Genomic DNA, 72089 nt, shown 5'->3' on the forward strand with positions numbered 1-72089 from the left:
TGTCAATGCTTACATGTACTTGACTTATGAACATATTCGGTGATATTGAGAAAAATAAAAAAAAAAAGTTCGTTATTGAAAACTATACAAGGGGCATTTAAAAAGTTCTGAGAATTGCTTGCTAAAATATTAACCATTTCACGGAAGTTAATAAGTTTGATACCATTGAAAAGAGCTGGAAAAATTGCACTTATATTAATGTAATTTTCTTACATTTATGACGTAATAATTCCAAAAATGACGTCAGAATCTCGAATGTTTGGCATACTGAAAAGTCGCGTTTTTTTTGTCCACATGAGAGGATTGAAAGAGTGCTGTCAAAGGCTTATTTGAAATGATATTTCAAAGACAATTTGCATGGAGGTAGAGTAAGACTGTAAAAATGGGATGGTAAATCAGCAATTCCATATTTTATTGTTTTGCTTGATTAATAAGCACCGTAAAGTTATCATAGGCGTTCATAAAATATTTTTATTTACATGACAGCTGGATTTTCAGTCAATTATTTAGCTCTCCACTATATTAAATAAAAGATATTCTACATAAAACTGATGTGTAAAAATGATGTTTTCCACAAATGTATCTTGAGTATCAGGACCCTTACCGTTTACGAATAAGACGTACAAAAGTCTTCCCCGGACTTGTTTCTGTGCGGTTTTTTTTTTTTTCATATTATTTCAACATCGGCAATCCAAAACTCACTATTCTTTTTGACATTCGACTCAATAAAATACATCTGAGTTCCATTACCATGTACAATCTTATTTATTTTCCATGATTTAAAAAGTTCGAACATATCGAGTTACAGTGGGTCAGAACTACACCGGCGCCATTTTGGTTTTTACGAGAAAATATAGGACACTCTTAGCTTAACCTCTCTTGACCTTTAATCGTTCCCGCAAAATTGGTTAAAACACCTGACGAATTAATGCCAGCAAACTCTGTAACACCATCCACTCTTTTCCTGTGATTGTCAACTTTGTGATTTTCTCACAGCAACGTCTTATTTACCCAAATATTTTGCGCGAGATTTGATAACATGCTATGTTTGACACATTCTTAAACCATCTCAGAACTATAAGAGCCCCTGAATTTAAGTTCATATGATAGACTGTAGTCTATGTAAACATTTTTCCAGCTGGCAGTTGTGTCCGTTAGCGTGCATCCGAGTAATGAACAAAACTGGACTTTAAAATTTTACTTCACTGAAATTGTGTCTCTTGTTTCGTCATTTTTATGGTCAGTATGCTAGACATTCGAGATCTGACGTCATTTTCGGAGTTATTACGTAATAAAAATTACAAAGTAACGTCACAATATGTGTATATTTTTGTTATCTGTCCAATGATATCAAATTCAATAATTTCCGTGAAACGGTTAATATTTTATCAACCAGTTCTCAGAACTTTACAAATGCCCCTCGTATTTATTTACGAAGACCAAAAGTCGCCCGCGTGGCGCAGTGGTTAGAGCGTCTGCTCTAGAGTCGCGAAGTAAGGAGTTGATCCTTACGTCGCGGGTTCGAATCCCACTGTGGGACGTGGAGACCGGTCCTTCGGATGAGACTGTATAAACCGAGGTCCCGTGTCGCAGTTGGTGCTGGCACGAAAAAGATCCCTCACTGCTCAATGGCCGTAAGTGCCGAGTATAGGACAAAATTTGCAGCTCTCTGCCGGCAAGTGGCGGCGTTCCATATGAGTGAAAAATTCTTGAGAGGGACGTTAAACAACATACAAAAATGAAGACCAAAATTAAACAATAATATATTTGAATAATAGTGTTAGATTTTTTTTTATTGTTTGCAGAAAAAAAAAAACATCACTGTTAAGGTACTTGTTTACTCAGAATAAAAAAAAATCCACTGATGATAATCAAAACTCAGCTATTGAATTAGTAAGACATATGTATGTATTGATGAAATCCATTTTAAAACATCTAGGTCAATGACCTACTTTTTTTCCAATTAGCCAATGAAATTATAGAATGAATTCAACATTGTAGATATGAATTTTTAAAGGTTACTTTCATCTTTTACAATATTTTTTTTTTGAGAGCACATAAATGAAACATTTTATCACGTGAATTTTTTATTTAAGGTGTTATCTTAAAAATAACATAAAATCAATTCCAAAATCAATCACGTTATTATTTTCTGCAACTCGAATTTCCTCTGTTTTATAACATTTTATGCCTAAAAATGAACCTTTTTCATTCAAATATTCTAAAAATGTGACTGATGATAACTCTAAATGGTTGATTTATACATATAGAATACACCCTAAAAGAAATAAAAATAAATTACAAAGTGGGTGTCAATGATCAAAATATTGAGATATTTTGTTACAAAATAACCCGAATTTCCTCTGTTATTTTTCAATTTCATACAATATTTCATTATGTTCTCCTTAAGATGTACAATAAAAAAAGTTGATGTACTTAACAAAATCTTTTTCAGGTCACCCTGTCTGATACTTTGAACTGCAAAAATAATTGATTGGCATTTTAAAGACAAAGGAAACAGACTTAATTATAATATTTCGAATTTTCTCTATCATCTTTTCCAATTTTCACACATTCCTCAATTTAAATTATAGTAAAACCGAAAGAGTTAATACAAAATTTCATAATATATATTAAAAAAAACACATTCCATAAAATTTAAAATAACTTTTAAAATATTAAGTTAAAATAAATTAATAATTTACATGTAATAAATATAATGATTAATAAGTTAAAAATGAATTACTGCATGAACAAAGTAAAAGAATGTACTTTTTTCTTACATGATTTAACATAATCCATTTCAAGGCAAAATATAAATTTTTATATAATTTAACTAATAATCATCTTCTTTCATTAATTTTGTATGTATGACCTCAATGTTTGTTAGGAAAATACAGGAATGCAACACTCCAGGGCTTATGCATGTAGTGATCAGACATTTAACTTTCATTTAAAGACATGAAAAACTGTGTAACAATATCAATAATTTTCTTGCACTTCGTAACTCTGACAGATTTGTTGTCACACTGCTCAGTGAATAGATTATTAATTCCATCAGGTCTTCTAGAATGTGCTAATCTGAGACAATCAAAGTCTAGGCCACTACCTGCCACCTTCCTTGCCATTCTGACACTCTGAACATTTTTATCAATTAAACATTTTAAGGATGGAATGTTTCTATCTACAACCTTCTGGTAGTTATGGACACTCAAAGCATACTGAAATGTAAATGTAGAGGATGAATCTTCATCATCACAAAAATGAACAGTCTCAAATAACCTTTGTAATTAAAAGCTGAAACATCCTCTACAGCATCATGTGCATTGTAAGTACAATTTAACAATACATCTGATAAATGTTCCTGTCTATATGAACACAAATTGAGATGGACAAGTTTGAATAGAAATTTGGTATCTAAAAAACCTTGTACACAGTTTGACATTCGATCTAACAGAGAGCAAGAATCTAGACATGAAAAAGAACATAAACATCAAAACTTCTGATGTTGTGGCCAACTAAAATAACGCTGCCTTGCTTCTCAATATAGCTTAAAAAAGAACCAAGTGCACTTGAAATTGAAACAGCATTGGCTTTCCTCTCATGGTGATAGAGGGTCCCATTATCAAGCTTTAGGCCAGTAACTGTGGAGGCAGAGGGTGTAATTTGCTTCTTAGGCATTACATAGGAAGAAAATGTCTCCTTCCCACAAATGGCAGCCACCTGCAGAATGTGTGATGTTCTTGCTGAAATAAAAAAGAATCAGCATTGACATTCATTAAATAAAAAAAAAACTAACAAAATCAACAATGGCATTCATTAACCTTTTTTTTTTTTTAACCAAAATCAGCATTGGCTTTCTTTTATGATTTATAATATATTAGACAACTTTTTTGAAGTTTTCCTTAAAATCAATTGTACAGATTTAATTTAGAGAAAAAGAATTCATCAATACCAAGTCCTGTTGTTTCCAGGTCAAAGAAGACAAATTTTTTGTCTTTGGTTGACAAACTCTTTGGTTGTGGTGCAGATGAAGGTGGTGGAATTTCATCAACTACAGTATTGGAATCAGAGATTCCAACTCCAGACTCATATGTAGGCCCCTCTCTTATCTCTTTACATGCTGTAGTCTGGCATCTATAAAGGCAATAAAATTTTAAATATCAATAACTGAACTATTTGAAACTTCAAAACAAAATTGATTTTCAAAACTTATCAAGAAGAGCAAAGTAAATATATACAAGTATGCATGAATTACACAACTAATTTTTTTTCTGTCTACATTTAATACTATCGTTATATACACCTTGCAAAAATTATGATACAGTAAAGCTCTAGGTATGTGACAGACTGAGTAGTCCAACACAATCAAACGCCACAAAGAGGTTGGAGGTGGAGTAATACTTATAATAACTTTGAATTTAAAAATCTCACTTCTTGGCTTTCAGTTGCATTCTTTTCCTCTTTGTTCTTGCGATGGCTTTTCTCTTTCTTGATTGAGAATCACGCAAATAGCAGAATTTCCTCGTGTGTTTTCCTGGGGAGAGACCAACTCTTCTGTTCACCTATTAAAAGTATGATGTTATAATGTTAAAGTTCAATTTAAAATATATCACTGACTCAATGGTGTCCTAAATATTCAATCTATGACATGTTAAGTTGTCATCATCACTCAAATGCAGAACTATATATGACTTACCTCAACCAGATATGTCTGCCCTGCATTTTTCTCTGCAACACTTGCTGCAACTCTGTAACTGAGGCTTGCAGATCCACCAAAGTGATGATTCTTAGGAGCTTTTAGGGAGACAGATTTGTTGAATGCTTCATTTGCTTGTGTACTTCCTAATCTTGAGAGTTTGGAAGTGTCCTTCAGAAGCTTGGAGCGGATAAGTTGAATGGACTCTTGAAGATGGCTGTCCTTGAGTGGTTTCCCATATGGCAAAACAGAATATTTCTGTTTCAGATTGCTGATATGGGAACACCAAGATTCATTGCAAGCACTGTGATCTCCAAAAGGGTGTCTGCTTAGTGCTTCCAACCCTCTCTGTACTCCCACCGGATTCCCTTTGTTTTGTGATATCATGTAATTAAAACATTTTACTAAGTACCAAATAACTTTAGTGCTCAGTGATCTGTGTTTTAATTGTAAACCATACAAATTTGGAGAGAAAATTTTCCTTATATGGTTTTTATCACTAATCTTTGTAATGTTTTTGTGGACGTTTCTCAAATGGCAAAAGGTAGTGGTGTCCTCATCTGCAACCACATTTGTTATGTTCACCCCTTCTTCCATTTTTCTGGAGATCATTTTAGCCACATATCCTTTTCCATCGCCTTAGAGCTGCCTATATAAAAGAAGTCCAGTAAAGCTTGAGATGAAGCTATTGTAGTTAGTTAAATGTTTTATGTGTTACTAGAACTGTTTATATTTTACAATATACACTCTACAACTCATTTTAAATGGATCATTTTGCAGAATTCCCTCAAATAAAGTCAAGCATGGGGTTATCAGATAAATAAAGTTACCTATGTTATTAGGGATGGGTATTGCCAAAATTTTATATGGAGATATATCACGATTTAAAAAAAATAACATGATAATACATGTATCATGATATTTTTACACATAATTTTTGCTATGATTTTAAATGAATTTCCATGTTTTTTTTCTAACAAATACAGTGTGAAAACATAACTTCACTTTTTCATTTTAATTGACATGTATATAGTAATAAAGCATGTTTGTATTCTTGGATGTTGTTGTTTTACAGTATTCTTTAAAATTCCTGTGCGTTGACATGTTGTGTGTTAGTGTGATTTCGTGTTGTGGGAAGTTGTGTTCACTTGATGTGTTGTTGTTTGTAAGCGCAAAGGCCTGCTTTTCTGAAATCACTGGTGAGCTTTTGTAAAAGGCCCTATCTGGACACCATACTCATGGGATATATTGTTTCACATGTCTCGCACAAAATAAATTTGCTTGCTCTGTTTTCCACAAGTGCTTTCAAGCAGTTTTAAGTACATGCATTTGCATGATGATTAGTTATTATTGAAAGTGAGAATAATAGAGAGAAAAGGATAGGTGGGTCAGTTCTCTCTCTCTCAGAAAATAAAATAACTTCCCAGTTTTCTCGGCAGTCGTGATCTTTGGGGTCTTTTCCACTTCTTGTAGCACGCTCACAAATTTTGCAGCATTTTGTTCGTATACCATAATCAATGATTTTACCTGTCTGAAATCCAATCTTTGAGCAATGACCTAAAAATATTGTTTCAAATAAAAAGTCAGGCAGATTGAGTTATCTAAGGAATGAATTTGTGATAAAATATATAAATAATAGGTTTGTTATGAAATATATTTGTTATAAAATATATAAATATTGTATAAAATAGGTATAACAATTATAATTCAAAATAATTTAAGCAATTGAAGTTTTACTGTGTTAAACATCCAACTCCTTTTAAAAGAAACTAGAGGTACTGTGAGCAATGAGCTCACTAAATGATACCCCCTGCCTTCCATATGATCATAATGGCAAGGTCCATGTTTTGCTCTGGTAGACCCGAATATGTGTCAGACCAAAAAGTAAAATAGGTGGTGCACAATTTACCGCCTCCTGCGTCCTCCAGGGCATGGAGAGAATAAGTAAGTAAGTAAGTACAATGGCACTGTGTAACAAAGATTCTGTGAAAGTCTCATTAAATTTCATCCACTGACCAGTGGTATAAGAGGAGTTGTGGATAAGAGATGGGTACCCCAAAGCATAACAGACGGACATACAGACGGAAGGACAGACGGATGGACGTACAGACGGATGGACATACCGATCACTATATACCCTCCCACTTTTCAAGTGGGGGTATAAAAAATATGCACAACATACCAGAGAGGCTGTCAAAGGATCGCCCACTGCCTCGTTTCTGCCAACCTGCATCAACACTGACTGTTAGCTCGTCTGTACCTTCATACCTTAAAAATCACAGGAAAGCCACCAGAAACATGAAGCTAGTTGGTTTTTCCCACCTTAATTGTGGTTAATCTCTTAAAATGAATATTTTATATAATAATAGGTTACTGTGCAGTATATTTTTAGGAAAACTATTTTAAAATCTTTAATTGAAAATGATAGGATTTACTGCTTACAGGTAATATGTTAAAGTTGAATTTATTTGAGAATAGAAAAATTAAAATTTTAAATGACATCGTCTATCCATTTACATTCTGATAAACACATTATAACTTCATTTAAATCAAATATATTTTAGTGTCCTAAATATTCAAAACCAAAATTTTCATATTACAATAGATGTGTTTTTCTGCATGTACATACTCTACAGTTGCCTGAATTTCATCATGAAGGCTGCTTCTGGTACTTTCTACTACAATTTTCTCCATAACTGTTCCTGTTTCATTTTGTCTGTTTTGCAGTGTCCTAGAACTGATTGGGGGGATATTTAATGATGTTAAAAGTGCATTCACTTGAGAAGGTCCCATGCCTGTATGCACCATTCCTAAAAATATATAATTCAGATGTATTTATGAAAAATAGAATATATTCATGACAGGAAATTAACCTGGTCCTTTCATAATATACATGTACTGTAACTGAAAAATAAATACAAAATATGTACCTGTGGCAAGCTTGGTCTGGACTTTCAGGAATGAACCTAATCCACAAGTTAGTATTCCCATGGTATGAGAAAGATGGAGAGGAATACCACAAACTTCACAACCAGAGAGCCCATCTGCTAACACCCCTAACTCAACCACCCTTCTTCCTTCTCTCCAAGCAGTCTCATATCTTTAGAAAAAGTGTTATTTGCATAAAGTTAAATGATCAATAACAATTATGCACTTATCATGCAATTAAACTGAATCAAAATTCATTCTTAACAAGGTATTATTTCAACTTGGAATAATTACTTGACATGGATTTCAATTAAATTTTTATTCTTGCTGTAGTTGCAATGTAAGTGATAATTTTTGCATTAAAAAATATTGTTTTTGTTGTAGAAACTGTAAAAATGGTAATATTTTCATCTTTATCAAGAAAAATTATGTTTCTATGCATGTTTTCGTGTTATTTATGTTGTTTGTCTGTTTATTTCATTGTTAATTGTTTATTTGTTTATGTTTTTTATTGGGAAAGGCCTTCTATGTTCTAGTTTGTTGTCACACATGCGCAGAAGGGTTAGTCCATGCCAGGCATGGACTAACCCTTCTGCGCATGTGTTAATATTTTGCTTTCTATATATTCCGTATATTTCTGCAGTCAAACGGCATCACTACGTAATTGTTGAAGTATTTGACTCTATACTGAGGTACGATCGCGTCGACATCGCTGAAATTTCCTACCGAGTTGAAGAAATCCGTTTATCACTGTCAGCAATGCGTAACCTTAGGTTTTCATGAATGAAGATTTCACATACCGATTTCCTGAAGAAATACCTCGCGGGGAACGAAAATATATACCAATGCACATTCAATACGATAAATGCAAACACTTACAAATATTTTTACAGTCGTAACAAGTTTAAATCCAACAAATAGCCAGAGAAACGCGTCCAGGTCAACACTGCCAATACACTACCAGACTACACTTGTTCGACGTCATCTTTCGAGGTGCGACGTCACAGGTACACTGTTTTCCCGAACTTTCTGTGGCAAAATGGCGAATAGGCATTGTACGTAATATAAGGCATTCTGTCATTGTAGTACAACACACAAACTTAATTCCTGTAGCAAAAAGTTTTCTTTAACCCGGGTAATCAAATATCACAAAAGGATATGAAAGTGGGAAGTGTTTAGTACAGAAAACGGGCTCCAAAAAATTGAAGATCCATGATCCGCCCACTTGTTTCACCCCAGCTAAAAGGTGCATTTTTAGTGTGCACATCTCGGGTTTTCAAGTCGTTGTGACGTCACACTCAAGAGTAGCTTTATATTATGACGGGGAAGATAGTGTCCATATCGTTTTAAAAATTGCTTGTATCTTTCAGTTCTTTTTTTTTTAATAAAAAGATTAATAACATTTCAAAATTGATTTAAAGAAAAAATTATTCCTCAAATTACATCCTACAGGACGACTAATTGAAACGGGGGCGGGGGGGGGGGTGCTGGCAGATTTTGGAAATAGGCAAAAAATAAATAAGGGGACAATTTGATGGAGGGGGCAGATTTTGGAAATAAATAATCTAACCTCGAAAAGGTTGGAAATAAATAAGCTTTCCTCAACTGGCCAGAAAATAAATACATGTAATCTGTCTTTTACTGGTGTTACCCCCCCTCCCCTTTCCAAAAAATAGAAATTTGGCGCACCATAGGCGTTTTTGTTTTGTTTTTGCCAGACTTTTTTCAGCAAAGAAGCAAATAAATAATCTGTCCTCGATCATTTTGGAAATAAATAACTATCCTTCACCGATATAAAATATAAATAATCTGACCTGGAAAAATTTACCTTCCCCTTTTCAGAATCAAATGGTCGTCCCCTAATCAGTGTGGCGTTGACTAATAGTATCTAATTCCCCCCTCCCTTTATCACTTCATTTTTGAATCTTGCTGAAACACAAAAAGCCATGAATTGAAACAAAACACACTCTACTACTTATAGACCAGAAATAATGGAAAACCGTAATGAATCCAATCTGTATGTTTGTGGGGGAAGGGGGGAGGGGGGTAAGAAATATTGATGTAAAAAAAAAAAACGAAAAAAAAAATTGTACAATAGTTTACAGTGTATGCTACACAAAGTGTTTTTCCTTAGTTAAGCACAAAACTTTAAACAGTTTAAAGAAGAAGCCCACTTTCCCCGAGTTTTAGGGATGGGTTGCATGATGTCCCCCTTTACCCTATGAGATCTTTGAAACTGCATGGCTTCTAATAAATATTTACTCCTCGTACACATAACTCTTAATAATTTTTAACCATAAAAATTATTACTGCGACTATTTAATTACAAGAATTCTTAAGTCGGAATTTTTTGAGTTTGTGTGAAAGCCCCCCCCCCCCCTTTTTTTTTTTTTAGGAAAAATGGATCTGTCCTTGTATAATTTTTAACATAAAATGCCAACACAAAGGATCAGTAACACTTTTCTTAATACCTGTATTTGATACTATATATACATGTAGATTTATTAAAATTTCTTAAAAATGAGAACTCTCTATGTGTCGGTGAAATTTGATGATGTGTGTTCAAGATCGTAGCAGATCTCCCTTGCAGAGTTGTCGTTCATTTCTGTCTCTGATGAGTTGATCGTAGCAGCTTAACTTAGCAGCTAGGTGATATATATTACATGTAACTTTATTTAAAACGAACAGCTCTTCAAGCTGCTAGATGTTAGATTTGATACCAAAAAACAAAAAACAAAACAAAACAAAACAAACAAACAAACAACAACAACAATAAAAGACCTTTGTTATCATGTAATGCTAATAATTTTTTAAGTAATTTTTTTTGCGGACCTCTGAATGCATTATTTTTGTAGCTTGAAAAATATCTCATATAAAACTCGACCACCAGAAGTTATCTTAATGAATATATTAACATGCTAACCGCGAGTGTTCATGAGTTCGAGTACTGCAGTAACCATCTTTTTGTATTTATCAATCATATAGTATCGGGGGGTTTTTTTGATCGAAAGGGGGGCGGGGGTCCAGAAAAGAAATATTTGACACCCTGAAAAGAACTGACAAGCAAAAAAAAAAACAAAAACAAAAACAAAACAAAACAAAAAAAAACAAACAAAAAAATCCACAACTGTCCGAACTCGAAAATCCTATGTCGGGAGGGGGGTGTACATTATGCATTACATCATATTCATTATTTGATTTTACTACAAAAAAAAGTGGGGGACCAGCTTTTCAATGAACATTTTCAACAGTAAAAGGTTATGTTTAAAAAAAAAGCTGGGGGGTCCGGGGCAGACCTCCCATGATACTACGTGCCTGTAGAGACGAGGAAAATATTTTGTTATGCTTTACCTTAATTCATTCCAACAACCAATGGTTTATCACAAAATAGAATACTTAATGTATTTCAAGAATTTGCTTTTCTTTTAATTGACATAGATCTGTATAAATTCAAACTTCCTGTCAGTACAAAAATGGAGAAAAATTGTCTTCGGTATACTTGTAGACCTCGGTGTTTATCCTTGAAGAACACACATATAATGAATGAGGATTTTTCTTATCTATATCAGACATCAGCAAAAGCACACTCGGATGTAGTTAACATCAAAGGCGGATCCAAGGCTGGCTTCTACTCCCCCCGGTACGAAATTCCTGGATCCGCCACTGATCATATTAAGGACACACACTTCTTATTTTCAATAATGTGACTTAAAGAGGCTGGGGGGTTGTGGCCATTTTTAGACTATATTGATCTCCTTTAGAAGAAGAGCTCCATATGAAGATATAGAAAATGATCAAATTTTAAAACTAAAATTTTTGAAATTTTTCTTTGCCAAATGATAGTTGACAGCTTAAGATATCATATCTAAAAAATTAAGTTAAATCTGGTGGTTAATTTGTGGTTAATTTGTTGACCCCCCAGCCTCCTTAACGAGGTTCGCTCCTGAGCTTTGGAGCAGATTTATATCTTAACCTATGTTTCAAAAATTCTGCATAAAATTTTAATTCTTACAATAAATTTGAATTCTACAATGCCAGTTAAACTATATTCAGTTAAAAATCCATGATAAAATTCCATACCAAAAGCATTAAGTGAGGAACTATATTTTGTGGCGGAAGGTTTTTTAGAAGAAAATGATCATTTTTTCTCTTTCGAAGTATTTAAAGTATGTTAAGTTTGGATTCCTATTTTTACATGCAGTCTGCACACATAGTTATTTTCTGTAGTGAACTGTTTTATACTGGTCCTAAATTATATATCAAATAAAATGTCATGAATTCTATCATTATATTTGATAAATATAGCAAATATATTGTGAAAATCAAGGGGAAAAAATCCCTATTTTAAGCTTAAAATTAGCACTATTTTAGTAATATCTAAAAATTAACATCACAGACCCCCACTTTTTATTTTATTTTCTGAACATATAAAATACTTTTAACCATTCTTTTTAAATTCAGTAAAATGTAATTACTTTAAATGATTTTTTTGCTTGTTAAATTTTTAATGCCAGAAAAATGAAATTTTTTGAGTGCAAAAAGGTCAAATAATTGAACATGCGGAGTAATTTGAAAATTTTTTCGTTGTCACAAATTTTAAGGTGTCTATTCAAGATGAAATAAAACTGTGTTTGTTCCCATAATTTAATTGAATAAAAAAAATATTAGAGGAAAAACTTTAAAAATTGATTTATGTGCAAGACGTATTTACAGTGCAAAAAGGTCAAACTAAATGCTCTGTAGCGCCAAAAGAAGTGCATTGACCCCAATCTTTTGTTTTGATTTTTAATTAAGCTATGTGTATAAATTCTAAAAATATACTTGATAAAAAATTCTCATTACTTTTGATGACAGGATCCAACCTCCTTAACTGTGACACCATTTTTTTTCCGTGGATGAAGACTTCAACAAGCTGACAGGAAGCATATATGATCATAAAGAGTTAAAGAAACATACATGTACGTATGCAGTATCAACGAATAATTGAAATATTCCCTCTTAATCTCTAGTCATAGGCACGTATAAAACACACCGTCTCTGTATCTATAATTTAGAAGATTGGCGTGTAATCTACAGGAATCATGTGTACAAATCCTTGTCCAATCAAGCAGAATTGGTCGGCTGACCACAGCTGTAGAGACCTTTACAAAAGCTACGCAAATAGGAAAATGTAACATTACATTGAAATACCTTGTTTAAAAAATTGTATTCTATAAGTCTTCTTATGCAGATGTATTAAATTGGATATTAAGATCTTCTCAATCTCATTGAATAGGTGATAAGAATTGCTTTCGCTTTTGGTGCATTTACATATCTTTTTATGCCCCCGGATCGAAAGATCACGGGGGTATATTGTTTTTGTCCTGTCTGTCTGTTTGTTTGTCTGTCTGGTGTCAACTTTAACCTAGCCCATAACTATTGTGCTGTCAAGGGTAAGGCTTTAATATTTGACATGAGTGTTCATTATGAAAAGACCTTTCCATTGGTACAGAAATTTTTGATCATATGACCTCAATTGTGACCTTTGACCTACATTTGAAAAAATTAACATTGGCCATAACTATTGCACTGTAGTCTACGTCCCACTCCAGAATTGTGTTACCATCGGGGACATAGTGTTTTACAAACACATCTTGTTTTATTTATTTATTCAATTAATGTTAAAAAACTTACCAACTACTTGATTGTATGTTTGAAAATACATAAATGCTCCATACGAGGATAAAACAAAAAATCATCTATTCCTCACCGTCTTTGACAGGTAACACATAATGCTGCGCTACAGTCGTATCATTCAAAACGAAATTGAAGCAGCGAATTTACACAGTGTGGTTTTTCAGGGAGAAAGTTTTTTTTATGGTCTCTGTTTTTCACCATTTTTTTTCACAAATAATTGTTTGTTTCTTTGAGTTAAAATGCACATAAATTCATAACGTTAAAATGGTGGACAACTCAGAGATAGCAAATTGTTATAGAAAAACGTAATTGAAAATGTTACATTTTGTTCCAAATGACTCATGTGGCCATATTTTGTATAATTTAGCAAATCAAAACACAATACAATACTAGTTTTAGGAAATTATTCCCCTTATCATTATCACACTGATGGGAACCCTACATATCAGTAGCATGCTAAAATATCATGTGATGGATCAATGAAATTTTTACTTTTTTAAGTGCGTCCATATTCCCGCTGAATCCAAATCAAAGGCGCCCTCGTTCTTTATCGAAGTCAAGAAAGAAAGCGTAAGCTTTCCAACATCGTCGCCGATTTGCGCTCTCAATTTTGGTTCTTAGACTAAAAATTAAACTGGAGAAAGGGGGGGGGGGGGGTTAGCGATACCAAAAATTAATATCAATTATTTCTATATAAAGTGAAAAATTAATAGAGTTGCGATTTTATTTATTTGCTATATTTAAGAAATATGCACTTCACATGACCCCTCCCAAAAGGGGGGGGGGGGGTTGTGGTGATGCTGTTCTTGATTGGACTTGATTTTATTAAATAGCTACATTTAAGAAATATCCACTGTATACGACATTACCACCCCTCTCCAAAAAAGGGAGAGGGTGATGCTGTTGTTGACTGGAACCATTTTCCCCCGATTAATTAATTCACTATGTACAATTCATATCCTGTTTACGGAAATCTAAGGTGACGTGCATACATCTCGATGCGTGTGTATGTTATTCCATCTATATTGTACACTAAAAACCAAAAAAGACTCCATGGTAAGACTGTATCTCTATGCTGTTTATGCTAAGAGAGGGATAAAGGAAGATTTGAAACATGTGCATCTTTTTTTTCAGTTTGACATTTACAGAATAATGCACATGTATTTTAACAAAAAGATGGTAACGTCTCAATATGACTATCAGTTCCACATGAGCGCATCCACTTGAATTTAATCTTGACTTGTTTTAAAAGAATAAATTATTAATCATTTTAATTCTATCATTTCTCAACCATTTTTCCTTCAGATTCAGTCGGAATACAATTCAGCTTGAAATAATCCGGTACGACATGATTTTTTGCATCAAAGGGAGTAGTTATTATTTCCAGTGTTCCATCCGAGTGTGATATCCATATCAAACACGAGTAAAATCACTGTCTGTGCATTTCGGCAAGCGACAATGACTAGTAATACATGTAATAGTTAGTCGCCATTTCAATTATGTTTCCAAGTTTACTTTGAATTTTCTGCTTTTTCAGCACATTGTTTTCATTTATGTCTCCGCCGTGAAATGGCCGGGGCATATGGAGTACAAGTAACCCCTTTCCGTCCGTCATGCCTTCTTAGTTGTTTTTCCGGACTTTTTGTCTATACTTAACTATACTATTAGTACATAATGAGCTGCTCTTTAGTATGTCTTTTGATATTGATGTCTTACAGAAAAAAGTTCGAGCTTAGTGTTAACTTGAAACTTTTATTTTCACTGTTTACGAAAATTATGTGATTATGGTCCCTAGCAGGTACGTATATACAAGTATACATGTCCCTGTCCTTGGACTTTGAAAACCTCTAATAATTTTCTGTTTTCCGGACCTTTTTTGGCTGTGCTTGTACATAATGCGCTTTGGATTGTCTCTTTTGTATTTATAACTTACAAATCAACAATCGCAACTTCTTGGGCCTTTCCGAGAAGCTGAAAAACTATCTCGAACGTGTTGCGTACGTAGGCGTCCATGACCCCCCCTTTCCATAAATATAAATATTGAAAAAAAAAGAAAGAAATGTAAGTGAGACTTCTTATCCGTAGAGTCTGCACCTTAGCTTCTTTGAATGTTAAGATATTACATGTACCTAAAATATACTACAGAAGGGACAATCAATTCTATATATCCAATTAATACTTTGATAAATACGAAGCTTTATGAAAATTTCAAGTGACCCGAAGTGTTGCTGACCTTCGTCGACAGTCCAGACGTCGGGTAACATCGATGATTTTGCATTCGAGAAAATGTCGATTGCTGCAGTTAACCGTGCAAATGGTCGTCATATAAGGCTCTCCCATTTATCTCATCATTCAGTAATTCACCAATATCAATTACATGTAACAAGTAATAAAAAATAACTATGATTACACTTGTAACATCCTATAAAGCAAGACTTCACAGTATCTAGAAGGGGGTGGGGTGGGGTCGGACACCCCTGGGATTTTCAGAGGTATTAAACCTCTGCTTGAAAAGTAAGGGTACATGTAATGATGGAGGTGTCTGTCCGTAACACTTCCGTACTTCCGCCCTTTACACGTGGGGTAGCCAATGTAACTTTTAACAAAATCTCAAATCTCATTTACTAGTGCCAAGAAATGTACTTTGCCAATTTACTCATTTGAGGGCGAGGAAATAATTTTATAAGATAAGTGCTCACAGTACCTGTAGTTAAATTTCTGTTAAGTAAGGAAAACATTACCTTGGAACTCCCCCCCCCCCCCCCCGCTAGGAACCACAGATCCCTTGTAAATTGGTTAACAAATTTAACGTATCTGTAGAAAATTGACTAAAGAGAGTGACATCCTCCATGGAATAGGTTTGTCAGCTTTAAGCAAGTTTTAATCGCAGTATTTATTTCCTTATTTTTTTTTCTTGTCCAAAAATTTCCTACTCCGACATCAGTTTGAGTTGATTTGGACCCCTCCCCCCCCCCCCCCCGGATTTTTTTTTTTTTTTTGATCTGCGCATGCACTGGTACAATACATGTGCGTATGCATAAGAATGGCGGGTAAATTAAAATATGAGATTACAGAACATAGTCCTTCCTATACGCCTCATGAATGGTTCCCTGTAATTTTAAATTAAAGAGATTTTTTCCCTGTAAATAAAGGCACAGCAATCCATATCTCCATTGCATGAACAGAAGGATACTATAATCTTCTTTCTGGATTTGACAATGCAATCAGATATGTATTGGGTTGAAGGTGTCGTCTACAGTATGTTGTTACATGTATTTTTTTTTTAAATTTGAATGAAAAGGGCAACTCAGGTGAAGTATTGGATAGGAAAAATATAACATTTAGAAGGGGAAAAAATGTACATAAATATTGCGGAAAAAAGTCAGGCCCCTAGAACGCCGGGGGGGGGGGGGGGGCTTTTTTTCGAGTATAGTATTTTGTTATGGTAAAATTTCCTTTAGATGCTGGTTGCCCCCCCCCCCCCCCCCAAACACACACACTTTTTGATGTTGTAAGGTCGAGCACTGGCAAGTTCCAGGATTGTGACAGTAAATTTGCTTCTTCTTTTTTTGTCAGATTATTTTTGGGAAGTCCCCCCCCCGTTCCCACTTTTGAAACCGGTGCGCATTTTTTTTTGTCCTGTTTGTCCTTCATTATTTCAACTGTGCTGTTATTTCTGTGTAAAAAAAAAAGGGGGGGTATCGATATAGACTCTGTAAGTAATGGCCAACGTGAAACATCTGGTTGTACGAAAGCCTAGAAGGGTCAAATAAGAAAATTAAAAAAAATTAAAAAGTAGTAATAACGAGATAAAAAGTCGTTATTACGAGATAGAAAGTCGTTATTACGACTTAAGAAAGTCGTTATTACGACTTAAGAAAGTCGTTATTACGAGATAAAAAGTCGTTATTACAACTTAAGAATGTCGTAATTACGAGATAACAAGTCGTTATTACGACTTAAGAAAGTCGTAATAACGAGATAAAAAGTCGTTATTACGATATAAAAAGTCGTAATTACGAGATAAAAAGTCGTTATTACGACTTAAGAAATTCGTAATAACGAGATAAAAAGTCGTTATTACGAAATAAATGGCGTAATTACGAGATAAAAAGTCTTTATTACGACTTAAGAAAGTCGTAATAACGAGATAAAAAGTCGTTATTACGACTTAAGGAAGTCGTAATTACGAGATAAAAAGTCGTTATTACGACTAAAGAAAGTCGTAATAACGACTTTTTATCTCGTTATTACGACTTTCTTAAGTCGTAATAACGACTTTTTATCTCGTTATCACGACTTTTTATCTCGTAATAACGACTTTTTATCTTGTAATAACGACTTTCTTAAGTCGTAATAACGACTTTTTATCTCGTTATTACGACTTTCTTAAGTCGTAATAACGACTTTTTATCTCGTAATAACGACTTTTTATCTTGTAATAAAGATTTTCTTAAGTCGTAATAACGACTTTTTATCTCGTTATTACGACTTTCTCAAGTCGTAATTACGACTTTTTAACTCGTTATTACGACTTTTTATCTCGTAATAACGATTTTCTTAAGTCGTAATAACGACTTTTTATCTCGTTTTTACGACTTTTTATCTCGTAATAGCGACTTTTTATCTCGTTATTACGACTTTTTATATTTTTTTTTAATTTTCTTATTTGACCCTTCTAGGCTTTCGTATGGTTGTGATTTTTTTCAAAAATATATATATATCGATCTTTCATTTCATGGGATTTACGAAATAGGGGACGACCATTCGATTCTAAGGGGGGGGGGGGGGGCTGGCAGTTTGTGGAGACTTGAGAGACAGATTCTTAATTTACTTCTCCTTGGTAAAAGTTGAGAAACAAAAAAAAAGAAAAAGAAGGGGGAAATTAATCTGCCAAAACTTGGGGGGGGGGTTACATTACATACCACCCTATTTTTCCCAGTGTATGAAAGACGGACTATTTGTTTCCAAAGGATAACCCCCCCCCCCCCCCGGTAAGATCAAAATGTATCGATAATTGACGAATAACTTTTTCTCTATATCTTTTTCTTTATAATTATCTATTTTAAAATGTCATTCATCTTTTTATTTAAAACAGGATAGAAAGATACAAACAATTTTCAATAGAATATGTTCCCTTCATTATGTTCTTGTACTTGAGTGTGACGTCACAGCGACTTGAAAACTCGAGATGTGCACACTAAATAATGCACCTTTTAGATGGGGTGAAACAAGTGGGCGGATCGTGGATCTTCAAATTTTTGTAGCCCGTTTTCTGTACTAAACACTTCCCACTTTCACATCCTCTTCTGTTATTTGATTACCTAGGTAAAAGAAAACTTTTTGCTACAGAAATTAAGTTTGTGTGTTGTACTACAATGACAGAATGCCTTATATTACGTACAATGCCTATTCGCCATTTTGCCACAGAAAGTTCGGGAAAACAGTGTACCTGTGACGTCGCACCTCGAAAGATGACGTCGAACAAGTGTAGTCTGGTAGTGTATTGGCAGTGTTGACCTGGACGCGTTTCTCTGGCTATTTGTTGGATTTAAACTTGTTACGACTGTAAAAAATATTTGTAAGTGTTTGCATTTATCGTATTGAATGTGCATTGATATATATTTTCGTTCCCCGCGATGTATTTCTTTAGGAAATCGGTATGTGAAATCTTCATTCATGAAAACCTAAGGTTACGCATTGCTGACAGTGATAAACAGATTTCTTCAACTCGGTAGGAAATTTCAGCGATGTCGATGCAATCGTACCTCAGTATAGAGTAAAATACTTAAACAATTACGTAGTGATGCCGTTTGACTGCAGAAATATACGGAATATATAGAAAGCAAAATATTAACACATGCGCAGAAGGGTTAGTCCATGCCTGGCATGGACTGGCATGGACTAACCCTTCTGCGCATGTGTGACAACAAACTAGAACATAGAAGGCCTTTCCCAATAAAAAACATAAACAAATAAACAATTAACAATGAAATAAACAAACAAACAACATAAATAACACGAAAACATGCATAGAAACATAATTTTTCTTGATAAAGATGAAAATATTACCATTTTTACATTTTCTACAACAAAAACAATATTTTTTAATGCAAAAATTATCACTAACATTGCAACTACAGCAAAAATGAAAAATTAATTGAAATCCATGTCAAGTAATTATTCCAAGTTGAAATAATACCTTGTTTCAAATACATTATCTACAGTGATTGATTATCAAACTTAAGGTGAATGGCAAAGGGGAATAACCTCACTCAGTAGATTACAAATTAATAGAGCCCTGGCCAGGACCAGAACACTTGACTAAATGGTCCAGATGTTCAAAATTCTGGTAAAAATACCTTGCTTATTAAAACTTTTACTCTGTTTGCTTCCAATATGCCCAGGAGCAGAGGAGATTTTCAAAGAAATAATGTATTTTCACTATTTAACACAGCCCTACCCTAACACCAAAACCCATGACCTAGGGTCATGAAAATTTACAAATTTGGAAGAGGTACCCTCATCATCCTAACTATGCAATTAGTTGAAGATTTTCAAAGAATTCACACATTTTCACCATATAATCTAATAGAGCCCCCCCCCCCCCCCCCCCCCGAGAAACAACAGAACCCCTGGGACCACAAGTTTTAAAAATTTTGTAAAAGCACCCTTGCTCATCATAACTATACACTTGTTTCTTTGTTTTATAACCAGGAGTTGAAAAAAATATTTTGAAAGTAATTATGAATTTTCACTATATAATCAATAGAGCCCCACCCCCACCCTTTTACCAGAACCCCTGACCCAGGGGCCATGAAATTCACAATTTTGGAAGAGGCAGCCATGCTCATCATTACTATGTACTTAGTTAGTTTATTTCATACCCAGGAGCAGAGAAGATGATTTTCAAAGATTTAATGCATTTTCACTATATAATCAATAGAGCCCCCCCCCCCCACACACCTAACACCAGAACCCCTGGCCCTGGGGTCATGAAATTCTCAATTTTGGTAGAGGCACTCTTGCTCATCATAACTATATACTTAGTTTATTTAATATCGAGGAGCAGACAAGAAGATTTTCAAAGAAATAATGCACTTTCACTATATGATGTATATAGCCCCACCCTAGCACCAGAACCCTCGACCCTGGGGCCATGAATTTCACAATTTTGGTAGAGGGCTCAATCCTTATTACAATCATGCCAACAGTTTGACTGCTTGATGTCCAGGAGTAAAGAAGAAGATTTTTAAAGATTGCATTAATTTTGGTGATTTCAGCCCTACCCTTCAGGCCCAAGGGGGCAGGGACTATGAAATTCACAATTTTTGTTCCCCTTCACCTATAGGTGCTATATGCCAAAATTGGTTGAAATTGGTTGAGGGGTTTCAGAGAAGAAGGTAAAAATGTTCAATTGTTAACGCAAAACGCACGACAAATGCCGATGGACAAAAACGGATGAGTGACTCAGGTGACCTGAAAATGTAAATTTTAGCAACTTATCAGTAAAGGGGGGGGGGGAGTCACTGTTAATTTTAATATATAAAAAATGTTGTATTTATAGAGTAAAATATCTTTAATTTCTGCATGCAATCACACTGTGAAACATATTGGATACAAATCCCATTTAAACAAAAAAATTATGCTTACCCCCCTTTTTTTCAAGTTCAATACAGTCAAATAGACCATAATCAATAAATAAATCAATAAGTATAATTACCAAGTTTCTTCTTCAGTGGAACACAATCTAGGTGTTGTCCTAAGGAGATCCATTTCATTGTGTAATTCTCTTCTATCATCTATTAAAATGTACAGTTACATGTATATTGATTGTTACAAACATTTAGAAAGAGTTTAATTATCTTCATATTCCTTTGAATAAAAACTAATTAAAAATTTTAATAGCAAGAGTATTATATGTTATGCATGATTATAATGACTTCTCACTGCATGTTTTGGGTGAAAGCCGTTTTAGACTTCACAGTAAATAAGGGAAATAACTCAAGATGTCCAACATTATTCTTATTATCATTTAAAATAGTGTTAAAACAAGAAAACAAGATATTTATCGTCTGTTGAAATGTACAATAAATTATAAATGAGACACATGATTTTAAAAATCATATTGCTCATAATTTATAATCTTGTGAACCTACCACCGATCTTTAAAATTTTGGCGGGATGTGACCCCAGGAATCCTTGGCATTTGGCATAAACGTCTAACCCAACTGTGTAATCTTCAAATGGGAGACGCGGGTCATCTATGGCACGTAAATTTATCACACCGAGGGGAAATCCTTCCTCCTGCCATTCGACAAGGGCTAGTAATAATTTTGACATCGTTGTCTAGGCCTAAATATTGCCGCGCTTTCAACTAGGAACTTTACGTACCGGAACTAAATGTGGTTAAATACATCGTACGATGTTCCTGTGCGCATCCACCGTTTTTTATTTATATAAACGAAAGTAAACTGACTAATTCACAATTTATTTATAATAATTTCAGTTAAAAAATATTATCAGAAATGTGAGATATCCGTGAATTGGAACTTTGGAAGAATAAGTTACGAAACGAAATAGCTTATGCACGATTTGACCAAGAAAAAAATGGCGTCAAAAAAACGCAGGCCATATGCAGGAACATCGAGGACATCGAAGTGGAGAAAACAAGAGAAAGAGCAAGAACACGAGTCAAATGTTGAGGAAATTGCAGGTATATAGAGTTTATTTGGTAATAAAACGGTTCTGAATCTGTATAAATTTTATTTATTAATTGATTACGTGCATACATTTGGAAAGGGGAGTCACTCTATTGGTATTGTAAATAATAATGAAAAAGGGTGTCCGTTGATGAAATTAATGAGTGGAACTACGACGGCAAATTTATTGTGTACAACCCTCCTTCCCAAAATTTTAATCAAATGATGGGTATAATGCAGTTCATAAGTGATTTATAATTTTATATACACCAGTCATGAAGTCAGTTTTGAAATACAATGAACCTGAATAACTATAAATTATTTTAAAAATAACATTAGAGTAAGAAAAATTTTAATATGTGCAGCTTACTTTACAATTCTAAGAACTTTACCAAAGAAAAAAAATATAGTAATGAAAACAGTGTTATAAATTTGATGATGAATTTTTTTACTTAACATTTGATAATAATAATTATAGCATCAACTTTTTCTATTTTATTTTATCCACCTCATCTCATTACAATAATGTATTACTATTTACTTTAGTTTCAGAAACAATTGAAGAATTAACCGATTACAATGATGAAGTTCCAAATGAATTTGACATAATGGTGGAAGAAATGCTGGAGGAAGAAAAACAGAAGTTAGACCAAAAAAGTAGTGATAATCAGAGAAATATTGACAATGAACCTATATATCAAGGAAGCAGGCTTACTGTTAGCATGAGTATGCTGCTGATTGTAACATTTGCTACAAGACACAACTTATCAGGAGTTGCCCTTTGTGATTTATTAAATCTTATTGAAGTGCATTGTCCTCCAGATAATATATGCAGGGCAACCCTTACAATGTACCAAGACTTTTTTGGGCATTTGAAAACGCCTCTAATATACAACTATTTTTGTGAAAAGTGCTTCCTCAGTATTGAAAAGGATGCAAAATATGAAAAATGTCCAAACTGTTCATTGACTAGCATAAAATATTTCATCACCATACCCCTAAAGGACCAAATGGAAACAATTTTGAAAAGTGAGTCATTTTCATTTTAGACTTATTTTATCATTCTAGCTTGCAAGTAAGATGTAACTAACGTTTAACCATAAATTTTATTGCAGTGATTATCAATGATATAATAAAAATTTTGGTCATGTGTTAATATCATGAAGGACTGTTTTGGGGCCCTGCACTGACATGCATGTGAAAGAATTAGAAATAAACCCAAACTTTAATACTGTAAAATTTAAGAAAGTATTGGTAAATACATACGCCATATTTAATACTACATACAATAGATAGTTGTCAATCCACAAAATTCCCTCCATGGCAAAAAAAATGTAACGATGTAAAATTCACTTTAATGTATATCCAACAAATATATTGAGGATTTCATTTTATATTGTATGATGTATTTTTTAGGACCAGGCGTTCTTGACATGATAAGAAAAAGCAAAATTGAAAGGAGTGAACTTGGGAACACATCCATTATTGAAGATGTCTACAATGGAAATGTATACAAAACTCATTTTGATAGTAGTGGTTTTTTCCATGGAACAACCAAAGAAGAGAGGAATCTTCAATTGCACCTTTCTTTTCAAATTAACACTGATGGAGTTGCTGTGTTCAAGTCATCTAAATTTGGTGTTTGGCCTGTGTATGCAGTTATCAATGAATTGCCACCTGATGCAAGGTACCAGTTACAATTTGATTAATTTTATGAATTCGGAAATTATGGTACTCTTAACATTCAGTGATAAACATACAGTAAAACTTAATTCAATGATAAACATACAGTAAAACTCGTTTATAATGAACAGAGATATAGTGATATCTCGATATAACGAAGTTTTTTGGAGATAGCGAAGTAAAACCATTGGTCCCTATGACTTCGTTATAACTGAGCTTTACTGTAAATAACTCTACTGTTAACAACTTAACACTATTTTCTCTAAAATTTATTGCTAGATTCACAAGGGAAAACCGTATCTTCTTAGGACTATGGTTTGGAACTCAGAAACCAAATATGAAACTACTTTTTGGATCCTTTTTGAAAGAATTCAATGTGCTTTTTACAGGTGTGTATGTTATATTTTATGCCCCTGCCATGAAATTGCAGGGGTGCATATGGTGTAAACTGTTACCCTGTTCCATCATTCCGTCCTGAAGATATTTTTAGTTTCCGCTGAAGGGATGTATATATATATAAAGTTGATAATGCATTCAGGTCAAATTTGAACTTGGTTCCGATCCAGTGATTTTTAACAGAGTTATGAATATGTCTCTTGGACTTTGAGAAAAAAAGAGAAATCTTCTGTTCAAACAAATAAATCAATATGTAACAAAACCTTTAATTGATTGATTGATTGTATGTTGTTTTACGTCCCATTCAAGAATTTTTCATTCATATAGAGACGTCACCATACACCGGTGAAGGGCTTCAAATTTTGACCTTTACTCGGCACTCAGGGCCATTAAGCATGGGGGATCTTTATCGTGCCAATGCCTGCGGTGACGCGGGACCTCGGTTTTTAGGGTCTTATCCTAAGGACCCGCAACTTTCACTTCAAAGTGCCGAGCGCATGGCAAAGGAACAGTTGCTACCCATTTTTTATTGACTTAGGTCAGTTGCGGCCAAGATTTGAACTCACAACCTCCCGATCACGGAGCGAGCGCTCTACCGACTGACCTACCGTGAACAGTAAAAATCCCCCCAAAATATGCATTGCAATTCCATGCCATAAATATGTTGTTCAAAATTTCATATATCAGTAAATATGAATATTTTTAAATATTTTCAGGCATTCCCATGAGTATTAAAGAAGAACAGTTAACAGTTAAAGCCATTCTTCTTAGCTGCACAGCTGATGCACCAGCGAGATGTTTAATGATGGATTTTGTCCAGTTTAATAGTAATTATGGGTGTCCTTGTTGTCTATCTCCTGGAGAAACATTTGCAATATCGGCAACAGGGAACTCGCATATATACCCCTACAAGTCAGAAAGTAATGAAGGCCATGACGAGTTAAGGACATTGGCAAGGTTCCTGGTTATTGTATAGAATTTTTCAAGAACTTTTGAGTAGGTTTAAATGTACAAAACAGGCTATATTCTGGATTGTTTTACCTACCAATCCAACATTCTTTTTTAGATTTTGTCAAATTAGTGTTTTTACAATTCTTAATACATTTCCTATGTAAAATGTTGATAAAAGGGACCTACATAATTTTTTACCATAATATTTCTTCAAAACCCATTTATTTCGTACAGTTTTTGTATTATATACATTATTGTATATTCATTTCCTATGACTTCTAGATATTTTGACTGAAAATGTATATATAGAAACAAGACATTGATATACCGGCATCGATCATCATTTTTGAGTTGCGTCCCTTAACAGCTAAAATTGGCCTCGAGACTGGTTGATTGTTTTTATCATGTAATTGACTGAAATGATTGAAACACATTGTCATAAAAATATTGGCATGGATTAATTTTTTACTTTTATTCGTAGTTACTAAATGCTGATTCCTTCACACGACCTAAGAACTGTTCTCAGTCGGCATGGTCGACCTACCTTTCAGCATATGTCACATCTTTTACCTTCCCAGCATACTGAGCATAACTATGGTAAATGACGACCTGTTGGCTCTTTGTCCCTGAATACAATGTACAACAAAGCCATTTCTACTTTTCTTTCTTGCTGTATACAGGTATAGATGATTCTACCCGTTGAAGGAAGTACACGTGCTTTTGTTTACCTCTGTAACATATGTTTCATTGGTTTTCACCGCTTAGAGAATTCTACACGGGAGATCACTCTCAATCACTATTTTATAAGTGAAGAAACCCATGTATTAAACCTTTTTTCTCCGGAAAACCCTGACTTGCCAATGTCCTTAAGGACAATAGAGGAAACCAAAGCTACAGCGCATCGAGTAGAAACAGAATATTTGAGTGGAAGAAGACGAGATCCTGTGCCAGAATTGGGAGTCAAAGGAATATCCTTTTTGATGTCATTTCCAAAGTTTGATTTAATCAAAGGTACTGGCATAGATTATATGCACTGTGTTTTGCTTGGTGTTGTTAAGATGATCCTAGGGCTTTGGATTGATCTAGATCACAGAAATGAGCAATGGTCTCTTAGAAGCCATATTGATGTACTTAATGATAGAATCAAAAAACTAAGACCACATTGTTTGATTTCACGCCTACCAAAAAAAATTGATGAGTATGGTGACTGTAAAGCATCTGAATTTAGAACATTTCTTCTTTATTACTCTGTACCCCTTTTGGAAGATTACTCCCTTCAAAATATTATGATCATTTTTGTAATTTAGTACTTGGCACTTTCTTACTTTTAAAGACTTCAATTTCACAGACTGATCTGAAATTAGCGAGATGCTGTTTCAAAAGATTTTGTATTGGTATAGAAGAACTTTATACGGAGCGTTACGCTACATTTAATGTTCATTGTCTTTTACACTTGTGTTCAAAAGTCGAAGATTTGGGACCACTTTGGTCCCAGACTTGTTTTTTTATGAAGGATTGAATGGTGATCTTAGAAATCTTTTCCATGGTACACAAAAAATTGATCTCCAAATTGTAACTGCTGTATGCATTCAAAATAAAATTCCTGAACTTGTTGACAAATTAGAAATAGGTTCTGTGAAGTCTTTTTATCAAAAGATGCAGTCATCTTTGCAACAGTCATTTACTAGGATATGTATTGGACTTAAAACTTTTGTGGTTGGCTCTATAAAGGCCTTTTTGCCTGAGGAACATGTTACACAATTACTGGAAAATAAGTTTGGAAATGTTGCTGAATATCATATCTTCTACAGAGTTTTACACAATAAGATAATGTATTATAGTGAGGAGTACAAGCCTGTAAAAAAGGTAAACTCCTATACATGTAAGAACAAGAGTGGTATTTGTCAGATTAGATATTTTTTACAGTGTGCAACTGAAAATGGATACACATATGTTGCTGTTACTAGAATACTTAATGTACAGAAATCTTGTACAAATGTTTGTCAAGTGTCCATTGGTTTAACAAATGTAATACTTGTAGATGATCTCGAGGAACCTGTCATGTACATAGATATTGATGAGAGAAAAAAGCAGGTGGCATTTTTCCCAAATCTTATTGAAAAAGATTAATATATTTAGTTGTCCATTGATTGTTTCAATGTCAGACCAAGAGTTTTTGTATACACTGTACTTACTAGCATTTACCACAAACTCTCATGAAGCTCATGTACAAAAATGTAGTACAAATGTATGTCAATTAAGTGTCCATTGGGGCACCAAATATTATGCTAGCATATAGAGGATATATATTGAGGAACCTTTTATGTACATGGATATTGATAAGAAAAACTATGTAGAATTTTATCCAAGTATTATTGAAAATGATATAATAAAAGATACATTAATATTGAAACATCATGTCTATTAGTATATTTTCAATGTCAGAACAAATAGTTTTTTTTACACATGTATTTTGCATTTCCCACAAATCCCTTTGAACATCTGGTATTTAATTTGGTCTCAAATTTCATGCAGATGTTTTTAAGACATAGTATATCTTATTAAAAAGTCACCATTAAAACAGCTGTAATAAACATTAGATTTTAATTATTGCTGCATTTTTCACAGTTATTAAGATAATGCAAATACAGCCAATTAATATATTGGCATAATATGGTATACCTTCAGAATCTAATGATAAAGATATTGCAGTACAAATGCAGTACCTTTGATGCCAGTACATATATCTAATTATGATAAAGATAATGCAGTACAAATGCAGTACCATCAATACCAGTATCTAATTGATAAAGATAATGCAGTACAAATGCAGTACACCTATGACAGACATGTGAATGATAATGATAATGCAGCAGAAATGCAGTATACCTTTAATACCAGTATCTCAATAATAAAGATAATGCAGTAGAAATGCAGCTTATATGCAGTACAAAAGCAGCATATGAAATTTTGTGTCACTGAAAAGAAAATACGAAAAGTTTTTGCAGCACATTTTCAGTATATTTACAGTAGATTATTAGAATATACTGCTGCGCAGTACATTATGCTAATAAGTACTGCAAATATACTTCATTTTTGCAGTAGACATTAAGTACAATTGCAGCGCTATAGCAGCAAATACTGCATTTGCAGTATCTGCTGCAATTCTGTAAGGGAAGTCATGACCCCCAGGGTAGGGTGGGGCCACAATGGACGATCAAAGTTTTACATAGGAATATATAGGAAAAATCTTCTTCTCAAGAACAGCAAAGCTATGATTGGTCATATTTATATTGGAAGCATCCTCAGGTGGTGTAGATTCAAGTTTGTTCAAATCATGACCCCCAGGGTAAGGGTGGGGCCACAATGGACGATCAAAGTTTAACATAGGTGTACATAGGAAAAATCTTCAAAAATCTTCTTCTCAAGAACAGCAAAGCTTCGATTGGATATATTTTTTTTGAAAGCATCCTCAGGTAGTGTAGATTCAAGTTTGTTCAAATCATGACCCCCGGGGGTAGGGTGGGGCCACAATGAACGTTCAAAGTTTTATATAGGAATATATAAGAAAAACCTTTAAAAATCTCAAGAACAGCAAAGCCATGGTTTGTAATATTTATATGGAAGCATCCTCAGATAGTGTAGATTCAAATTTGTTCAAATCATGACCTCCAGGGGTAGGGTGGGGCCACAATGAAAGTTCAAACTTGTAGAGAAAAAAAGTCACAGTTAGTCAAAAAAATATGTAAGCAGTGTAGATTTGATTTTGTTCAAGTCATACCCCCCCCCCCCCACTCCCTTTTAGGGGTAGGTTAGGACCATTTATGCATTTAAGCTTTTCAATACTAAACTGATTTTTCCTTTTTTCCTGGCCACAGTGCTCAGGTGAGCGATGTGGCCCCTGGGCCTCTTGTTTAAAAAATGTAATAAATTTTTGGATATGAAAATTAAGGTGACTTTTGTTATCCCTCTGATCAGTCAACAGCTCAGACATAATATTTCAATAATGTTTATAATTTGGTAAACATGGTAAAAGAAATCAAATTTATCATAATTAAATTATTGGGTAAAATTTGACAGGAATAGCCTTTTAATTAAGGGTAGTTTTAATTAGATGGAGTGATCTGCCCTTAGAAGAAAAATAGAATAAACTGAAATCTACTGTTAATGATGCAATTTGTAATGAATAAAAGTATTCTTAATGTTATATTAGACCAAGATTAAGTAATTGAATTTATTATTTCCATTAATTTTCCCAATGTAAGTGAACAAAAGTGATTTCTGTTTACAAATAGTTCATCGTCTTTGAACATTTTACCTGGAGAAATAAGACAGGCACCCTATGTTGAAAATGAACTAGATACACTAGATATGAGCAGCTTTTTATGATACATTTTTCTCAAAGCCCAAAAAGCATTTTTCATTAGTGTTTACAGCTTCCTTAACTTGACATTACTATGAAGGAATAATAATCATTTCTATCACAGTGAGATCTCAGTCTCTTGAATATTATACAATTATGGACCCTTTTGGTGGTGAATATGGTTTGTTATTCACCAGAAAAATATCAATATAGACCACCGATTCACCATATTCACTACCGAAAGAGTCCATAATTAATTGTTTTATTATATGGTCAGGATTTGAATAAATAAGACATTGAAGGCTGCATGTCCTACCATTTTCATTAACAAATCCCTGTCATAGAAAAAAAAAAATCCAGATTACAACTTATAACTTCCGTGTTTTCCTTTTGCTGTGTGTAAGACATTGAAATGTTTGGAAAATAATCCTGTGATAGACTTGCCTAAACTCTTCCTGGTCAGATACAGCTGGCTTCAGCCGTTGCAACCATTGTTTTCATATTTATTTGAAGTATTGATTGTGATGTCACAATGCCGCTGCACTCACACTGACTCCGGTGAATACGGCTTCAAATTCAGTGAATATGTAGTGCTGTGAACCGTGTGTGTTTGTATAGATTATATAGGGGCTATTTAAAGACTATATAATAATGCTAGTTAGAGGTACAATGAACCTTAAAAAGTGAGTGACCAAGCAGAAAAAAACTTTTGTAGATGTGTTTGTGTGTCTGGGGAAGGGGGTTAACCAATCTTTTCTCATGGAAAAGCTATTATATTTGCATGTCTAAGAATATTGCTAGAGGTGCAATGAACCTTAAAAAGGAAGTGACCAACCAGAAAAAAAATTGTTTGTGCATTTGTGGGTGTGTGGGTGTGTTTGTGTGTGAATGGATGGGGTGGAGAGGAGGTAACAGTCTTTTCTCATGGACCAGCAACTTATATTTACATATCAGATTCTAGCTGCAGAACTGTAGCTCTCTGGCTGAGATAGCTAAGCCCATGATTATGGGGGAGGGGGGGGGGGGGCAAGATTATTTTCAGGCTAATGTATGAATTAATTAAACTGAAAAACCGGGGGGGGGGGGCATCTGTACTACCTGCTGGGTCAACCTTTATTTGCATGAATCATTAGTACATGTAAGCCATCACTACAGAATCTGGGCCAGTGAATTGATCATGAAGTTCAAAATTGTAAATATAAATTTTGAATTGTAAATTTTTGATGTTCATCTTGTCTAGGGTTGGATACCGGTACTTGGTACCAATACCATATCGAATAGTTACTTAAAAAATACCGATAAAATACCTTTTCATTTAATACTGGTATTCTGGTATTAATAATGGTATTTCTTAATCTTTGAAACATTTTAATATATTCAAAATGATTTTAAATAAAAACGATTCCAGACTTGCTAAAATCGAATTCTCTGTGCATTGAAAGGGTTTGCTAATTAGCAAAATGGATGCATAGTACGAATCATCCTTTCGACTGTTGATATTCGAGGTAAATCAATACGTATGTTTAAAAAAAAAAATTAAAATACATTCACCTTAATCGAATTAATTTTATTAATAAAAACTGATAATAAATGTAAATTAAAAAGGCAAAATGTCACAAAAATGTGATTTGCACCTATGTCCATTTTCTAATGTTTCGTTGTTTAGCATGTTTAGTGTGACAAAACAGAATGGGTCCTGGCCTCAAACCAGGGACTGAGGGAGGTTGTGTATACTTGTGATTATGTATCTTGTCAAATTAATTTGTTTGAGATTCTATAAATTTATTTCTTTTGTTGATCATTTATTAAAAGGTTGAAATATAAACATAGTTTATAAGCTCATTTTAGATTATAACATTGCAAGGTTGAAGAATGGTGAAAGCACATTTGTTATAAAATGAACCCTCAGCCCCATTCATCAATGTATAGTACTGTATCGTAAAAATATTGTATTGTTTCAAAAATACCGGTATGGTATACATGTAGTGCCATTTCATCCTAAATGGTATGCAACCCTAATCTTGTCATAACAATAACGACTATGCAGACAATTTTTCATAATGTACCTTATTAAATAAGTCAGTACACAGGTACAGCCATTCTTGTTCCATGTTGTGACATTATGAATGTCCAAAATTTACAGTTCAGTGGTTAATAGAAATACCGATAGCCATTTAGTTCTTGATTGCCTAAGATAGTTCCTGCATGACTTGTGTTAGCGCTTTTTTTTTTCAATCAAAAATAAATTACCTGATAGATTTATATGATAATCATTTATCTTTTTTATTATGAAGTTATAGCATTAGTGACTTTTTAACCTTTGACATTTTACAGTTGCCAGACGACACCCCTGGTTACAGACTGGATGAGTTCTGTATACCTAAACATTACGAGGAGGATTTATCCCGGGTCCTAATTCCAGCGGGTCTAATTAAGGATAGGTCAGTATAATGAGGAGGATTAATCCCGGGTCGTAATTCCAGTAGGTCTAATTAAGGATAGTTCAGTATCCCAGGTCCTAATTCCAGCAGGTCTAATTAAGGATAGGTCTGTATCTCGTGTCCTAGTTCCAGCAGGTCTAATTAAGGATAGGTCAGTATTCCATGTCCTAATTCCAGCAGGACTAATTAAGGATAGGTCAGTATTCCTTGTCCTAATTCCAGCAGGTCTAATTAAGGATAGGTTAGTATTACGAGGATGATCTATCCAGGGTCCTAATTCCAGCAGGTCTAATTTAGGATAAGTCAGTATCCCGGGTCCTAATTCCAGCAGGTCTAATTAAGAATAGTTCAGTATCTCATGTCCTAGTTCCAGTAGGTCTAATTAAGGATAGGTCAGTATTCCATGTCCTAATTCCAGCAGGTCTAATTAAGGATAGGTCAGTGGTACAAGCATTAATATTCTGATACGAATTGGCCTAATTATACAAACAATGAGAAAGTTACATTAAAATCTTATTCACATCATCCAGATAGATCCCTGCTCCTTACTCCAGATATAAGTGATAATGTACATGTGCTGTCATCATAGATTCTTAGTTATGTATTCATTGATGAAAACAATCTAAAATTGTAATAGGCTTTCAAGTTAACAGTTCACCTGTTTACCTTTCAACATAGAATGTAACATTTTCAAGGAGGAAGAGGAAAATTTTGATGAGTACAATGTTGATTTGTTATTTATGCCCCCCCCCCCCATTATGTCCCTGTAAGGCTTATATAAATAAATTGTGTGTTTTCGGTTCCCTGACCGACCCTAAAATATATGAGCTGATACTGAAAAATTTATCCGCGGAAATCTTTCTGGAAGTAAACAATTCTATTTTCACTATTAGAAATCCTTATCTCAATAACTTCCGTGTTTGAGAAAATGCATATCCTATACACATTAAACAGAATTGCCATTAGTAAGCCACCCTTTTGGGAAAAAAGAAATTCGAACTCTTTGTTTTTCTCATTTTGTCTATTGTCAAAGTTGAATTTTAACTAATAAAATATTAAAATAAAATAAAATGTTTTCCCTACCTACCTACCCTATTTTTTGAGTCAGCTCGCGGAGCGAGCTACTCCTTGTTAACACTGCTGAAAAATTAACACAGCTGTAAAATTTATCACTCATTCATCAAGGTGATTCATACGCCAAATATGATAGTTCTAGCAAAAAATGCTTTTGTCTGAGTGATTGCATAAACTTAAGATGTATAAACAGTGTAAAATTTCATATTGTTACATTATTTATGTCTTTTGTGTTTTTTCAAGAAAAATTAAAATAAATATCTGTACAATTTACAATTACTGCGTATGAATATTTGTGAAATTAGTAAGGGGGATCTAATCTTCCCATCTGAAGTTTATTTATCATTGACCTAGATTATTTACTCATTTACTGCAGCTAGTGTGCTTGAAAATCTTTTTTTAGAATCCAGGTTTGCAGTGTGAACCATTGACCTAATTACTCCTTAACACTGACCACTGCAGCTAGTGTGGCTAAATTTATTTTTAGAATCCAGACATGCAGTGCTGCTTTACACAATAATGTCGATAAATAAGCCAACAATGTAAAATTTTCTAACATAATCATGGTGATGTTATTTACAGTTACTTTGGTCTTGGTTTATAAATATGCATCTTTTTCAAATATTAGATTATTAGTTACTTAACATAAACATAATCATAATGCTTATTATAGTAAAACTGTGTGAATATATGGATATAGGTAGGCGGATCTTGAAAAAAAATACCCATAGATGTCTAATGTTTGTTTTCTAATTCTGTTGGTTGTTTTTTTAGAGATTGTAGCTTATGATTATATGCTAAAAAAATTTCACTGTTATTTTTTCTCCTTTTTTGGTTTAACATGATTTTCCCTCCCCCTTTTTCACTTTATTGTAGTTTTTTGTTTCTTAATGGAACACTGAGATTTATTTAGAGTTATGATAATTATAATTTAAAAAATCTGAAGTTAAGTCTCTTTAACAAGTTTGGCTTTCCAGAAAGCCATAAATGTCATCTCTTTGGCTTCATGAATGTCACAGAATAAACAGTGGAATGTTACATTATTTTTTCAGCTATTACATGCAGTAGTATCGCTTTTGAAAAAAAGGGGGGGGGGAGAAAAAAATCGACGACTTATCTGAACAATCTTTGACAAGGGGAAAAAGGGGCTGTCCAAACTCCACATTTTCATTTCTTGAAAGGGGGAATTACAACTTTTCCAACAAACATATTTTATATTATAATACATTCCCATGGGATGATTTGACGTACCATACTGCAACAAAAGATGGAAGATGGGGCAAGGGCGCGCCTTTGAATGAATATTTTTAATGTTTGGGAAAAACATGGAAGGGGGACGACCCTCCTGTTGCTACATGCCTATATTATTTTACTTGTTGTAAATATGCTTTATTCATTTTGAATATTTTTTGTACAATGTCTGTAAAAAAAAGTAACCACTGAGAAATATTCGTAAAAATTAGATATAAAACAATTGTTCCGTATGAAGATGGATAAAACCTTAGCGTTTCTTTAGACTTTAGATTGTAGTCGCCTACTACAACAGCAAAGCAGTTTTAAAGCGCTAACTTAAATTAATCTGAACCTCAATTATAATTTCCAAAGATTTTCCTTATTTTAAACTTATCCTCTGAAGTGACTTGGCTATCGAGCCACTGGGAATATCAAGGAAAACATTGAGACACTCCTGCATCATATTCTTCTGCTGCCAATATGCAGATACATGTGTTAACGCTATATTATGTATATATGATATAAGTACATGTACACGTATACGCTTGTGGGAAAATAGCATGCATAGAAAGGTTATAAAATTGAAAAGTTACCATTTAAAATTAAGTATTGGCACACTGAAAAGAACCTCAATCTACCAACATCGATTTTATACGCTGTTTCACGAGACACACATTTTATAATTTTGGCTTTATTTTAAGAATACGAGGAGTGATTTTTTTTTTTTTACTTTTTTCCATTAACAAAAAAATGCAAATTAGAATTGCATAAAGAATTAAATTGATAAGTTGCTTTATTTATTAATCCTTAAAAAATCTGAGCCAGGTAAAGACAATTGTGTTTTTCCTAAAACTTTTCCGCAGGAGTAATTTTAAAGAAAAAAAGAATAGTGAAGACATCCGAGAAAATACTCATAATGATTCTTTACTTTTTTTATTCCAATGCCTGCAGCACTGAGCTACTTAAATCAGAGACATTTATGTTTCTGCTTAAATTGTGCTTTTAGGTAAAATTTCTTTTCTTCGAAATTTATTTTTTTTGAATAAGTTCTTTTTTATTTTTCATATACGGCAGTAAGTACATATAAAAGTTAAGTTTTTGCCATTATATATATGCATTTAACGTGAATGTTTTCAGTGTTTCTTTCGTCAGTAAATCTTGGACCCACGCCTTGGCTGATACATTCAATATGCCATGTTTTGTGTATTTTGATCCCCGCGCGCTGACCATCGTTTCTGCTTCTGCCAAGTATTGCCCACAATCAACAAGCTGATTATTATGGCAAATTTGGTGCGCATGATATGACCAAAAATTAAAACTTTAAAAGGTTAATATTAATAATATTTCTTACTTATGGTTAGAAGATGATCACCTGAGACCTAAAGGTGTCAGGTGTATTCGCCGAGACTATCTTTGATGGTAGATCATTCCACTCTCTGATGGTCCAAGGGAAATAGGATAACTTTTTACGCAATAACCTAGATACAATGTTTATGTGTATTTTGAAGACCACCACCCCAGCAATCCAACCTCTATTATCCTAATGAACCCTGTGTAGTTTTACTTTAAGATGGACCATTTTGTAATAATAAGGCAGAACGCTCAATTTTGTTTACATCTCTATATTTAGAATTCGTGTCATCGTCAGGTCATTTGCCAGACCACCAGCTTATCGATGGCAGCTTACACTAGGACTTCACTTCCGGAAAACGAACTTAATGTGTCATCTCCCGAGGGAGATGACAATAATTCAGTTGACTTAGAAAGGTGGGAGATAAACCCTTAACCTTTATTTACTTTTGGAGGTATGGGATATATTGAGACCCTTTCAAATTTAAGCAGATGTATTCAGATCCCTTTTCCAAATTTTTGTCACATTATGTAATCTTATTTGTGTATTTACAAACCCAGACTTTAAATAAATTACAAAAGTCCCATGTGAGGTGGCATTGTAGCTCTTAATTTTTTAATTAAACATACATATTCAATCTCTTTAGATGCAGTAAACTGAATATATTAAAGGTATGATGTCCAGTTGTATGAAAAAGCTCATTAAACTCGAGCGAGTCGACTCTCAGGCCCTTCAGGCCTTTGATTCTCAGGTTGGAATAGGACACATACTATTTATTTATCTTGGCCTAATTGAAGCATCAGAAAGATATAGTTTATGTTCTGCAGGGCTAAAAATACTAAAACAAAATTTCACTGGTCACCTGGGCTATCACCTTAACTTGATATGTTATTGATGTCCCCTTCCTTTTGTTTAGGAAATGTTACCATGGTTACATTTATCTCTATAGTAAACAGTATGTTAAGTAAATTAACAGATCAGTTGCCCTTTAATTGAACTTGCTTAAAAATAAACAGCTTTGACATTCAGACAACATTAATTATAAGTAACATTTTAAACCTATTTGCATTTTTATGAATTATAAGGGGATTAACGAGGAGAAAGGAAATAAGTGAATACACACACAAACAACGGATGAAGCAGATTTTTAGAATAAATATATTTTTTTTAAGAATTAAGTGACTGACTCAATATAATTTAATATTCTTTTTTCACATACAGAATTAAGTGACTGACTCAATATAATTTATTCTTTTTTCACATACAGAATTAAGTGACCGGGTCGATATATTTTATTCTTTTTAGGTCACCTGAGTCACTCAGGTGACCTATTGCTATCTCTTTTCGTCCGTCGTCGTGCGTCGGTCGTAAACTTTTGAACATTTTCAGCTTCTTCTCTGGAACCAGCAAACCAATTTCAACCAATTTTGGCATATAGCATCTATGGGTGAAGGGGAACAAAAGTTGTGAAATTCGTGGCCCCTGCCCCCCTGGGGCCTGAGGGGTGGGGCCAAAACCATCAAAATTAATGCAATCTTTAAAAATCTTCTTCTTTACTCCTGGACATCAAGCAGTCTAACTGTTGGCATGATTGTAATAAGCATTGAGCCCTGTACCAAAATTGTGAAATTCATGGCCCCAGGGTCAGGGGTTCTGGTGCTAGGGCGGGGCTATATAGATCATATAGTGAAAGTGCATTATATCTTTGAAAATCTTCTTCTCTACTCCTGGGTATTATTGAAACAAATTGAATACATAGTTATGATAAGCAAGAGTGACTCTACCAAAATTGTGAAATTCATAGCCCCAGGGTCAGGGGTTCTGGTGCTAGAGCGGGGCTATATAGATCATATAGTGAAAGTATAAATAATACCTTCTTCTCTACTTCTGGGTATTATTGAAACAAATTAAATACATAGTTATGATAAGCAAGAGTGACTCTACCAAAATTGTGAAATTCATGGCCCCAGGGTCAGGGGTTCTGGTGTTAGGGCAGGGCTATATAGATCATATAGTGAAAGTGCATTATTTCTTAAAAAATCTTCTTCTCTACTCCTGGGTATTATTGAAACAAATTGAATACATAGTTATGATAAGCAAGAGCGACTCTACCAAAATTGTGAAATTCATGACCCCAGGGTCAGGGGTTCTGGTGCTAGGGTGGGACTATATAGATCATATAGTGAAAGTTCATTATTTCTTTGAAAATCTTCTTCTCTACTCCTGGGTATTATTTAAACAAATTAAATACATAGTTATGATAAGCAAGAGTGACTCTACCAAAATTGTGAAATTCATGGCCCCAGGGTCAGGGGTTCTGGTGCTAGGGCAGGGCTATATTGATCATATAGTGAAAGTGCATTATTTCTTTGAAAATCTTCTTCTCTTCTTTTGGGTATTATTTAAACAAATACATGGTTATAATAAGCAAGGATGCCTCTTCCAAAATTGTGAATTTCATGACCCCTGGATCAGAGGTTCTGATATTATAGGGCGGGGCTCTATTTGTTATATAGTGAAAATGCATTAATGCTTTAAAAATCTTCTCTGCACCTGGGCATATCAGAGACAAAAAGAGTAAAAGTTTTAATAAGGAAGGGTATTTTTACCAGATTTTTGAACATCAGAACCATTTGATCAAGTGTTCTGGTCCAGGCCAGGGCTCTATTAATTTGTATTCTACTGAGAGGAGTTATTCCCCTTTGCCATTTACTTGTGATAATTAATTTGCACCTGGGCATATCAGAGACAAAAAGAGTAAAAGTTTTAATAAGGAAGGGTATTTTTACCAGATTTTTGAACATCAGAACCATTTGATCAAGTATTCTGGCCCAGGCCAGGGCTCTATTAATTTGTATTCTACTGAGAGGAGTTATTCCCCTTTGCCATTTACTTGTGATAATTAATCATTGTAAATAATGTACTTGAAAGGTTAATAGAGTAAGAGAATTATGCAAGAATTTTTATTGTATAATACAAAAAGTACTTTCATAGTTTTTAATGATCAGTTTTAATAGACTTGTAAGTAACAGATAAATAAAAATGAGACAAAAATAACTTGTCTTATTAAATGTTCATCAAAGACCAAGAGAGGCCAATGTAAGAGATTTCAACAAGGAATTAAAAGAGTACAGAAGCACTGATTATAAGTTTGTTTATGTACTGTCTGGTGAGAGTGATAAATGGGGAACAGATTAGAACCTAATTTATGTACTGTTAATGAACACTAGACTAATTATTTTGTTGATCCTGATCACCCTATTTTTCTTCCTTTTGGGCAACAAAGCTTCACCTTTCAGTTCATTTTATACTCTATGGATCCTCTAAATTGTTGTATTATAGTCAGGTGACCGTTAAGGCCCTTGGGCCTCTTGTTTCTAGGGATGTCAATTTTGTCAATAATTCATATTTGAATATTCAATGAAAGTATTCGAATATATTCGAAAATTTGATAAAATAAATAAAATATGGTTTATTTTAAATGTACATCATCATACTTTCATGGCAGGTTTTGCGTTGGTATTTGGAAGTAAAATTGGATGTACGAGACAACATTTGATGTTTGTCAATATATATAATAATTGACTTAAATGTATTCAACCAAAATATAATTTTTACAAAATATAACCAGGGACAAGAATGCCATTTACTCTTCAAATTTAAATACACATAATTAATTAAAATTATCTGCCTAATAATCTTAGATTCAATGTTTTGAAAAATAAGCAAAACACTTCGATAAACAATTTTCCTAGGTCATTAATTTCCCGATAATGATTTTAAAATTTTAATTAATAAATATTCAATCTGAGATAATTAAGTAATTGATGCTTTATTCTGAAATTGAGCCCTTTACAATATTACAGGCTGATTCTATCAAAGATGTACATGTAATACAATGATCAATAAAATTTATTTTCGTAAGTATATGTACACTCTTCATATCTCTTGGACTTTCAAGAAGGGTTTCATTTCGTTGTCCTCGAATCTAGATCCAATCATATAAAATTATTGAAAATACCCTTGTATTATACATAAATAATTCTTGTTTATTTCTTTTATACCTTACTCAAAATGAAATAATTTAAAAGATTTTTAAGATAAGAAAGTAGCGAAAGAAATCAGGGGATCGCTAGTAAATAAAACAGGGATAATTCCAGCACTATTCTAATTAAAATTTATTACCTTTTTTGTGAAATCTGAAAAAACACCGAATATTCGAATCTTAAATTCATATTCGAATATTAACTCAGCGAATGAATATTCGAATGTTCGAATATTCGTTGACATCCCTACTTTTTTCACATACAGAATTAAGTGACCGGCTCGATATATTTGATTCTTTTTCACATACAGAATTAAGTGACCGGCTCAATATAATTTATTCTTTTTTCACATACAGAATTAAGTGACCAGCTCAATAAAATTTATTCTTTTTTCACATACAGAATTAAGTGATTGGCTCGATAAATTTTATTCTTTTTTCACATACAGAATTAAGTGACCGGCTTGATATAATTTAATATTCTTTTTTCACATACAGAATTAAGCAACTGGATTGTGATATTGTGTTCTGGCTAATGATGTTTTTGTTTTAATACAGAATTGAGAGACTGGCTCGTTACATTGTGTTTTTTTTTTTATACAGAATTGAGCGACTGGCTCGTGACATTGTGGAAGATTTTGATGAGGATGGGTTGGTTGCTTTATGTGTGTTAAAGGGATGATACAAATTCTTCACTGACCTTCTGGATAAAATCAAAGGCCTCAACAGGAACCTTGGGAGATCCGTCCCTCTCGCTGTGGATTTTATTCGACTTAAAAGCTACGTGGTAGGTCTGTCTATAAGTGTTTGGACGTGGTAGGTCTGTCTATAAGTGTTTGGAAGTACAAATGTATTGTACACAAGGTAGATGGTGTTTACAATTTTGTATGGGCACACACCCACTATGCTAATTTTTTATGCAGTGAAACCTGTCTTATCCAGTTGTTGTATATTCCAAAATCTTGCCTTATACAAGATTAACTGTTTAAGTCCCTTTCAGCAAATTCAGTTATTTAAAATTTTGTGTACTCTGGAATGTTGTTTACTGTAGATTCCTTATTTTTTGCGAGTACTTAATTTCGTGAAATGACTCTTTGATGTCAATAATTCGCGAGTAAACGTTTGATGAAGAGATTTTACATTGATTTCAGCACCATAAAAATAAAAGCGAGTAATTTTATTTCGCGAGTGGTGCTTCTGGTGTAATTACGTGATAATTAATTCCTCGTGTATATTTAGGAATCTACAGTTATCTGACAAATTCCCATGGAATCAGTGGTGTCCAGATTAGACAAATTTTACTGTATGACCATGATCACATTGTGATTTGTACATTTAAACTAAAATTCTGATTTCTAGAACATTTTGGCAATAATACAAACTTGAACAAAACTGACATCTGGTAAAAAAGGAAGGAAAATTAACGGAACAGAAATTGAGGCATTTCTTCATTTCGATCAACCACCCTACAGCCATTACCCAGTTAAGTTCCACCTTTAAATGACTTTCAAAGACTCTTGCAATGTAATCTTTGCTTAAATAATGTACTTTATATTTGAATTTATCTTAATCCTTGTGTTAAACAGAACAGAGAAAAAGCTTGGACTAAAGTAAGGATTTTGTAACCCAGACACTACAAATACTGCACTGATTGGGGGGAGGGGAATGGTTGGGGATGGGGGGAAAAGTCAGAGGGGTACTTAACTGAAATAAATCTCAGTTGAAATGAGATCTATGACCTGCTGAGGTAGAAAGTATGTGTTTGTGTAGTGAGGGTACTTCTAAATCTAAGAGTACTAAGGTCTGTTAGGTTAACTAAATTGGAGATTTTTCTGCTTGATTATCTTACTTAATGATGAATTTCAGTGGATCTCACCATGCTGTGAGAATAAGGTTTGTGGCTTGTAGTTTTTTGTTGGGGGGGGGGGGGAGGGGTGATAAGAGAATAAACTGACCATCTTCCATCACAAAACAGTGAAATAATGATATACCTGGGAATTAATTGAAATATTTTCAGAGATGTGAATGTGCCCACCATCAAGTTGTTAAATTTTTCCTTATTATTGTCTTAAGACCTGACACCTGCACTCTATGAATACCCTTTTCCTTACTCACAGAGCTTAGCCAATGTTAGCCCTACACATAGAAAGATCTTGAATAAAATAAATGTCATGGCAGTGAACTTATTTCATCATTTCTTCATAGGTGACTAACCTTAAGTTATTAAGGATGTAGAAATCTCTTGTTGTGAATAAGTAAATCACTCAGGGATTTTGGGGGCTAGACAAGTTTTGATTGAAAATAAGTGCAAAAATTGCTCTGTGGATATATGTTCAGATATTTTCATAGCAAAACAAAATTAGCTGCCCAGGAAATTTGGTTTCCATATTAGGGTTTACAAATTTAATACTCTTACATACTTCTAAAAAAATAGGATCTGTAGGTGATATTGTTTTTTAAAAAGTTTTTTTCTCATATAACATGTATAAACTCATAGATTAATTAAAATACAGTTTTTTTTCAGGCAGTGTGAACTCTCTTTTTAGGTCACCTGAGTCACTCAGGTGACCTATTGCTATCCATTTTTGTCCGTCGGCGTGCGACGTGCGTCGTGCGATGTGCGTTAACATTTGAACATTTTTAGCTTCTTCTCTGAAACCGCTCAACCAATTTCAACTAAATTTGGCATATAGCATCTATGGGTGAAGGGGAACAAAAGTTGTGAATTTCATGGTCCCTGCCCCCCTGGGGCCTGAGGGGTAGGGCTAAAACCATCAAAATTAATGCAATCTTTAAAAATCTTCTTCTTTACTCCTGAACATCAAGCAGTCAAACTGTTGGCATCATTGTAATAAGCATTGAGCCCTGTACCAAAATTGTGAAATTCATGGCCCCAGGGTCAGGGGTTCTGGTGCTAGGGCGGGGCTATATAGATCATATAGTGAAAGTGCATTATTTCTTTGAAAATCTTCTTCTCTGCTCCTGGGTATTAAATAAACTAACTAAGTATATAGTTATGATGAGTAAGAGTGACTCTTTCAAAATTGTGAAATTCATGGCCCCAGGGGCAGGGGTTCTGGTGTTAGGGCGGGGCTCTATTGATTATAAAGTGAAAATGCATTAATCCTTTGAAAATCTTCTTCTCTGCTCCTGGGTATTAAATTCAGTAACTAAGTACATTGTTATGATGAGCAAGAGTGCCTCTTTCAAAATTGTGAATTTCATGGCCCCTGGGTCAGGGGTTCTGGTGTTAGGGTGGGGCTCTATTGATTATTAAGTGAAAATGCATTAATCCTTTGAAAATCTTCTTCTCTACTTTTGGGTATTATTGAAACACATTAAATACATAGTTATGATAATCAAGGATGCCTCTTTCAAAATTGTGAAATTTGTGGCCCCTGGATCAGGGGTTCTGGTGTTAGGGCGGGGCTCTATTGATTATAAAGTGAAAATGTTTTAATTCTTTAAAAATCTTTTTCTCTGCACCTGGGTATTGCCCCTGCGAGAGTATCAAGAATAATTCTTGAACTTTTAAGAAAAGTTCATGAATTATATTCTTGAATCAGCTCATGAAATATTCATGAAGATCCTATGAAGTTAAAATTGGACACTCATGATTTCATGAATTTTATTCATGAAAACCAAGTTAAAGAATATTCATGAATAGTGGGTTGTTCATGAACTACTTACTACTCTTGAAAATTCATGAACTTGCTTATAGAATTCATGAAATCATAGTGTCCAATTTTATGATCTTTCATGAACATTTCAAGAACTTTTTAAGAATATTATTCTTGAATTACATAATTTGACAGAAGGCCAAATTACTGTGAGTACCCTCAAAATACATGTACATAAATATTCTATTCAAAATTTGATAATATATAAATTATGACTACAATATCTAAACTAAATGCTATGTATTAATTCATTGAATTTATGAATGTATACAGCTTTAAGCCAACACACTCTAAAACAAATACATGTACAACCTGGATCAGTTTCAGAATCTTAAACAACGCTTGTGTTCTTTTGGCACGTTCAATTAAGTCAGATGCCTGTGGTGCATTTGTTATCCCTGTCAACTTTGCTTCTTGACATTCCAAAAATGATTTTTTCTCTATGGGTGTCTGCTGGATCACTCACTAATTCATCCAAAATTGAAATCTGTCCTTTAAATCATGATGTGGTAATTTTTTTCTTATGCTCTTTTACAATAGGCCTTGTTTTCCATTTCACTCTCCCTGAAAATACATATACATGTATATAAATGATATGCCAAATAGAAATAAATATTACAAGGAACAGGATACTTTTAAATAATATGGGAATTGTTGTGATGCTGCAACTGGAGGCCAGAAAAAAATATACATGTAGGAATTACCTGTCTTTTATACAGAACACTTGGTCTTTAATTTTTAAAGAGTCAGGAATCCTCAGGGACGAGTCAAAGTCAATTTGTTCTAATCTGTAAAGAAAATTTAAAAATGATTTTAGTTTCAATTTAGAATCAAGTTTCCTTTTTTTCTTCAATTTGAGCTAGACCATGGACACACAGGGGTATGTATGTCCCCCCCCCCTTTCCATTTTTTATTATAAAATTTAAAAAAAAATATTCTGAGACCAACACACACAAGTTTTTTAATTTTTGAAATACATATCATTAAATTCATTTCATTTAACAATAACTTAAATTATATTTCTTTCCGAGTTATATTTTTTTTAAAATCAAGTTTGTTTGGCATGCATGCAACAAGTGCTAATCAACAAATTTGGAACCAAAATAATTAAAAAATTATGTTCTTACCACATGCTTTCTGTATTGCAGTCCTTCCTTTCTATGAATATAATAATTAACAACCCACTAAAAAAATGTCGACAGAATCTAGATCTATCGACAGTCTTCTGACAATGCATATTACACCTCTTCTATTGAAAATTTGGCGCTCGCGTTACTGCTTAACTAATCAGTAATGATGTTATAAATCAGCTACCAGAAGCGTCCAATCAAACGACGTTTTATAAAAACGATTGAGGTTGCGATTCAAATCATACCCGTAATATTAATTGGCCGCCAATGTATTCTTGTTTGGGGTACCTTGATAAAAAATGATGAATAAATAGGCCTAGTTATACGTGGACTGGTACTATGAAATAAAGTTTTACTTTTTTTTCAATATATTTATGCCAACGTTTCAACAAACTTTAAAAAAAATCTTTGAATAAAAAGGGGTGTAAAAAATTATAGATACGAATTGCCTCGCCACCCGCTTAAAAGATGGCGGCCTTTTTCGGTGAGCGATAGAAGTTTGTAAACTTCAGAATTTACAATATACACTGCATTGGAGGTTATATTTTAAATGCACACCATGCAAACAACATCCACAGAAGGACCAGCACTGTTCCGCCTGCATTCATCAGCTCACAACGTGTCATTGAGTAAGTTTTCATCTTTTTTATAAATGTTCACTGATGTTAAAATCGGGGGATGGATATCGTGTGCACAACCTACAAGGTTGTTGTTTCAAATGTTCTTGAATTAATTATATTTTTATGGCCCTATTTATTGTTTGGTTTGTTCGAATTTCAAAATGAGATTGGCAAGGCATTTGCTTTTTTCTCAAGAATGAAACAAGAGGGAGATAAAATACGATTTAAAATTATATATAGTGTTGTTAGTTAACAGAGTTTGACACAATCCGTGTCCTCACAGATTACTTAGTAGGCAAAAAGGACAGATATTATGTGGAAATATTTTTATATAGTATTTAAACTTAAATATTTTTTTATGCCCCGCCATGAATATGGCCGGGGCATATAGTGTTTGTCATGTCCGTCTTCCGTCCTTCCGTACTTCCGTCCTTCTGTCCTTCCGTCCTTCCGTCTGTCCTTCCGTCACACTTTGCGTTTAGCTCTGTTCAAAGCTCAGTTTCAAAGATACCATTCAAGATATTTTTATCAAACTTCATATGCTGATAGATATTGATGAGAGCTATGCAACTGTATCAACATTTTTTGACCTTGACCTTTCCTTTGACCTTGACCTCACTTTTCTTAAATTAGTGTTTAGCTCAGTTTTAAAGATACCATTCAAGGTAGTGTAATCAAACTTCATATGTTGATGCATACTGATGTAAGCTATTCAACTGCATCAACATTTTTTGACCTTGCCCTTTCTTTTGACCTTGACCTCACTTTTCTTAAATTGGTGTTTAGTTGAGTTTTAAAGATACCATTCAAGATAATGTAATCAAACTTCATTTGTTGATACATACTGATGTAAGCTATTCAACTGCATCAACGTTTTTTGACCTTGACCTTTCTTTTGACCTTGACCTCACTTTTCTTAAATTAGTGTTTAGCTCAGTTTAAAAGATACCATTCAAGGTAGTGTAATCAAACTTCATATTTTGATGCATACTGATGTAAGCTAATCAACTGCATCAACATTTTTTGACCTTGCCCTTTCTTTTGACCTTGACCTCACTTTTCTTAAATTGGTGTTTAGCTGAGTTTTAAAGATACCATTCAAGATAATGTAATCAAACTTCATTTGTTGATACATACTGATGTAAGCTATTCAACTGCATCAATGTTTTTTGACCTTGACCTTTCTTTTGACCTTGACCTCACTTTTCTTAAATTAGTGTTTAGCTCAGTTTTAATGAAACCATTCAAGATATTTTTAACAAACTTCATATGCTGATACATACTGATGAGAGCTATTCAACTGCATCAATATTTTTTCACCTAGACCTTTCCTTTGACCTTGACCTCACTTTTCTCAATTTGTGTTAAAATGTTGCATTACTAATATACCCTCGGCGGGGCATTCATGTCCTATGGACATATTTCTAGTTTAATTATCTAACTTATTGAATTCAGGGAAAACAATTGTGTTTCTATTTATACATCAAAATTATTCACATATATTGAAACTTAAGTCATCACAGGCATACTAGACGTATGAAACTATGCAGATAGTTGCTGAATGTTTTGTTTGTTTTTGTTTTTGTTTTGTCAATGGCTATTCATTTAAAATATAACTTTCATTAAGAGCGTACAATTATTACAGGTCTAACAAAGAAACAACTATAGAACTGAAATATTCCAAAAGGCAGCGGCAAGAATCAGCTATGTTTATCAGTGAAGGAGAATTGACAGGAGTATGATTCTTATGGAACCAAGTTGTTCTGGATCTTCTCATGCAAGCACACAATTTGAAACTGACATCATAGACAAGACTAATATGATATCTTTTCAGATGATCGGCAACATGTTTATTAACCTCACAATTTTTATTTTCTACTTTAAGATGTTACCTTATATATATATATATATATATATATATATATATATATATATATATATATATATATATATATATATATATATATATATATATATATATATATATATATATATATATATATATATTGTAAATTTTAGAATCATTTATGCCCATGAACAAAAATGTTGCAATAGGCATAGAGGCTTTTTTTAAATAATAAATTATAAGTTTTAGGCATCAAATAGTATTTTTTTTAACATAATGGACTGTGAGTGATGGTTATCATTACTTGAAAACATTGATGATTCATGTATTTCTTAAATGGACATGAGAAAATACAATTCATGTTAATGTGTATGTACCACAATTGTATACATATTTTGCATTTTAAGACTTAAATTTATGTAAATTCCCTGATTTGCAACTGATAGTCTATAATGATGTCCAAAAAAAAAGCTCCAGCAAGCTTTTCTACAATCTAATTAGTCTTTTCATTTCAACATTGAACAGTGTTGTAACATGTAATACATGTAATGTTAAGCAATTACCAATGGAGACCACTCAGTTAATTAAAATTGTACTTTAAAAATTCAATATCAATAAATTTGAATCATAGAATTTAATTTGTATTGAGTCATGAATAATCATGAAACTTGTGTTGCTGTGTAATGTTGAAGATTTTCGAATTTCATGAAGGTTCATCATTGTTCATGAAGTATAAATTTTTTCAATATGAATGTGTTCATGAATTAAATTCATGAACTACTTTTATGAAGCTGTTATGAATCTTTTATGAGCATTCATGAACAATGATGAACAACTCATAAAAGTTCTTTAAATCATGAATATCATCTCGCAGGGTATTTAAACAAACTAAGTACATTGTTATGATAAGCAAGGATGCCTCTTCCAAAATTGTGAAATTCATGGCCCCGGGGACAGGAATTCTGGTGCTAGGGTGGGGCTATATAGATCCTATAGTGAAGGTGAATTATTTCTTTGAAAATCTTCTTCTCTGCCCCTGGGTATTGCTTAAACAGGCTAAAGTACATTGTTATGATACACAAGGATGCCTCTTCCAAAATTGTGAATTTTATGACCCCAGGTTTAAGGGTTCTGGTGGGGGGGGGGGGGGGGGGGGGCTTCTATTGATTATAAAGTGAAAAAGCAAAATATCTTTGAAAATATTCTTTTCTTCTTCTGGTTAAAAAAGCAAAGAAGCTAAGTGTATAGTTATGATGAGCAAGTGTGCTTCTTCCAGAGTAGTGAATTTCATGACCCCTGGGTCAGATGTGCTGGTGTGAGGGTGGGGCTCTTGATAATTTAGTGAAAATGCATTAATTCTATTAAATAATCCTGTTTGCTCCTTAGTGTTAAGCAGATAAACAAAGTGATGATGAGCAAACATATGGTCCCAGGGTCAGAAGCTCTGGTGTTTTGGGGGTGGGGGGTGGGGGGGTGGGCTCTATTGATAATATAGTGAATCTGTAGTAAAAATGCATTATTTATTTAAAAATCTTCTCCGCACCTGGGCATATCTGAGGCAAACAAAGTAAAAGTTTTTATAAGGAAGGGAATTTTTACCAGATTTTTGAACATCTGGACCATTTGATCAAGTGTTCTGGTCCTGGCCAGGGCTCTATTAGTTTGTATTCTACTGAGAGGAGTTATTCCCCTTTGCCATTAACTTTTGGTAATTTATCACTGTAAATAATGTACTTGAAAGGTAAATAGAATAAGAGAATTATGCAAAAACTTTTATTGTACAATACAAAAAGTACTTTCATAGTTTTAATGATCAGATAGACTTGTAAGTAGTAGATAAATAAAAATGAGACAAAAAAAACATGTCTTATTAAATATTCATCAAAGACCAAGAGATGCCAATGTAAGAGATTTTAATAAAGGATTAAAATAGTACAGAAGCATTGATAATTTGTTAATATACTGTATAGTGATAGTGATAAATGGGGAACAGATTAAAACCTAATTGATGAACTGTTAATGAATATTAAGACCAATTATTTTGTTGATCATGATCACCCTATTTTTTCTTGCTTTTGGGCAACAAAGCTTCACCTTTCAGTTCATTTCATACTCTATGCATCCTTGAAATTGTTTTATCATACTCAGGTGACCGTTAAGGCCCTTGGGCCTCTTGTTCTAGCAATAAAATCTTTTTTAACCATGTATTCATACCTATACCAGACAGCTCTGAAATGTTACTTTACAAACTATAATCTGTTATGCTTGAAGGAAATGCACTGACTTGCAATTTCCAGATTTTAAAATGAAATAATTTTTTTTCTAGATTGCATAAAATTGGGTAAGTTGAGTAACCATAAACAATTTTTTTTACTAGGCCTTAGTGTCCTATTCTGATTAATTGTATAAATTACCTATTTTTAGGATGATCAGTCCTCTGGACAAATAGAGGTCATTGGAGGAGATAATCTGAAAAACCTTAAGGGCAAGGTGAGTTGTCTTACAACAAACATTTAATTTATTACTTGATTAGGCATAATTGATCCAGAAGTCATAAATCTGAAAAACCTTAAGGGAAAGGTAACTAAAGTCATCTGACATGCAAACATTTAATTTATGACTGGATTAGTTTGTTTCTTTTGTTTAATGTCCCTTGTAGAATTTTTCAATTATATTGATATGCCACCACTTGTACTTAAGGCTTTTAGCAGTGAGAGATATATTTGATGTCAGTACCTGCTGCAACATAGGACCTCGGTTTAGATGGTATCATACGAAGGACCAGTCTCCACGTTCCGCAGTGGATTTGAACCTGTGATTTAAGGATCAACTCCTTACTCTGCAACACTAGAGCAAATGCTCTGACTACTGTGGCTTGCAGAGGCTACTGAATTAGTGTTATTGTTAAAATCAGGGGCTACTGAATTAGTGTAATTGTTAAAATCAGGGCTACTGAATTGGTGTTATTGTAAAAATCAGGGGCTACTGAATTGGTGTTATTGTTAAAATCAGGGACTACTGAATTAGTCTTATTGTTAAAATCAGGGACTACTGAATTTGTCTTATTGTTAAAATCAGGGGCAACTGAACTAGTGTTATTGTTAAAATGAAAAAAAAAAAATTACTTTTGAGTTAAAAATTATTTCAATTTATGAAATCCAAAGTGTGTCTCCTGTCCAGTAAACATTTAATTTAAAGCTTGGATTATTACAGTAAAACATGGTTATGTTGAACATGCTTGTAATGAATTTATACTTAAAGTCAAGTATTATGTGAACTTATTATGGACTTATTGGATACAAAAAATTACATTTGTTAAGAACCAAAATGATGTGTCCATTGCCCTACAATATAAATTTTTTTGACTGTAGAACTAATTTTGACTGACTGGAGTCATAAATTTGTAAGAATTGTTAAAAAGAAAAATCTTGGAAAGATTATTTCACTTCTAGAAATGACTAAATTAAAATTTAATGACAATTCATTGATTCAGGTTGAAGACTAACTGTTGATTAGATTAGCTATCCTTTAATTAAGGACTCATGCAATTATGGACTCTCTAGATGGTTAATTGGGTTTGATATTTACCAGAAAAATATCAATATTGACTGATGCTAAGCTGAGGTCAATTTTGTTGTTTTTTTTTTGAACATCAAACCATGGTAACCACCAAAACAGTCCGTACCTGTGTTATTTTGTAGTCCATTATGAAATAAATAAGACAACTGAAGCATGCATGATGACTCCATTTTTTTATTAATGAACTGTTTCTCTATAAATTAAGATAAAGAAAATGTCCAGATTACTAGTTATAACCTCTACGTTCTCCTCTTGTAATGTGTAAGATATTATTTCATGTCTAAATAATGAGACAGCAATCCTGCTCAGATGCACAACTGGCTTCAAATGTTGCAACTATTGTTTACAAGTAATTTAAAGTATCATTTGTAACATGATCATTGCCGTTGCACTTGCACTGACCCTATAAGAGAATACATCTTTAAACATGGTTGATAAGTAGTTTTATGAACATTTGCGTTTGTATAGAATATAAAGCTTTTATAGATAGACTATTTGATAGATAAAGTTCTAGAAATTTTGCCATTGTTTTCAGAATGTTTTGGTTGTGGAGGATATTATAGACACGGGGAAAACCATGCAGAAGTTACTGGCTCTGTTACAGAATGTCAAACCCAAGTGTATCAAAGTAGCCAGGTATGTAATGTAACAGAATATAAAACCCAAGTGTATAAAAGTAGCCAGGTATGTAATGTAACAGAATATAAAACCCAAGTGTATAAAAGTAGCCAGGTATATAATGTAACAGAATATAAAACCAAAGTATATCAAGGTAGTCAGGTAGGAAATGTAACAGAATATAAAACCAAAGTATATCAAGGTAGCCAGGTACATGTATGTAATGTAACAGAACGTCAAACCCAAGTGTATAAAAGTAGCCAGGTATGTAATGTAACAGAATATAAAACCCAAGTGTATAAAAGTAGCCAGGTATGTATTGTTACAAAATGTAAAAATAAATGTATGATATAAAAGTAGCTAGATATGTAATGTAAAAAACCTAAGTGTATAAAAGTAGCCAGGTAAGAAATGTAAAACCCAAGTGTATAAAAGTAGCCAGGTAAGAAATGTAAAACCCAAGTGTATAAAAGTAGCCAGGTATGTTATGTAAAACCCAAGTGAATAAAAGAAGCCATGTGTGAAATGTAAAACCCAAGTGTATCAAAGAAGCCATGTACATGTAAAAATTATGAAACCCAAGTGTATAAAAGAAGCCATGTAAGAAATATGAAACTCAAGTGTTTAAAAGAAGCCAGGTAAGAAATATGAAACCCAAGAGTATAGAAGTAGCCATGTAAGAAATATGAAACCAGAGTGTATAAAAGTAGCCAGGTATGAAATGTTACAAAATGTAAAACAGGGTTGACTTGAAAATAACATTTTAAACCTTATTTTAAATTATATTTTTCTATCGTAAAATTACAGAAAGTGTACTTTACCAACGTTGAAAGTTCATATCGTGAAATATTTTAACCCAAAGTAGCAGAAAAAAATCAGAAACTGTCTTCTATATTCTCATTTCAGGAGGAAAGTTATTGAATATTTAGCTGCTTATTGTGTATAATACATAGTGTATCAGTAGGATTTAATAAGATATGGACGAAAACCTGCTACTCTCGATACATAAAAGGAAAATGTAATTATAGATGTTGAAGGAATTTTCATACTTTTAAGGAATATGAAGATAACGAACAGTATTCAATCTTGAAAGTCCAATAAAACGATACAAATTTGGAGCAGAATAAACACAGACCTCAAAATTTAGAGGTGGGATCAGGTGCCCTGGAGGAGCGTATCATCCACATGGTTCTGGGTCTTCAAAATGTTTTGTAGGAAGAAAGCAGTGAAATGAGAGTGTATTTAATAGTAGAACCAAATCAAGATCTGGTTCTGGAAAAGGTCCGATAAAATGCTTACTCACCATATGGGCAATAACATCCTCAATAATCAGTTGCTCACAGGCTTACTCTGTTATGGAACATGAAACTAACATGATAGGTTATTATATAAAAAAAGACAACACATACATGTAACATCCTTCATCAGGTATTTATTGTCATGTGCTGAAGCTCTGAAGTTCCTTTAATGATATAAACGTCTTGTTTATTTGATTGTAATGATTAAATTTAATATTTTCAATATCAGTATGAAGCTCCAAAGTTTTTAGATGATGATGATTGTTTATGAGAATGTAATTTTTGAATGTTTTATTTTCAGTATGCTTGTGAAGAGAACAACAAGGAGTTCTGGATATAAACCTGATTGTAAGTACAGGTAACTCTTGATGGCTCGAACTTCGAAGTTCTGGATCGCTTGAAGTGAATCTTCGGTCCCTGGGCAAATTTTCCCTTATATAACTAAGCAAATTTACTCTTCATTTCTCGAACTCTTGATCTCTCGAAACCCTTGATCCCCCAAATCAAAATGCAGTCCTGCTATGCATATTCTATTATAATTTACCCTCGATACCTCGAAGTGGCTTTGTGTATACAAGGTTATATAATTAGCACCTTTACCTGGACATTTAAAATGGCCCCAGGCAGAAGACGCGGGTCCCGAGGAACGGGAGGTTTATTCAGGTGAGACTATGCTGCAAGGTGATAATTGATTTATAATTAATTTTTTTTTTGCCTATATGCTATTAAAAAAAATTATCATCGACTGTCTTACGATAATTTAGAGACCCAGTGTCAGTGAAAAGTAGTAATTGATTAAAAGACGAAACACTAATTTAAGTTTTATTTCGAGTCAGTACGTGTCAAAGTTAAACGAAATATGAAAAAGCAGAAACAGCCTTAATGTCAATATGGCGACTATTATTGGACATACACTTACAGAACTGCGTTCAATGATCATGTTTGGAATAGTCAGTGCTATGTACAATGCTGTAAAAAGTCGTTTTCGTGTAACAAATGCGTAGTATGATGTCCGTATTACAAAACTAAATAATTATACATGAAATGATGATATACATTTTTTGCTTTACTCAGTTTAATGAAATATTCATCTAAATTACGAAAAAATATCATTGGTTTATAAAACCATGTGTAAAAGGTTATCACTGCATGAAAATCATTATATACGGTAAGACTAATTTTAAAAACTGTCAACAAACCTGGAAAATTCCGGACTCTTGAAAACTCGAACTCTTGATCTTTTGAAGTTTTTCCTTGGTCCCGCGGACTTCGAGGTATCGAGAGTTACCTGTACATGTCATGTGACTGGTTACCTGATGTCATGTGATCTGGTCATGTGCTTAATGTGGTTATAAACTTTTAATTATCAAACATCTTATCACTGTATCATTTTTGTTCAGATTAGTTACAATTTATTATAAGTCCACATAGTAACATATATAATATCATGTCTTTATATACATGTCTAAGCATATTTTTATATTTCCATAATGCTATTAAATATTGTTGCTTTGAAAAGTGCAGTCTAAATTTTAACATTTAAAGAATGCATTTAATAGCTACCAAAATGGGTTGGGACAGTTTACAGTTCATGAACTGTGAAGTGGTTTATAAAAAAGCATAAAATGCTCCAACCCAGTTTATACCATATAAATTGGGTACATATTAAATTCATTCCTAATTATGATCTAATTTTCTTTCGTTCATTGTAAGAAAAGACAACTAATGTCCCTAAAAAATGACTTCAAATTCTGCAAAATTTAAGTGTGACATCAGGGGGATCAATGTGTTTATGACGCATGTTGTGACTTTGGCAACACAGTTTATAAAATATATATAGGATCTCCTATGGTTTGTGGCTGGTTATGATTTTTTATCCAACAAATTGTGTGTTTTTATCCCGGAGCTTTGGCAAATGAAATCTTACATGAAATCCCTGATACATGTAGTTTCATTGTGGGGTATGTTTAAATTTCAGACACTGGGTTTGAAATCCCTGATATTTTCATCGTGGGGTATGCCTTAGACTACAACGAATACTTCAGAGATCTTAATGTAAGTAATGATATCCAGCTAACACAGTGATTCATTTAATGAAAGTATTATAGTTAATATTACAGTGAAATATGTCTACTCTGACATACACTGGGAGACATTTTGTGTTGGAATAGACAGGGTGTCAGATTGCACAGTGTAGCGAACATGGAAAATAGTAAAATAGGAATGAAAATAAAGGCTGGAATTGATTTACAATAAAAAAGATTACACAGGTGTCTGATTAGACAGTTTTCACTGTATAAAATCAACAGAATTATTATGACATGTATGTTTTAAGACAATTGAAATTGGAAGTATGCAACTGTTGCAGTCTCTTTCTTTGAATTTCAATAATTATCATTTTAAAGTACATGTTTAGGAACCTGACCTTAAACAGATGGATTTAATTTAAATTTACATGAATTAGTATTTTATGTTTTATTTCTTTAGAATTGATATGCATTTCTCTTTTTTATAGCATGTTTGTGAAATTAATGAGGCAGGCAAGAAGAAATATGCATCAAAATAACGACAACCTTATTGTGTTAATGATGATATTAGAGCCTGGGACCATAACCCACCTTAGAAGATATCAGCTCAAATAACAATGATTATATAGAGATTACATGCTGGATAAACAGTAATTTTCCGAGATTACAAAATGTTATAAGGTGAGAAAATCAGAATGAATTAGATTCTTTGCGATCAAACTGTTTACCGCTCTTGTTTTTCAGAAATTAGTTTTTTTTTTTGATATCTCACTATGTGAATTCAAATATTTATTCCCTCTTTAGTCAAAGAATACTTCTGTGTTTGTATGATTTGATATCTGTAATATCTATTTTTATAATAGGTATATTATATTTTTTTTTTCTGATTTTAAAAACGGAAGTTGGTTAAAAATATAAAAAAAATATTTTTAATAAAGTTCTCAAGCTTCCTTTTAAGATTTTTTTTCTTGTGGTATGTGTTTGACTAAACGTTGTTTCCGTTGGAAGAAAATGAGTCATGTATATGTTTAATAAAAATGAGAGAAATATTTGTTATGAAAGCAATTTTGTCTGATTTTGCAGCATAAGGTAGAATTGAGACCACTATGAAATCGTTTTTACTGACAAAATACAAACAGTGTCATTTGTTTTTATTTCAAATGTTTATGGTAATTTCAAAACAGAACAAAGAAAATCTTAATTGTACATTTTTACATCAAAATTTATGTAAGTTGACAAAGAAATTCTTGAAAGTACTAATAAATGCTGAAATATATGAATGATTACAAAACTGGAATTTTTTAAAGCAGAACTTTGAAGAAGTTGGAACATTTCTTGCAGATTATTATATTGACGGGGAAAAATTATAGTACAATAAAAGCAGAGGATATGTTAATAGTGGGAATTTAGAGGCGAAGAAATTAAGCTTAAATAAATCTCATTGCAGGTAGTTCATGTTCTGTATTATTTAAATTTAGACACATTCTGTTCTGTTTCCATTTGACTGTGTTGTACATGTTGTGACCAAAAATTTCCAGAACTGGTCTGTACATTGATTTTTACACAATATGAAAAAAAAATGTTCAGGAAAATCGGAAGTAATGTATTTCTAATAAATTGTTTAAGATTTACCAGATTGTATTGGCTTGTTTTCTATGAAAATAAATATTTTTTCTTTACACATTGTTGGGATTCAGAACTTCTTTAAAACAGAGAAATGTTCGGTTCATTATAAGTGATATTATCATCTGTATCAGTTTTAATGTGTGTGTATCATTCAATAACTGTAAAAAGAGATTTAAAAAAGAAAGGACAAGATAGGCTAAGACCCCTTTTTGGCCCCTGAATTGTGGTGTACGATTGTGGTGTACAATACAATAGGTCATCATCATAAGCCTGTTGTCATCCCTCTTACAAAATGAGTGTTGATTTTAAGTTATGGGGTACACGAAGGTCACAAAATATGTCAATTTCCGAATTTTCTCATTTTTATGCACATTTTTATCAATATTATAGCACATTTTGTTTCAGAAAACACAGAGCACAAGCTTGCCTATCTACCAAATTTATATATTTCACGCAGTAGTATTAGATGCTTCTTGTGTGTAAAAATCCCAGATAGGAAAGCTTGTGCTCTATGTTTCCCAAAGTGAAAAGTATCTCAATTTTAACAAAATTCCATCAGAATTGAGGAGTTCGGGAAAATGTCCAACTTTAGCACCCTCTTGTGGTCTCCCTGTACTCTTTGAATTATGATTATTGCTTGTTTTGAAACAAGCAACAATTCAAGTTCTTAAATGCGAACTATCACCATTTTAACTGTTTCTTGATTTTTTTTAAATAATTTTTTTACATAAAGTAAGGGGCCAACTTCAGCTGTTACCATACCTTGTCCTTTAACAGTTATATAGGATTGAATTCAGGAAGGATAAAATTGTATCTTCCAAATTATACTAAAGTGGGTCACATTGACCTACTTTTTGAATTTTAAATGTATTCATTTTCAGTTTGTTTAATACTTTGTCATTTAATGCAATTAACTTTACTTCGTACATCATAGTAAAATCAGGCGTATTTAGTTATAAAGCAACTATTTTCACATAATTTATCAAGTTAAACAAAAGAAAGGAATCCACAGGCTTCAAAGTCTATGAACTATTTTAAGGACCTATTTTTTTTTTTTTTATGATTTTTTAACTGATAGGTTGATTGACGTTGTCATAGTGTGTTTATGATGTTAAACTAAATTTCTCCAAGAGGGGTGCATAAAAATGTTATAAATAAAATAGTATATTTATTAAGATGTTGAAATTTTAAAGAAAGGAATTTGAAAATCTTACATTTAGTTTCTGATAATTTTTTTTTTCATAAATTTTCGTATATGTCGTATTTTGTAGTCCTTAAAAACAGGAAAATTTCGTTTTTTTGTTTTTTTTTTACATTTTGAGATGCCCCCTTTGGAAACCAGACAATGGAATTTTGTTTACTTACATATATTGTACAATACAGTAATACTCATCATAAATTTTATTTTGAGAAAAATGTCTATAATTGTAGTGTTTGTAAAATTTTCTTGATGGTCCCTAAAATACTCAGACGATAGATGTTCTTGAAACTTGGCATGTACACTGAAGTCAATGTAAGTTTCCTATGATATAAAATTTGAGATTTTTTTGTTGTAGTTTTCACACATACACACACAAAAAACCCAAATCGGATTCTTAAGACTTCAGGGTTTGGCATAAAATAGATCATAGTGACCTTCTTACTGAAGTTTATGGCTGTTCATGTTCAAAACATTTTAGCTAAATGTTTTTGATACCAAGATGTTTGGGGTCAACTAAATTTATCAGATTAGGCATTTCTTTCTGAATTTTACTGTTTATTATTTTTACATTTTAAAGTATTGTAACCTCTTTTATTTCAACTATGTGATCTGCTGGGTCAACCAAGCCTATTTAATTGATGCATCATGGAGTTTGGGATGTATCAATGCAAAAGAAGTCCACTATAGTATATGATACTTATGATAATAAAGATAAAATTTGATAAATATGTCACATTGATGCTGCGGATGTTAAAATTATTCAAGCAAGTCGATAGATGCGTGTTGTGGCCTTGGGGAAATAGTACCTGAAAGTAGGTCACAGTGACCAACTTTTAAATTTTTTGCAGCGTTTCTTTTTCACATTGTATAAAATGTTTCAACTAAACTTGCTACAGAAACATTCTATATATTAATTTTTATTGAAAAACTTTAAATGAAAAATGAAACATATTCATTTTACTTATTTTAAGGTCTCTTAGGTGCCTTTTTCATGATTTTTAAAAAAAATATATATATGTCAATGAATTCATCCATGACGTGAGAAAAAATATAAAATAAAAGAAATTCTTCCAATAATAAGCTTTTTAAAGGTACATGTAGCAGGCCACCATATAATTATTATAATAACAGGTAAAGATTCTTAAAATACTTGCCTTGTTTTGTCATCTGTGTCATTCATGACAATAGGGCTGTGTAACTGTTTTTGAAATCCGAGCATCGTGCGCAAATCTACGGAATGTCTTAGCTGCTGACTTCATATTATGTGCAGTGATGGAAAAGTTGGTAAGGGAAAGACGCACTTGCTTACTCGACCGTCAATATCAAAAGTAAAGATAGGTTTGATAATAACACACACATATACATCAACTAGTCTTCAATAATTATAATTTTATAGATGTTATATTTATTGCATGGACGGAAAATAGAATTATCCATCCATGCAATAAATATGAAGTCCATTATTTTTGCTTACAGAGAGAGAGAGAGAGAGAGAGAGAGAGAGAGAGAGAGAGAGCTGTAAATGCTGCTAAAGTGCATCACTCGTTTGAAAGTTATTTTTAAAGAGACTCGGACATTTCTTTAGCTACAGACTTCCTGTTGAATACTTAAGAAATAAAATATGGGGTTTCATGAATGTTGCAAGATCTACATGTATAACCTCTGAGAAAAAGAAGTATAGCTCTGAGGATTTTATTTTTTTTTTCAAGATTTCAAGACCCATGATATTTCCTTGCATCAACTGAGGCAATAAATACTTAACTTCTGTTAAGACTATAGTTCTCCTGCCTCGTTATACCAGTACATGTAGATGTTTGTGTTTTACTATGATTTTGACTTTGAGTACATACGCTGTTCTTTTTTTTTTTTTTTTTTTTTTTTTTTTTGATTAAAGTTTTGAGATTGGTTTCCAAAAAATTCTCAATAATATTTTGACCCCTTATTTTGTACTATCGTTACCGCTATGACCCTGATTTTAACAATTTTAAAGAGTACGATCCTTTGTTTTTGAAAAAAAAGGTCTTGTCACACTAGCTAAAACGGTTGAAAAGTCTTGGTGCTCTTAATCCAATGTTAAGACCGAAATCATTGCCACATAACCATTGCCTAGCAAAATGTCCAATTTTGAAGAATAATGAATCCAGGCTTTTTGACATTATTGACAGCTGCGTTTTCAATAAAAATGAAACTCGTCAGTTTACTATCTTGCCATTGGTCATTTGCAAAATTGTTTTGTTAAAACATTCTGATTTTAAGCACAAATACTCCGAAATTGGTATAAAAAAGATGCTTGAATTTATTACTAACAATATCTGTAGTTATTGGAGATCAAGTCTGTCTGAATGTCTGTAAGAACCACATACGCCCTGTTATTGGCAGACTTTTTTTTGTATTCAAATAAAGCAAAATTCATTCAAAAGCTTCTACATTAAAAGAAGAGTCTCTTGTATGGCACGCCGATTGCATCAAAATTATTTTCTGCACGAGCTTAAACAAAAATTACACGAGTAAGTAAAAACTTACACAAAGTGAGGAAAATACACACGAAATTATTGAAATTTACACACACACTATAGAAAAACTGCACAATTACCAAAATATTTACACAATATAGTGACAAAATTACACAAACGTAAAAACGAAAACTGCACGAGTGAGAATACAACATCAACATAATATGCAGCGCATGCTCATTGCACACATTTCATTAATATTCATTAGAGAACAACTCAATGTGGCTTGGATGCTTGAAACATATTATGAATACAAAAGGATGAGTAACTTTTAAAAAAAGATTCAGTCTTTTAAAATTTCGCTAGACTCTAAAGAATATGTACAATGTATATTATACATGTAGATAAATTGACAGGGCCACACAATCTTAGTAGTATTTGAACACCTATGATTAAAAATCACTGGTATAGATAACGTAAAAAGGGGGATGCATATTACCAAATGTGTGTTTAATTGTTAGATTTTTTAAGTATGTCATTCCTTTATACAGCAATTTCTTTTGAAAGTTTAAAACAAATACATAAAACAGGCCTTAATAAAAATAAATAAAAACAACATGTGATATGATACAGGAGTTAACATCAAACTCTTCTCCTCCATCACCCACTGTGTATACTTTTGATAATAATCAAGGATGTGCATTCGTGACCTTTTCATACAGAGATCCCTCCCAGCTGGTTCTTGAACGAAAGACACCTGTACGCTAATCGATTTATAGCTATTGGACACACCAATAATACCTTTTGATTCAAGATTACTAGCAATTCATACAAAGAATTTGAAGCAATGTTGCGATCATCTGGGTTGTGGAATTTGACCGAAAATATTTTGGAAGTGAACAGAAAAGAAAATCGACCATACAATTGTGCAATTTTAATTTTAATATTGTTAAACATAACTCACTTTTGATATTTGTACATGTATGTAACAAAGTAGTACACGTAGTCTTAACTTTTAAGCAAGTGTGGTGATTTCATAAAGCTCCATGAAAATGTACAAAAATTTTACAGTCGTTTTACCTATGTGATTTAAAGCTTAATTTATGTTGTTTTTTAAAATGTAGTCTATTTTGAATAGGTAAAATGCATATAAAGGAATTAAGAAAATTTAAAATTATAAAATGCAGGCACTAGTATCGCATTTGAAAGTAGGGGGGGGGGGCAGAATTTTTTTCTTTTTGACAACTTACCTGAAAAAAAAAACTTGCCAAGGAAAAAAAAGTAAAAGTGTCCAAACTTGAAAATCCTATTTTGTGTGGGGAGGTGTGTGTGTGTTTTGGGGGGAGGGGGGTGGCACCTTCCACCTTCTTTTTGAAACACATTACCAAATTAATTACTTTGATTTAAATACTACAACAAAAAGGGGGGAGGGCAACCAGCTTTTCAGTGGACATTTACAATAGAAGTAGGTTATGTTTGGAAAAAGAAACGGAGGAGGGAGGGGGGGAAGGTCCCTCCTGATGCCAAGTGCCTGAAATATTTTCTAAGAATTTAAGGGTACATGAGATTGTCTATCGAAATCAGCATTGTAATTCAACTGAACTGTAACGATATTGTAAGACCAAATTCAAGAAGACATACAACATGAATTTGATAATCTGTGACTTGGCTACACATATATATTTATTTTCAACGCAGATTCTGACAATAAATTTGCACACGGTAATACATGTAAGACAAAGATTTCTTGAGGTTTATATTCAGCATATGTTTTCTTATATTTATTCGTAGTCATGCTCGAAGTAAAACAAGACCTGGTTGATGCCATTGCTATACACATGTACAATATTGCTATAAAACAAACCTTTTAATTACTTGTACATGTATACGTACAAAATACAAATTGCAAAAATTATGCTTTTTTCCTCATAATCTGAATTATCAAAAGTGTTGGATATGCACATGAATATTCTTTTTAAAGTGGATCTTGTATCAAATATGTTCCTTGAATGTTATTGAAGATTATTTTCATTTAATTATAATTATACAGTCATGTTCTTTTTACGATTGCCATAGATTTGGGTAAAAATATGTTTTTACAAGAAACTTAGTGTCTGGAAAATAATTAAAATTTTATAAACACTAATTCGAAATGTAAAGAGAATCTGTTATCTTGGAAAAAAATTTACCAAACAGCGAGCTCCATAAAGTAATGATTTATTTGCACTTTTCAGGAGTGATGAAACACGTTCTATGTTCTTTTTATTTATATCATATCCATTCCTATTTTCTTATTTGAACCATTGTGCGTAGATGTATTTAGTAATTCACTTTGTTTTATTTCTTATTTGTCATTATGATCCAACGATTTGAAACTTTAATAAATACATACTGTAGATTCAGATGTTGCGACTCCAATCGATCCACGAACCAGATCCGCCACTAATCATATGTTTTCCCGGTGCCAGAATCATTTTAGTAAAGTTTTGTTATTTCATTTGGACAAATCTTAATTAAGTAAAAAAAAAACCCACAAAACCGAATGTGTTTAAAGCACATAAAGTATAGATATTCTCCCTTTATCTGCTCCTTTTTATTAAATGTGAAAACATTTATCGAGGAATCGCCATTACGAATGAGGATAACGCTTATACCCTTTAGGAATGTCTTGATTTTTATTGAGTACAACTGAAAATATGCGATATCATGGAAGGAATTCATAACAGTGTGGGCTAAAGATATCCAACCAAAATTGATATCCTCATATTTTATAAGTAAAGATACATGTGTAATTAGAAATAAAATAGTTTTTATGTTTGACTTTAAATACATACTGTGTACATGTATATCTAAGGTCAGGTAATCCCCACTTTTTAAGATTTTTGAAAAAAAAAATATCCAGCGAATTGAATAATTTCCTATGCCTAATGAAAAAATCTGCCCAAATGATTTCATAATTAGTACAAATGAAAAGTACCAAAATAAATTCTACAATTTAATGATTATTATTTGCAATAATTCTACGATTATTGTCTTGAAGAATCCACTTTATTAATCGTTTTATTATGCATGTGTTAGTTTTATTTTATACAAGTACTTTCCATCAAAGTTGTATATACATTGTATAAGTTAGAGAATTTTCAAAGGCCAGAGATGGTTTATTTAAAAAAAAAAACAAAAAACTATCATTTTTTTTTAAAAAACAAGACCATAGTCAGCTGAACTGTTTATCAATAGAAATTTAGAATTTGCAGTGTTTTAGCTTTGAATATTACTTTTAGTTCGGAGTCGAGTGCATTATTTGCAAAGGTACTATTTTAACCCGCATTATAGCACATGTGATTCCTTTCTAGTCACAATTTATGTCCGGCATCATATAATACCTCCATATTTTGGCTAGGATCTCGGTCAATATAAGAAAAATATAATATCTCCAAACAGCTTATAAATTTTCTCACACATTTCACAAGAAAACATTTTATTCGTTTGAATGGCATTAGCTAGAAATCGGATCGAGTTTTAGCAAAGAAATAAAAAAAAGCAAAGAAACATGCATGATTGTCATCGTCAACGCCATTTTCTCGCGATTACATCCAACATCAGAGATAAAAGAGTACAGAAAACCAAGAACACAATGAATATGCTATGTGCATAATAATGATATGCGCAGCTGTATGTGCAATAAAATTGTCTGTGTAATTTCTAGTTTGCTCGAATTTTTGATTTTCGTTTGTGCATTTTTAACTGACTCTTTTATCGTGTAAAAAACTTCGGATTCGTGTATTTTTCATTATGTTTGTGTTCAAATCTTTCAAAGTATGTGCAATTTTTACCGATACGTGCATTTCTATTTTACTCGTGAATATTTTTCATCAAGCTCGTGTATAAAATCGTGATCGTTGTGCAGAAAATAATTTTGATGCAATCAGCGTGCCATACTCTAGCTGTGGCCTTCAATTCAGCATTATAAGATATGTCGACGTAATCTTTTCTATAAACAATATTCTCTTTCATTCCTACTTTGATTCAATATATCCCTGAGATAAAAGGTACCACGGAGTCTGACACGTCTATTTCTAACTTAGATGTACAGTTTTACAAGAAAAAGACACCAAAACTTTTTGATTGACGTGATTACTTCAACTTTTCCACTGTCAACTATTTTTATGTATGTAACACTTAGTATACCCTTATTACCTGCGAATAGAGTTCTTGTCTCCCAGTTGATTCGACGCACAAGTGCATGCTTTACGTGCGAACAATTTCTGAACCGTGGCAAACCACTGACAGAAAGGTTGATGAAACAAGGATATCAACAGTCTTATTTAAAGGCAACATTTTGCAAAATCTATCGTCGATATAATGACCTTGTCAGCAAATTGTCCCTAGCATTAAGTCGAAAGTTGACTGACTTTTTTTTTGGACAAATTGTACATGTTAGGTCTGGCCATTATTTTCACAATGAATTGTCTACGGATTTTTCCGTGAACCTGATCATAACAGGTGTGACCGTTTGACGGGAGATGTTTACTATTCCATGGCACCTGGATCCTCCTCTGGGGCCCATTTTACAAAAGAACTTACGACTAAGACCAAAATTTAATTCTGGTCATATCTTTCTAATTTACACTAAATTGAAAATGGTTTTAATCTCTTTTAAAGGAATGTCGAAGGATATTTTTACCCAGGCAATTTTTAACAGAATCATTAATTTTGCTAAATTTTACAATAAACTAAAGCTTTTGGTCTTAGTCGTAAGTTCTTTTGTAAAACGGGTCCCTGATGTTTTAGAGGTCGGTGTTTGCTCTTTTCTTGAATTGTATTGTTTCAATGTACTTTTCAGCATGATTACTGTTCGTTATCTTAATATTTCATATACAAGTACAGCAGACATTTCTATACACGTCTGACTAAATAAAGTTTCGTTGCTCTTGAAAAAGGATTGTTAAAGGAAATTTCCATCTATTACTTTGAAAACCCTTTACCCATCCTATCCATTTCAGCTTTAAAAACACATCAAACATCGTTAGGTACAACTATGAAGCAAAACATGTTTAGCAAACAAATAATTAGGGGTTAATTCCAAGAAATGCTATTCATTAGGTTAATTATTCGACGTATAATCGTCTTAAATTGGTCTTAACCTTCCAGAATAACAGTCATTACACAGGCCTTAAATGTTATAAATATCGAATAATTATAAAATAAGAGACTCAGATTGCAAAATTGATGAACACCTCTATCGAGTTCTCTGTATCTTAAGTTTAACCTTAACGGCAACCTACCTTATCCACTGGTAATTTTTCAAGATAGTCTTAATTTGTATCATCAGATATTCTTATTAAAAAAAACATCAGATATTCTTATTAAAAAAAACATCAGCATACTATACCGGGGATTTAAAAAGATATCAAATGATGAAAATCCCTATTTTCAATGACAAATATACATGTAAGTGACTGATTCAACATTTCGTTTAAGCTTTTACTTTCTCAAATTTGTTTCAGAAGAGTTCAAAAGGATAAAAAAAAAAAGTGGTACACAGGTCCTTTATATGTGGAACTTCAGTTATTGAAAATAAGAAAATAAAGTTCAAAACCTATTCCACGAGATATAGATTTTTTTTCTTCACAAATATTTTTTGTACTAAAGTATGCAAGTGTGTTGTTGAACTTTAATTTAGCACAAAAACCATTCATTAGCAAAGAAAAAAAAATCTGTATCTTGTGGAATAGGTGGAATTTTTTTTAAAAGTACAATAAACAGATAGAATAAGAATACAAATGCAGATTCTTATGTCATCAGTATAAACGAGCGGGACTTTCTTATCATGTGATGAAGATTATTTTTGTTCTCTTTAAGTGGACCTATTCATGATCAGATAAGATTCAACGCCATCCAGAAATTGGACGCCAGTTAAAAATATTTCAGGCAGGTCATACTTTAACATTTCAGTGACTTTGCGAGAAGGGAATAATAGTTTCAGTTACAGTTCTCAAGATGTAATATAAAAAGTGTGACAAAAATAGTCAGTATACCATGTGTAAATAGAATCAGGGCATCTGCACCGGTTGTACGAGATTTCTACTGGAAATGATTCTGAATCAAGGAACACATGGATTTTGTTTTTTACATAATGGAACCATAAATATGTCATAACTCTTACATTCCTTTCACATGACATTTTACAATATCTTAATAACAAATGCATTGCCCATAGACTTCAATGTAAAATTCAAGTTGCAATTAATTAGAGAATAATCTTTATTTTTTTCTTTGTTGGAGTATATTTATTTCACACCATCAAAATGATACCATAATTACAAATATAGGACTGTTCATTTAGTAGATACAAAATATGGTCATTATACATTGAATACCTTAAGATGACTGTTCTTTAGTTTTTAGAAGTTTTCAGAACTCAGTGTTCTACAAAATCCATATTTATGTCAAATCAAAATTTGGTTCCATTATGTAAAAAACAAAATCCATGTGTTCCTTGATTCAGAATCATTTCCAGTAGAAATCTCGTACAACCGGTGCAGATGCCCTGATTCTATTTACACATGGTATACTGACTATTTTTGTCACACTTTTTATATTACATCTTGAGAACTGTAACTGAAACTATTATTCCCTTCTCGCAAAGTCACTGAAATGTTAAAGTATGACCTGCCTGAAATATTTTTAACTGGCGTCCAATTTCTGGATGGCGTTGAATCTTATCTGATCATGAATAGGTCCACTTAAAGAGAACAAAAATAATCTCCATCACATGATAAGAAAGTCCCGCTCGTTTATACTGATGACATAAGAATCTGCATTTGTATTCTTATTCTATCTGTTTATTGTACTTTTAAAAAAAATTCCACCTATTCCACAAGATACAGATTTTTTTTCTTTACTAATGAATGGTTTTTGTGCTAAATTAAAGTTCAACAACACACTTGCATACTTTAGTACAAAAAATATTTGTGAAGAAAAAAAATCTATATCTCGTGGAATAGGTGGACTTTTTTTATATTTACTTCGTAGAAAACAGCGATTCAAATTGACAAACATAATACACATTCTTATATTTCCTTCAAAGGATTTCACTAGCAAGTTTTTGTTCAAGAACACATCAACGTAGTTTTGAACTTTATTTTCTTATTTTCAATAACTGAAGTTCCACATATAAATGACCTGTGTACCACTTTTTTTTTTATCCTTTTGAACTCTTCTGAAACAAATTTGAGAAAATAAAAGCTTAAACGAAATGTTGAATCAGTCACTTACATATATATTTGTCATTGAAAATAGGGATTTTCATCATTTGATATCTTTTTAAATCCCCGGTATAGTATGCTGATGTTTTTTTATAAGAATATCTGATGATACAAATTAAGACTATCTTGAAAAATTACCAGTGGATAAGGTAGGTTGCCTTTAAGGTTTAACTTAAGATACAGAGAACTCGATAGAGGTGTTCATCAATTTTGCAATCTGAGTCTCTTATTTTATAATTATTCGACATTTATTACATTTTAGGCCTGTCTAATGACTGTTATTCTGGAAGGTTAAGGCCACATTCTCAACCCTGATTAAAGTGTTATATTTTATCCAAAAAATACGTTATTTACGTCCCTTGTTTTACAGGATATCATCAAAATTATTTTTTCTTGATTCAGTGTTCTCCAGAGACATATTATAGATACAGACAGTTTAAAAGTTTGTTTTTAAGTAAAAAAAAAATCCAACTGAACTGCGCTATAGATTTCACAAACTGTAAATACTTCATCATTAAGAAATATTTACACATAATTGTCCTATGGCTTTTTCTCGTATCGTTAAAGATGATATGCAGATTTTTAAACGCAATTTTACCAAACTATTTGTTTAAAAGATGACGTTATCTCTGGAATTACATTATTTGACTTAGAACACTGCATTCATTAATATGAAGACGATCATTACGCTTTAAAGGACTTGATAAAGATGTTATTCATCTAGTACAATGGGTATTGTAAATTTAGGATAGTCCAATCATCGTTATAGATTTAAAAACCCATCATTGCCGATCTCAAATATTTAACAGGGGTATGTTCAAAATATTTCTTCTTACAATGATTATCAAATGTACAAAAATTTCTAAATCTTAGTAACCATGTCCTGGATATTTTTCTCATGGATTATATTCTTAAAATATGTAAGTATTTTAATAGGGATTTCTTATAAACTGAGGGATAACTATCATCGGAAGTCTACAGTAGGAATTTTTTAACGATCAGGGTAGCTTTACACGATAAAAAAAATCAATATCGACGACGATTTTACTACAATATGTTATTATGAAGAGTCATTAAAATATTTTTAAACAGGACAACATTAAAATGGAGAAGTGACATATATTATTTTTGTATTATATTTACGAAAAACAGTAAAAAAAAAAAATGTATTTGCTATGTTTTAACTTTAACCAGATTTAGTTTTTGTGATACTGTTGGATGACCTTAAAATAAACAAAGAGTGTTTGGGGTTCGATAAGATAGCTACACTATTACACATACACCATCCAAGTAATCGAATTGAATAAAAATGCTTGTAACCTCTCAAAGTTCTAAATTCTTGGGGGAAATTTAGAATTAACATTTGATTTACCTCAAGGTCATTCTATCAACCAAAATAAAGTACAAAATGTTGAATCCAACAAGATTGAAGATACCTTGTATCTTCAAGATTGAAAATACCTTGTATCTTCAATTTAATTTTTTTTTAGTTGTCTCCTTCGTTTTAGCCAATTGATCTAAATCAAATTCAAGACTATATCAAACATATGGTGTTCGTAATTTTTAACTGATCTTTAAATAAGTATTTAAAAAAAAAAACAAATCAGAAACATTCAAATTGTATTTTATCAAAGGTACTAAATGGAACTTCATTTAAGTCTAAAAAAAAAATATTTAAGGATCTGAAAAATAAAAAAAAAAAAAAAATTAATGAAATTTAAAATATTGCCTGTTTTTTAAATAATACAAAAATTCGGATAAAAAATTCCTTCCCCTACATTTAAATTTGTTTCAAATATGTTTTAAAGCTTTATATATATATATATATATATATATATATATATATATATATATATATATATATATATATATATATATATATATATATATATATATATATATATATATATATATATATATATATATATATATATATATATATATATATATATATATATATATATATATATATATATATATATATATATATATATATATATATATATAGTAATAATAAAAATAATAATAATAATAAAAGCCTCCAGTTTTTACTAATTGTAACTTTATCTGAACTCTCATCTCTGTTTTCCTTATTTACAGTGTATTGATTTGACATTGTAATTCCATCGAGCACCAAAAAATGATTGCTTTAGTCTCCTCAGCTTGGTAACATGGAGGTCATTTATTTTTTATTTATCAATTATTTTTTTTTTAATTTATTTTTGAAAATTAATAAGTAGATATGGTAAGTATATGCATGGGCAACATTACTTCACAAAGAAAGTGTTAAATAGACTGAATAGGGATTTTTGGACAAGAAGCACAGAGTGAACAAAGAGAAAAAGATATGAATTATTAATGATTTATGTTCAGATTATCAAAACAGCATAAAAATGTGTAGTGCTTTTCCAAACTTGCCATTTCTGGTCTATGTGATACATGCTATAAAATATAATGCAAAATATATTCTGTTTAATGATCAGATACATGTATTTTACTTTAACTTTTATAGATGCCTATAATACAATCCAGGGGAACTGTTTTTACAGTAGATAGTTGTCCGGGAAACATTTCCGAGGTTGAAGATGCTTCCCAAAGACTGAACTGTTCTGAAATTGACAAGTTTGAAAACATATATCATTGTCTACCACTGTCGGACTTGTCTCAGCTTGTGGAATTGTGTTACCAAACCAGCTTTATGATTGAAAAGGGTAACATGGACTGTTTTGTAATTTTATTTTCAAAACAAAAACAAAAAAGAACTTATTCTTGAACAACAATGCCTGTATATTTTCTTATAGAACTATAAGTCGTACAGTTCATGTACTCTATAGTTTTCTTTTTATTCTTTTTGCAGTGTTTCCTCTACTGCATTTTTTTAAAATAACAATCAGATTTTAGCTCGTTAAGAGTTCAATGTCAATAAATAAAATAATTAATGCGTTTAAATACACTCGTATATAATTTCTGTGGATTATTTGAGCATGTATTTCTTATTTCTTGATTGACAGGTAATTGCATGGTTCTACAATCCGGATTTTTAAACAACCGATCATGTCTACATTTTACTGAAGGCTGTCCCAAGAAGCACTACCAATCCAAATTGATGCTGAAATGTGAGTGTTTTACGATCGAGCATTTCTAAAGACAAAAAATTATTTAACATAAATACATAATTCGTTATCTTCATATTTCATACATAAAGCCATAAAATTATCTTCAATGGCATTGAGTAAAACATTATTTTGACATTGAATTCCTATAGCATGCATTTGCACTGAGGTTTTGTGTTCAGGTTTCCGTGACATTTAAATCTAAGGATATTTATTAATAATATATTTTTGTTTTATTCATTTATAACATTTCTTTTATATTATTTACACACATACGAGGGTTGATCGAAAAGTGCGTAGACTACTGTCATAATATTTTTACATAAAGTCATATTTTACCCAAATTAGGTAGAAATGTTTCAACAAAAAAATCATATGACGTGTATATTTTTTTTAAAAATATAGAGGTTAATCATATGACCATGTACGTCTACGTGTAGGTGTAGGTAGGGAAATCCCCTAATTTACTGCGATCTACGTCATCAGTTTTGCATAGAGCGTAATTCAACAAGTTGTACATAACGTGTAGATTCATATGTACACGTATGAAAGAACGTGGAGCTTCGTAAACTCAGGTTATAGAATATATATTTTTCAGGCGGTGTTTGTTGAGAGTTTATTACGTACATCTTTGTATCTTTTTTAATCGAAGTCATAGAATTATTTGATACAAATGGATTGAAAAGTAACCTGTTGAAATGATGTTTTACAAGTACCGCTACACGCACAGTTTGTTAAACAGAACACGATGTTAGTTACGCGTGCTTGTAAAAACACTTCTAGGTTTACACGTACATGTAGGCGCACACGGTCAAATGCTTAACCTCTCTATTATCGTGATTTATTTCAAACTTATTTAGAAGTAAAAAAAAATGCCAAAATCGGATCGCAGGGCAAGTCAAAATTTCGTAATTAACAATCAATACACAAATTAATGTCTATAGTCATATCCTCTGTAAAATGGCGCAAAAACAGAAAAATCTTAGATGTTCAAATTAAGAACTGTTACATTGTATCATATTCAGATTTACGACTTAATATTTTGCTTCGTTGAAAAGAAATCAATTTTAGAAGACGGGCAGTCCTCATTAAAAAGAGAAAAAAAATAAGTCGTAGGACGTCACGGAGTAGCAGTTAACGATACAATTTAGTGTTGTACTCTGGAAAACTCCAAAAAAAAAAACAACTCTGAAAATGTTGGTGGAAGTAGGACATACAGTACCGACCGGACACAACCTAACACCAGAGCGAACCCAAAGCGCACCCCGGGTTTTCTTCCTGGGTTCGCTCGGGGTCCGCTGTGGGTCCGCTTTCAGAAAATTTGGGACCGCTCTGGGTGCGCTTCGGGTTCGTTCTGCGTTCGCTCGGGTTCAGCTCTGTGTCCGCCAGAGCGAACCCGGCGTTCGCTTTCCGGGTTTGCTTTAAGCACTTTTTTTTATTATTGTTTTATTTCGATGAGCCCCCACCCCTCTCCGTACTCGAATTGTTTTCTATGGGCCGGTTGTAGCGATTTTAATTTCAAAAAATATACAATGTTCTCTCTCTCTCTCTCTCTCTCTCTCTCGTAAAGCTATCTTTATTGATTTTCAGCATTCAGGTGGCAGCAAATTACATGAACATGTACTCTTCATGCAACGTACCAAAGAACTATGACGTTTCCAAATTCAAAAAAAAAAAAAAAATAAATAAATAAGAATAATTAAATTTCTTATTGATAACGTGCCCAGACGAGGTACATGTAACTTAATGGGCATCGAATGTAGGGGGAGTATATACTCAGATATACCATGACCATGGAGACAGTATACATCAAGCTAGCAAGTGTCAATTAAAAAAAACCCACCGCAATTGCTCTTAGTACCCGGAATATCTTCGAAACAGGTGGATGATTACCGACACGTGATGACCGTGGCTTCACTTTGAAACTATAATTATTAAAGTGTTAAAATTAAATAATTATGACAATTACAAAGTTCAAATATAGGTACCTATGTGATGAAAAAATATACGAACATTTTCGTATTAAGGTATCTTTGCGAGTTCAATTTACTAATGTTGGAATTACGTGTACTTTTCATGCACAAGTAC

The 72089-nt window shown here is 32.6% G+C and overlaps 1 protein-coding gene, 1 long non-coding RNA gene and 1 pseudogene across 3 annotated transcripts in view; 2 read left to right on the forward strand and 1 right to left on the reverse strand.

Moving 5' to 3' along the window:
• Nucleotides 1–2858: 2858 nt before the first annotated feature.
• Nucleotides 2859–21646, reverse strand: LOC133202173 (uncharacterized; annotated as a pseudogene).
• Nucleotides 21647–51393: 29747 nt separating this feature from the next.
• On the forward strand, nucleotides 51394–54838 carry LOC133202095 (uncharacterized). 2 transcript variants are annotated; one of them, XR_009723189.1, is made up of 4 exons: nucleotides 51712–51729; nucleotides 52615–52661; nucleotides 54292–54368; nucleotides 54829–54838. It is a non-coding gene; the product is annotated as an uncharacterized LOC133202095 (long non-coding RNA). The 2 variants fall into 2 exon arrangements; XR_009723190.1 differs by lacking the exons at nucleotides 51712–51729; nucleotides 54829–54838 and adding an exon at nucleotides 51394–51419.
• A 14562-nt stretch (nucleotides 54839–69400) lies between these two features.
• The window catches only part of LOC133202174 (uncharacterized), a 14222-nt gene continuing 11533 nt past the window's right edge, over nucleotides 69401–72089 (forward strand). The window contains exons 1-2 of the mRNA XM_061337943.1: nucleotides 69401–69599; nucleotides 69900–70004. Of these exons, the coding sequence (XP_061193927.1) occupies nucleotides 69401–69599; nucleotides 69900–70004 (304 nt within the window). The remainder of the gene's footprint in view (nucleotides 69600–69899; nucleotides 70005–72089) is intronic.

The sequence above is a fragment of the Saccostrea echinata genome, unplaced genomic scaffold (assembly GCF_033153115.1).
Source record: "Saccostrea echinata isolate AGI-Se365-2 ecotype Australia unplaced genomic scaffold, CSIRO_AGI_Sech_v1 ptg000046l, whole genome shotgun sequence".
Taxonomy (NCBI): domain Eukaryota; kingdom Metazoa; phylum Mollusca; class Bivalvia; order Ostreida; family Ostreidae; genus Saccostrea; species Saccostrea echinata.